The 60,948-nt window shown below is 44.1% G+C and overlaps 3 protein-coding genes and 4 pseudogenes across 3 annotated transcripts; 5 read left to right on the top strand and 2 right to left on the bottom strand.

Moving 5' to 3' along the window:
- Positions 1-866: 866 nt before the first annotated feature.
- Positions 867-2,070, top strand: LOC123431314 (peroxidase 2-like). The gene is made up of 2 exons (XM_045115135.1): positions 867-1,182; positions 1,285-2,070. The coding sequence occupies exons 1-2, from the start codon at positions 928-930 to the stop codon at positions 2,047-2,049; spliced, it is 1,020 nt and encodes a 339-aa protein (XP_044971070.1). The 5' UTR covers positions 867-927; the 3' UTR covers positions 2,050-2,070.
- Positions 2,071-8,391: 6,321 nt separating this feature from the next.
- LOC123428949 lies at positions 8,392-9,757 on the top strand (annotated as a pseudogene).
- Positions 9,758-11,289: 1,532 nt separating this feature from the next.
- Positions 11,290-23,094, bottom strand: LOC123428948 (annotated as a pseudogene).
- Positions 23,095-28,488: 5,394 nt separating this feature from the next.
- On the top strand, positions 28,489-28,811 carry LOC123431312. Its single transcript, XM_045115134.1, has 2 exons — positions 28,489-28,607; positions 28,697-28,811. Exons 1-2 carry the CDS (start codon positions 28,489-28,491, stop codon positions 28,809-28,811), a joined length of 234 nt encoding a protein of 77 aa, XP_044971069.1.
- Positions 28,812-35,190: 6,379 nt separating this feature from the next.
- On the top strand, positions 35,191-36,394 carry LOC123431311 (peroxidase 2-like). Its single transcript, XM_045115133.1, has 2 exons — positions 35,191-35,506; positions 35,609-36,394. The coding sequence occupies exons 1-2, from the start codon at positions 35,252-35,254 to the stop codon at positions 36,371-36,373; spliced, it is 1,020 nt and encodes a 339-aa protein (XP_044971068.1). The 5' UTR covers positions 35,191-35,251; the 3' UTR covers positions 36,374-36,394.
- A 6,321-nt stretch (positions 36,395-42,715) lies between these two features.
- On the top strand, positions 42,716-44,081 carry LOC123428947 (annotated as a pseudogene).
- Positions 44,082-45,611: 1,530 nt separating this feature from the next.
- On the bottom strand, positions 45,612-57,416 carry LOC123428946 (annotated as a pseudogene).
- Positions 57,417-60,948: the final 3,532 nt, after the last annotated feature.

Raw genomic sequence — 60,948 nt, 5'->3', positions numbered from 1 at the left:
GTCATCTCGTGCCTCAGGCTCGCTGTTTCTTTTCTTTATTGAATGCAGATGGTTTTCTCGCTTGTTTTGTCAACGGCGCGGTGAGCATAGCGAGCACGTGTAATCATCTTGGTTCTTGGAGTTGTTTGCTTAACTTAACTTGCCTAGCAGGATCAATGCAGCCAGCTACCGTCGGTGCTTGATCAGTTGATCTAGTGCTGGTACCCACAAAGTTACTAATCCTCCTGTGTACTGGTACCCACAAAGTTGGAGTGTGGGTTATACATGCATGCTGTCGGTGCTTTGATTACATAGCTCCCGTCGTGAAGGTAGAAAGACACCTATACGTGTCCAACAAGATAGTACTCACAATTAATCCTTTAATGAAAAAAATGCTACACTACAGAACAACCCTAAACCCTACACCTATACGTGTCCAACAAGATAGTACTCACAAGATGTGTCCTCACCGCAATAACCCTAAACCCTAAACCCATCCAGTAATTCAATCATATAAGGGTATATAATCCTAGCCGTAATCCGTTAAACTCATCGAGTAATTTAGCAAAACCGCCCTTTAATTGCTTGAAGTCAAATCCTCTCTCAAACAAACAAGAAAGAGAATGTTATCATCTTGGACTTGAGGATGCTACACTCTCGCTCAATGTATAGTTGCAATTTGACATTGAACTCGATGGCATACACCAATGCACGTGATGCACAAATACGTATAGTTTCCCAATTAGTGATCCATTATCGGTATCTCTGCTCACTCGGTCGCCGCAGCTTAAATATTTCAACTAACTCCGGTTAGTTATCTCAACTCTAGTTAGGTAGACCCGGCTCCTTCTGTTATAAAATGGCAGCGTCTGGGACGTGAGGATGCCACACTCTCAGAGTCTCACTCACAACCTATTCGTAGTGCACAACACAAGCTAAGCCAGCATCATGGCGGCGTTGAGCAGGGCAGCGATGGTGTTGACCATGATGGGCCTCGCTGCCACTTCAGCCCTTTCACAGCCGTCGTTGATCTCCATGACCACCGACGTGCCCCTTCCCGACGGCCTGTCCTACGACTTCCACGCCTTGTCCTGCAACAACCTGCAGAACATGGTGCGCGACGCCGTGCAGGGAGCGATCGCGAGGGATGCCGGTGTCGTCCCCGGCCTCCTCCGCCTCTTCTTCCACGACTGCTTCCCTCAGGTACCTAGCTACATTTACCAATTCTACTATATGTATGCACTTAACTTGAAAAGTAGTGGGTGAACTCATTGCGTGCATCATGATTCATGATCGTATGTGTAGGGCTGCGACGCGTCGATCCTGCTGACGGGAGGCAACAGTGAGCAGAACATGGGGCAGAACGTTGGGCTTCGGAGGAGCGTGCTCGACCTCATCGAGAGCATCCGCGCAACCGTGCACCGTGCATGTGGGCCCACCGTCTCCTGCGCCGACATCACCAGCCTCGCCACCAAGGAGGCCGTCATGCAGTCCAGGTTGCCAGGCTATGACGTGCCGCTCGGACGGCGGGACAGCCTCACGCCCGCCACGGCCCAGCAAGTCGGCATCCTGCCCGGACCCGACTCCAACGTCCAGCAGCTCGTGAGGACCTTCGCCGACCGCGGGTTCGACAAGATGGACCTTGTCGCGCTCTCCGGTGCGCACACGGTCGGCAAGGCGAGCTGCGGTAGCTTCAGGAGCCGCGCCGGAGAGAACGCCGACTTCGTGCGCATGCTCCAGCAAGTCTGCGCCAGAAACCCTCGCCACTTGCAGGACCTCGATGTGGCCACCCCTAACACGTTCGACAATCGCTACTACAACAATCTGCAGGTGGGGAGGGGAGTGCTCAACTCCGACATGGCGCTCACCCTCGACGGGGATACCAAGAACTGGGTCAACAACTTCGCCGGGAACCAGGGGTGGTTCTTTAGCCAGTTCAGCACCTCCATGAGGAAGCTGGCGCATTTGCCAGGAGGAAACATCGGCGAGATCCGCAACAACTGCTTCAGGCGCAATGGGAATGGAGACTCTGTCGTCCTCGCTAGTGAGGGTTTTGCAGCCTCAGTTTGATTGTAGATCGCATCGCTCATGCCGTTGGCGCCATCGACTGCATGCACATTATCAATGGCATGGCATGGCATGGCATGCATGTAATAAGAGCTTTTTTGCTTGATTGCAAAAAGCGTATGGATATGGCCACATAGCCACTACGCAGGCCCCTTGTATCGTTTCAGTTCACCAATTATTTAACCTTTCATTATCTTTAATGATGGCTTTGGATGGCTTGATGTATGGTCTTGTCAAACCTTTATGAAATAATTATTTAAAATGATTGTTACAGTTAGAAAGTGACAACAAAAATTGATAATAATAATCCTTATAATTTCGAAATAATGGTAGATCATACCATTTCGACATGTCGGTGATCTTTTAACACTTCTTATCGACGAACAAACTGAAAGCACCCTATTGTGCGTTGCCAAGCACTATTGTTTAATGCCGTTAGCTCCATGGAATTTGTCTTTAACTCTCCAAAATAACAAATCTCTTTCGATTTTTTGCTTGGGGTTTTTCGTCTCTCGTGCAATGCAAACAAATAACTTATATTATGGATTGTCGTGTTGTCAAAAGCAGTAGCATTCAACATATCATAATACGCTAGCTATTGCTGTGTTTTTCCTATTTATGCCTTTGGAAATCCTTGCATATTTATCCATAAATTCATAATCAGCAGCACATTGCAGTTGTATGCAACGAGAGCATTGCTTCCTCAAGCTTGTATATCTAAGTACCAACGGAAGGGGAAGAGAGAAATTGATGGTTTTTAATCCACCCTCCCCCGCCTTCTCACAATGACTAGCTCCGTCAGTGAACCATGTGTTCTCTCTCTCCAGAACTTATTAGTTTGCTAATTTGAACCCTGGCCTCCTGGGTAGACTCACATCTTCCGGGGTAACAAATAACCTGATAGATCGATCCCTATAGTTAATTATTGTCAGATGCTCGATCCATTATCGATATCTTTGCACCTTGGGTCAATGAATTCCAATTACTTTAACAACTTTGGTTAATTATCTCCAACTCTAATTAACTAGAGCCATGTAGTAATTAACCTAGTTGTAGTCTAAACGTACACGTGTGTCCTATTTTGATTAGTATTGCAAACCGAATAGGATTAGTAGTATTGCAAACCGAGTAGGATTAGCAGTAGCCTATGCTTAGCATATATATATGCGCCTACCCAGCTCTTGTAAGATCAGATCAAAGCAATACAAAGTATTTCATCTATCTAGCTTAAGTCGCTGAGTTAAGTTCCGAGCCGTCGAGACGATCGATGAATTGATCGCAAGCTGTGTATACGTGCGTGTATTGCTACATCCATCAAGCTGCTTGCTTGGTTGGTTGGCTAGCTTTCCACATTCGTGTATAGCTTCCGCGTGATTTGGTCTACGGGATCAAAAGCCAACAATTGGTATCTAGAGCCTCGACGATCTATGATGACGGACAGCGGCGCTGAGTCGGTCAAGTCCGGCAGCGGCGGTGCCAAGGCGAACAAGAACGGCGACAAGGTGAAGAAGGGCGTCAAGTCAGCAACCAGTGGTGGAGGAACGAGCGGCGCCAACGTCCACGCGCATCGCAACATCCCCATCCAGTATCCCGATGCTCACCGACGCCAACTACGGCGTGTGGGCGGTGAAGATGAAGATTATTCTTCGATCCCTTCGAGTGTGGGAGGCCATCACGGACGACGACGTCGACGAGGAGCGCGACAAAGGTGCCATGGCCGCCATAGCCCAGTCTGTGCCGGATTCCGTGCTGATGACATTGGCGGAGTTCGAGACGGCAAGAGAGGCGTGGAACGCACTCAAGGAGATGAGGATCGGAGAAGATCGCGTCACCAAGGCTCGGGCACAAGTGCTGAAGCGCCAATTTCACAAGTTGCAGATGGAGGAAACTGAATCGGTGAATGACTACGCCATGCGTCTTACTACTTTGGTGGGAGAGATCCGCGCGCTTGGTGCAAAGCTCGATGAGACCGAGATCGTGGAGAAGTTTTTCAGTTCAGTCACTGATAAATTCACGTACATCATCGGCACGCTCGAGCAGCTTTACGACATCGACGACAATGACCATAACGGAGGCGATCGGACGATTGCGGACATGGAAAGAGAATGCTCGTGGCTGTCGGAAAGGCAAAGGAGGAGGTAGTGACCAACTCATGTACTCGCGCGCAGATTGGGAGGCCCCAAGTAGCAAAGGAAGGCGTGACGGTGGCGAAGGCTCAAGCAACACGAAGGGCGATGGACAAACCGGAAAAGGCAAACCACAAGGTCGTGGTAAGGCGGGCCAATCTAAAGAGCAGAAACCACGGAACTTGGACTTGTCCGAGGTCAAGTGCTATAACTGCAATAAGATGGGTCACTTTGCGAAGGATTGTCCAAAGCCTAACAAGCGGGAGATCAAGGCAAATTTGGCAAAGCAGGAAGACGAAGGTCCAGGTCTTCTGATGGCCTAAGTTTGTGATCTCGCTGAAACGGTGGTTGTGAAACCAAGCCAGAAGGTGCTACTTCATGAGGAAAAAGTGACACCAAAGTTATCCGGTGATCAGAACGTGTCGTGGTATCTCAACACGGGTGCCAGTAACCACATGACGGGGTGCAAGGAGAAATTCCTCGAGCTGGAATACGATGTTGAAGGCTCGGTCAAGTTCGATGATGGTTCAGCTGTGGAGATTTGCGGGCAAGGATCTGTCCTCTTTGAGGGTCTCACAGGCGAACATCGCATACTCACCGGAGTGTACTACATCCCACGGCTGCGCAACAACATCATCTCTATTGGGAAGCTTGACGAGAATGGATGCAAGGTGAAAATAGAGAGCAGAGTGATGACGATCTTGGACAACCTCCGAAACGTGCTAGCTCGTGTTAATCGCACACGGGATAGGCTCTATATCCTCAACCTTGATCAATCTCAACCGGAGTGTTGGCTTTCCAAAAGTGATGATGATTCGTGGTTATGGCATGCTAGATTTGGACACGTTAACTTCTACGCCTTGAAGAAGATGTCAAAGATGGAGATGGTATCCGGGATACCAGTTATCGACCATGTTGATCGAGTATGTGACGGGTGCTTGGTTGGAAAACAGCACCACAGGCCATTCCCTGCTCAGTCTACCTATCGTGCAAGTGATGCACTCGAACTGCTCCATGGTGATCTATGTGGCCCTATCACCCCGGCAACTCACGCTGGAAAGAAGTATTTCTTCCTTGTGGTAGACGACTACTCGAGATATATGTGGGTCATTCTCCTACGATCTAAAGATGAGGCGTTTGAAGCGTTCAAGAAGTTGAAGGCTGCAACAGAGATGGAACACAAGCTGAAGGTTCGCGCTCTACGGACAGATCGCGGCGGAGAGTTTACGTCGAATGAGTTCAACGACTACTGCGAGAAGATTGGCATAAAGAGGTTCCTCACGGCACCTTACACGCCGCAGCAGAATGGGGTCGTTGAAAGGCGCAATCGAACCGTCGTTGACATGGCAAGGAGTTTACTCAAGAGCAAGAACCTGCCGAGGACTTTTTGGGGAGAAGCTGTCTCGACGGCGGTCTATCTTCTCAACCGGGCTCCAACGAAGGCGGTGGTTGGCAAGACTCCGTATGAAGAAATTTACGGACGTAAGCCGAATGTGTCTCATCTACGGACGTTCGGGTGTGTGGCACATGTGAAGACGGCGGAGCCGCATCTCTCAAAGCTTGCCGATCGTAGCACCAAGATGGTGTTCATCGGATACGAGAGGAGTTCCGGCACCAAGGCATACCGCTTTTATGATCCATAAACCAAGCGTCTACGGATTTCACGCGACGTCGTGTTTGAAGAAAACAAAGCGTGGAATTGGAGTGCAGCAGCCGACAATGCTCCAAACGGTAACATATTCACGGTTGAATTTTCAACTGATGATGATGCAGGGGAGGATGTCCAGGTGGTTGGCAAGACGCCCAACCAAGGTGACCACAACGGTAGTGATCATCATGGTGCCGACACCGACGACGACGCGCATAGGTCGCAAGGAGATAGCGACAACGCCGCACACGACACAGGCGGAGATCTCGACGACAACATCGACAACGAGGCACATAGTGACGACGACAATCAAGATGATGGTCACGGTCACGACGACTACGCCGACGACACGGATGTCGATGACACACCAGGGTCTCAGCCATCTTCCTCAAGTGCATCAACACCGACACAATTTGTGTCGCCTCCTTCGCAAGCCACAACGGACTCCTCATGGCCTCGTCGCTACAAGACCCTCAAGAAAGTCTACAAGTACACAAATCCAGTTACGCTTGAGTACTCCGGACTATGTCTGTTCGGAGTTGAGGAGCCGGCGAACTTCGTAGAGGCGAGCAAAAGTCGTAGTTGGACGCACGCCATGGATGAGGAGATGAAGGCGATTGAGAGCAATGGCACGTGGACTTTGGTAAACCGACCTCCAAACCAAAAGGCGATAGGTTTGAAGTGGGTTTACAAGTTAAAGAAGGACACGCAAGGTGCCATTGTGAAGTACAAGGCAAGACTCGTTGCAAAGGACTACGTTCAACGTCAAGGAGTTGACTATGATGAGGTGTTTGCACCGGTTGCTCGAATCGAGACGGTGAGAGTGCTCCTAGCTTTGGCAGCACAAGAGGATTGGAAGGTTCATCATATGTATGTTAAATCTTCTTTCCTCAACGGAGATCTCACAGAAGAAGTGTACGTGGAACAACCCCTCGGCTACGAGAAGAAAGGCGAAGAAGGGAAAGTTTACAAGCTCAAGAAGGCACTTTACGGGTTGAAGCAAGCGCCAAGAGCTTGGAACTCAAAGTTAGACCGAAGTCTGGTCTCGCTCGGGTTCAAGAGATGTCCTCTCGAGCACGCAGTCTATACAAACAACTCCAAAGGCTCAAACCTGCTAGTTTGAGTTTATGTCAACGATGTGATTATCACCGGAGATAGCGTACAAGAAATTGAACGTTTCAAGGCGCAAATGAAGAACAAGTTTAGCATGAGTGATCTGGGATTACTCAGTTATTACTTGGGCATCAAAGTGAAGCAAAGCTCCGGAGAGATTTCCCTATGTCAATCGGCCTACGCGGTCAAGTTATTGGAAAAGTGTGGCATGTCAGATTGCTACGAGACACAAGTTCCAATGGACCAACGTCACAAGTTGAGCAAGCGTAGCTCAAATCCGCCGGTGGACACCACAATGTATCGAAGCGTTGTGGGCAGCCTAAGATATTTGGTGCATACCCGACCTGACTTGGCTTATTCAGTCGGGATCGTGAGTCGTTTCATGGAGAATCCGACAACCGAGCACATGAGCGCGGTTAATCAAATCTTGCGCTATGTGAAAGGCACCATTAATCTTGGTTGCACGTACATAAAGGGAAAGGAAGGATTGATCCTTCATGGATATTCAGATAGTGACATGGCAGGTGATGTTGATGACTGAAAGAGCACAACGGGCATGGTTTTCTACCTTGGCCCGAATCCGATTAGCTGGAATTCTCAGAAGCAAAAGGTGGTGGCACTGTCTTCATGCGAGGCAGAATACATAGCGGCAAGCACGGTGGCTTGTCAAGCAGTTTGGCTGAGAAGACTTCTAGCTATTCTTGCAAAGCGGGAGGTGCAGAAGGTGTCATTGAAGATCGACAACCAAGTTGCAATCTCATTGTGCAAAAATCCGGTTCATCACGAAAGGAGCAAGCACATAGATACCCGGTTCCACCACATCCGGGAGTGCGTTGAGGAAGGGATGATAGAAGTTCTGCACGTGAATACGAAGGACCAGCTTGCCGATATTTTCACCAAGTCCCTCGGTCGGTAGAAGTTCATCGACATGAGGAAGAAAGTCGGAGTCCAAGCAATGAAGACACATCAACAAGGTTAAGGAGGTGAATGTAGTAATTAACCTAGTTGTAGTCTAAACATACACGTGTGTCCTATTTTGATTAGTATTGCAAACCGAGTAGGATTAGAGTATTGCAAACCGAATAGGATTAGCAGTAGCCTAAGCTTAGCATATATATATGCGCCTACCCAGCTCTCGTAAGATCAGATCAAAGCAATACAAAGTATTTCATCTATCTAGCTTAAGTCGCTGAGTTAAGTTCCGAGCCGTCGAGACGATCGATCAATTGATCGCAAGCTGTGTATACGTGCGTGTATTGCTACATCCATCAAGCTGCTTGCTTGGTTGGCTGGCTAGCTTTCCACGTTCGTGTATAGCTTCCGCTAGATTTGGTCTACGGGATCAAAAGCCAACAAGCCAGCCGTGTCCGTTACAAAATGGCAGCATCTTCAATGTGAGGAAGCCACACCCTCACTCACAAACTCCCCACGGTGTACATCGCAATCTAAGGTAGCATTATGGCGGCGTTGAGAAGGCAGCGTACTAACCGAATGTCATAAAACATGCCACCAAAATGAAGGTGAGAAAAATCTTTTGATAATGCAGATGAAAATTTCCAGAAAATTTGCCATTCGAGTTGACCGAACTATTTCCGACCCTGCGGCAGATGGTGCACGACGTCATGGAGGAAGCAATCAAGCAGAATATCGGTGTTGTCGCCGGCCTCCTCCGGGTGTTGTTCCATGACTGCATCCCACAGGTACATAACCTTATCTACTTTTTATTACTTGTTAAGGGCATAGCTTGGAGAGTGTTCTGCGGTTAAGCTGGACAGGATGCTGGTTGTGTTATCAGTTTCAAGCGACTGAATTGGCGGCCAGGTAAAAACTAAAATGTTGATTTCAGGAGGATCACGATTATGTCCGGGCACACAGTTTTGCTAATCCTAAGATAACTAGAACTCCTTTATGTCCAAGTTGATTTATATCAGTTGAGTCTGGTGAAAAGTACACAAGTTTCACTTTTCAGAGTGTATTTTTTGTTGGACATTTTCTGAGTGTATTTAGACATAATAGAATTTCAGTTAACTTTGATGGACGGATCCACGAATTTATGGATATGTAACCACAAATACTATGTACCACAGGGCTGCGATGCGTCGCTTCTACTGTTTGACAAGTTGTGGAGCGAGCTGAACATGCCTCAGAACACCGGAGGAGCGCATTGAATCTTATCGAGAACATCCGTGTCAAGGTGCAAGAGGATTACGGACCCAATCTGCTGCACCGACATCATGAACCTTGCCACACGCGAGGCCGCGATGCACGTTAAGGTGCCAGGCTATGAAGTGCCGCTCGATCTGCTGGATAGCCGCGGGCCGGCAGCGAGAGACAAAGTCGAGGAATTGCCAGGGCCCGACTTCAATGCCACCCAGATCCTCAAACTTTTCGAGAGTCGTGGTTTTGACAAGACCGACGTCGTGGCTCTATATGGCGCGCACACCATTGGGAGGTCAAGCGTCAAGTACCACTTCGGGAAGAATGCTGAGTTTGTCCGCGAGCTCCAGCATTCGTGTGCCAAAGACCCGAACCGGCTTTACGTGACCACCCCTAACGAGTTCGACAACAAGTACTACAATAACCTCATTGAGGGGAAAGGGGTGCCGACATGGCGCTCATACGTGACCCATACATCAGAGGGTTGCTCAACGGTTTTGCGCGGGACCAAGAGTGGTTCTTTTCCCAGTTCGGCACCTCCATGAGGAAGATGGCGCACTTGCCGAGTGAGTTCAGAAAGAATAGCGAGATTCGCAAGTGCAGCTGCTTCTGGGCTAACATTCATGGCCCTGAGGGGCCTACTTCTAACCCCGCGGCATCAGCTTGAGATCCCATTCCACCTTGCGTGTGTTTTCAGTGCCATTCAATAAGAGCTAAGGAGCTTAGCTTTTGTGCTTAGATAGGTTCCTCATGTGGCTTCTTATATGCTTGCTTCAAGTAATTATCTAGCATCACTAGTGGGAACTGGGACTTTAGCCCCGGTCCGTAAGGGGCTTTAGTTCCGGTTCACCAACCGGGATTAAAGGACGGGACTAAAGGCTAGGCCTTTAGTCCCGGCCCTGTTACAAGCCGGGACTAAAGGTGCTCCACGTGGACGCCTCGTAGCGCCCCCAGGGGCAGGACCTTTAGTCCCGGTTCGTTACACGGGCCGGGACTAAAGAGTTTCAGATTTTGCTTATTTTTGGGGTTTTTTTTTTGAATGAAATTATTTTTGGGTTTTAGGGTTTAGGTGTTCGGGAGATTAACGTGATGTCTCGTTTGGTGTTCGGGAATTAGTTTTCATATAATTTAAATAGAAATAATTATGCATATATATATATATATAAGATTAACTTATCTTACAAGCGAGCATATATATACAATTATATGGAGATCTAAATTATCGGGACTAGAACCCGTCTATTTGATTACATGGACGAACATCAGTAATGGCCCCTAGCTACACTAAATCGTCCTTTGTCATCTATAGCTTCCGTCCTCAGAAAGGTCGCAAGCTCCTCTGCAACAGCAATCGCGCGTTGCTCTGATAGAACCTTCGTCCTCATGGCCGTGTACTATATAAGAATAGGAGATGAATATGAATATCAATCATGATAACAAAGAATGACGGGTAAAAATAAAGGTGTGAATGTTCATTGCTTACGTCGAATCTGTGATCCTTGTGCTCACAGGTAAACGTGCGAATGGTCTCGCAAACATAGTATCCGCATAGATGCGTTCCCCGTGGCTGCTGGTCGCACTTTACGAGAATAGAATATATATAATCAAAATAATAATCTAGCATCATAAATGTATTGAAAGTAGAAGTATATCATACTACTACTTACCTAAGCCGCTCTAAAGGTCAGCTTCTCAGGTAAGTTACCGAGAGTCACGCACTTGAACCGCTTTCAAACCCTGCCCGACAAGGATAATGATTTGCTAAGTTTTTCATTAATTGATATATCAGAAAATCATCGAAAGAGACCGATAGAGCGCAAGAATAATTGAAATTACCCTTGGAGCATGTCCTTGAGGCTTTGGAACTGTTCCAAGGGTCTCGATAATGGGTCGAAGGCATCAACTCTTCCCTTATCAATTTGAATGTCCAACAGAATCCAATGGAAACTGCACATGTATATATATATATATATGTGTGTGTGTGTGTGAGTAACTTATCAATTACACTTATAAGTGAATGGACAGAACAGAGTAAAGACCCTCACCTGAAGTTGTATGGAAACAATATGTGGTCACAAATTTTTTTGATCTATTAGAAACCTTAGAAGGTTTTCCTCCGTCTCCTTGGGTTTATCAGTTAGCGTCACTATATGTATTTTATTTGGGTCAATAAACCCAATATTTAGGATGCTATTACTTTTATAATCCAGAATCTTCATTCTGCATAATAGAGTACAAGTTATGTATAGACAATGAATTGAAATAACTAAACAAGTTATATGTAGACAACAAATTGAAAAACTTACAGACAATAGCAACTCATAAGCGATTTGTCGAGGGCGTCGCCATTGTACATCTGGAAGAGTTCATCAAAGTCGATATAGATTTCTTCGGGGCGGCCGTAGTACTCCCGTGGGACACTCAGCACGATCATCGTTCTCTCATTCTTTGATTCACTTAAGTACCATGTATGCAAGTAGCGCATATTTGTTGGGAGGTCATCTTTGCTAACCAAAGGCTCTCCCATGACAAACTGTGGCTTAGGGGCTACCACAGCCTTGGGTAACCTGTCGTCTTGGGAAGCCAGAACATCTTCAACCGAGACACCCCATTGAGCCGCCCAGTCCTTTGCTATTTCAAAATCTTGGCCCTGCACTGGAGGGGGAACATTCTCGGTTAACACCTTGAGGGGTGGGATCGACGGTTTGGCCTGTTGTCCAAGCTGAGGAACGTCTGATTTTTTCTTGCTTGTAGTTGAACTTGATTTGCTCCCACTTGCACTTGCACGTGATCTGCTCTTTTTCAATTCCTTCTGCAATGTGCGTGTATAGTCATCAGGCTTATGGTGTAAGTCATACTGTGATGGAAGGGTCGTGAAGTATTTTGCCCATGCTATTTGCTTCTCGGTGTATTCCGGGCGGGGCTCGGGTTCCTTCTTTTTCATCTGCGCATCATGATGTTCCTTTGCTATCCTGGCTTTTTCCTCGGGGGTACGATCATAAGGTCTGATAGGAAGATTAGCATGAGGTACCTTTGGGAGGGGCGACCGTTTGTGCTTTGGGGGGCTCCGTCGCTTAGAAATCGTCGGCGGAGCGTTCTTGGTGGCACGCTTCCGCTTAGTATCCTGTGCGGGCGGCGGCGGAGACGGACGACCCAAGTCCAGCAGCGATGATCGAGATGGACTCGTGTTGTGCTGGCCGATGTCATGTGGAGGGCTTGGAGGTAATGGAGGTGTAGGTGACCTGCGACGACTCGGAGGCGGTGTTGTCCTTGGGGCCGAGCCTGGAAGCTTGATGTAGTTCTTGTCACATAGGATGACTCCACCCAATACTTCGAGTGTCCTCTCATCTTGGGGTCCAGCTATGTCGAGCTCGATATCATGAAACCCCGCTAGGATTTCATCCACCCCGACTTTAGCAAAGCGAGCTGGAATCTCACGGCCATGCCAGCGTGCATCAGGGCCAGAAGGTAAATCTTGTCCGACGGCCACCTTCATGGATATGTTCTTGAATTTCTGATGGAGTTCACATGATGTTGACTCCTTGATTCCATCCACGGGGTAGCCGGGACCGCCCTCTATCATTCTTCGTGCATCGTCGGGCGGGGCCTCAGATTCAGCCACGCTACTTTTCCGCTTAGATGGGGCGCCGGTAATATCAAGTGTAGGATCTTCCTGGCGCGGTACTCCTCTAAGCGCATCAATCTGCTTCTGTTGCTCGTTAATCCTGGCAAGCAACTGGTTGAACATGTCATTCTCCTCATCCTGCTGCCGCTTCTTTGCTCTCTCTCCGCTTCTGTAAGTGTCTTGGTCTCTGGCAAACCCAAACCACCACGGGTAAGAAGGATCGAAGCCTCGCGTTCGTCCTCCATGTTCGTCATTGCCGAGGACCAGTGTGAGCAAATCTTTCTCTCTATCTGCAGTGAACTTTCTTTTTCCCTCCTTAATTTCTTTCACTATCCTTTTCCAATTCTCCCTGGGTATCCTAAGACCATCACTTCAAATGAGGTCCCCTGTTTTTTCATCATACGACCCACCATGCGCAAGGAACCAATTTCTTGCTCTCAATTCCCACTCATCACGGAGTGGTTCAGGTCCGATGCTTTTATCTAACAGATCTTGCTCTTTCTTATCCCACTTTGGGATGGCAGTCTCATAGCCCCCTGGCCCCAGCTTGTGGTGATATTTCTTCTTGTCGGCATTTATCTTTTCTTTTCTGATAATGCCTGGGCATCTTCTGACTCCTTGTACTCTTGAAATGCTTTCCACTGATTCGCCTGCTTGGCTAGATACCCCTCGAATACTGGCACTTTCTTTGTCTTCAGATAGTTTTTCCATAGCTTTTTCTTCCAGCTACGGAACAGTTCGGCCATCTTCTTTAGAGTCCACTGCTTGACTTTGGCCCTCAGTTTGTCTGCGGCGTCTTCATTCTCACATTCTAGCAGGTTGAAATGTGACATGAAATCATTCCAAAGATTATCTTTGTACCTTTCGGCGACATAGTCACTATCGGCTGCCCTTTGCGCTTGTTCCACTCCCGAACGCTGATCGAGACGTGATCCCTAATGAGAACTCCGCATTGCTTCTTGAATGTGTCAGCAGCATTCTTAGGAAGCTTGGGTTCGCCCGTAGGCAATATCACCTCAAAGGTGTAATGCGTCCGTGCATCCAACTTTCTAGTCGGGCCTCGTTTCGTAGTTTTGCTCGATGTGGAGGCCTAAGAGGGAGAAATATTCGTCAAATGAATGTATATGTATACAATATAGAGCTATCTCCAATATTTTTCACATATTACAAGTGATTGTCGAACTTCATATGTATACCTCGCCGGACTTTATTATTTCTTCACCGGCTTCTCCACCGGCTTCTCCATCAGTGGAGCTATCACCTTCTCCGTCATTGGACCTATCTCCTGCCCCATCGGCTTCATCTTCGTGTCGCTCGACCTCCATTCCAACGTCGGGGTTTAGATATGATGACGGAGATTCAGCTGGTTCAACGTCGGGGCCGTCTTTGATTATATCTTCGAGAAGTTCTTCCTCTTCGAGGTTCCTAATATGTGGATCCATAGTTCTGGAAAAAACGGATTCTCTTAACCTTTGTACCAAAAAAGAATTATTCTATCAGGAACTCCGTTCCAAAACAACTTTAGTCCCGGGTCATGGCTCCACCCGGGACTCCTAGATTTCTGCATAGTATTCAAAGTAGGAGTACTTTTCCAATTTGAGCATTCAATAAGCAAAACCAAATCATAAAATAAAGTAGTATTCAAATTAGCATGCATTCAATTTAAGCAAATACATCATCTCTTTTGTCCAACCATCGTCGAATATTATCACTAATACTCCTCGAATACTATCATACATATAGCATCACTGATACATCTAGAACCGTAGCGCCCGACGGGTATCGGCGCGGGCGGTGGACACCCAAAGAGAAGGAACCATCACAGGATCATAGCTCCAGTGAGATCCCCGAAGAACCTGCCAGGTATGCTCGAACCTGCCCTCCAACGCAACCATGTAGCGACGGACGTGCTCATCCTCCTCGCTAACAAGTGACGTACCACCTCCGCGGTGTCCGGAAGCCTCGGAACCCTCACTGGCCCACGCGACCGCCACCAAACAAGGATCGGGTCAACGACGGGCTGGCTCCTCACCAACCTACGCCCCCCGGAAGGTAGCACCTCCCAATACCAGCCGGGCGGAGCCCAGTCCCGGACAGGGCCCCTCTGATCAAGCAGGTGTCCTCCGCCGAGTCGACGACGAGGATGCGGGATAGGCATCGTAAAATGAACTAAAAAAATAAACTAGTTCTATTAATTTTCTTGCTAAAAATAAACTATTAACACTTAAGCATATACAATAGCAAAATTAAACTATTAACACTTAAGCATATACAATAGCAAAATTAAGCAATAATCTAAGAAACACTATGAACACTTAAGCATATACACTATACAATATTTCTTCTTCTTGTAACCCTACACTAATTTTTTCTCTTCTTCTATTTCTCCTCTTCTTCTACTTCTTCTTCAACTTCTACTTCTCCTCTTCTTCTACTACTTCTCCTCTTCTCTTCTTCTACTTCTCGTCTCCTCCTCTTCTAATTTTTTCTCTTCTTCTACTTCTCCTCTTCTTCTATTTTTCCTCTTCTTGTCCTCTCCTCCTCTTCTTATTCTCCTTTTTCTTCTTTTCTTCTCCTCCTCTTCTTATTTTCCCTTTTCCTAATTCTAAATATTACTAACCCTAATAATCTAGCACAAACCTAATAACAATAGGAATTAGATGACAAAAAAAATCTTTTTCTTCTTTTCTTCCCTTTGTCTTCCTTTCTTCTCCTTTTTCTTCTTTTCTGCTCCTTTTTCTTCTTTTCTTCTCCTTTTTCTTCTTTTCTTCTACTGGCCGGAGTGTTGGGGAGGAGGGGGCGGGGGCCTTACCGGCCGGAGGTGTCGACGGCGCGTGGCGAGGAGGACAGCGCGGCGCGCGGCGAGGAGGACGGCGGCGCGCGGCGAGGAGGACGGCGGTAGCGAGGAGGACGACGGCAACGGCGAGGAGGACGGCAGACGGCGGCGAGCAGGACAGCGGGCAGCCTGACGGCGTCGTCGAGTTCGTCGTTGTGCCGCACCGGGCAAGAGAACGAGAGCAAGAAGAAGAGAAATGGACGATTTGGTTTGGAATTTTTTGAAGTCCCGCTTATATAGGTGGATCTTTAGTCCCGGTGCGTGGCTCGAACCGGGACTAAAGACCCCCTTTAGTCCCGGGTGGAGCCACGACCCGGGACTAAAGGCCCTTTTTCGGGCAGACCAGAAGGCGGGAAGCAGGGGCCTTTACTCCCGGTGCGTGGCTCCACCCGAGACTAAAGGGGGTCTTTAGTCCCGGCGCGTGGCTCCATCCGGGACTAAAGCCCCTCCTCGGCTGCACGATAAGTTTAGTCCCACCTTGCCCAGCAAGCGGGACTAACACTTGTTTATAAGCCCCGTTGCAGCTTCTCCATCGAGCTCCTCTCTAAAACAGGCTTACGGGCCTAAACTCATTGAAAATTGAAACTATATTCGAAATTATGGAGAAAATTCAACCTGAATTCAAAGTGATTTCACTTTGAATTTAGGTTGAATTTTCTCTATAAATTCTCATATAGTTTCAATTTTTTTCTATTTTCAAAATTAATTATTTTGACTATCCAAACTATTATCTATTTTGTTATTTTCAATTAAAAACTATGTTTATTAAAAATTCTTTTTGCATATTTGAGAATTTGACAAAACTATGATAATGAAAAGTGTTTGAAATTGAATAAATAATTCAAAACTATTTTCTATTTTCGAAAGTAATTATTTTGACTATCCAAACTATTAACTATTTTGTTATTTTCAATTAAAAACTATGTTTATTAAAAGTCTTATTCCATATTTGAGAATTTGACAAAACTATGATAATGAATAGTGTTTGAAATTGAATAAATAATTCAAAACTATTTTCTATTTTCGAAAGTAATTATTTTGACTATCCAAACTATTAACTATTTTGTTATTTTCAATTAAAAACTATGTTTATTAAAATTCTTATTCCATATTTGAGAATTTGACAAAACTATGATAATGAAAAGTGTTTGAAATTGAATAAATAATGCAAAACTATTTTCTATTTTCAAAAGTAATTATTTTGACTATCCAAACTATTAACTATTTTGTTATTTTCAATTAAAAACTATGTTTATTAAAATTCTTTTTGCATATTTGAGAATTTGACAAAACTATGATAATGAAAAGTGTTTGAAATTGAATAAATAATGCAAAACTATTTTCTATTTTCAAAAGTAATTATTTTGACTAGCCAAACTATTAACTATTTTCCTATTTTCAATTAAAAACTATGTTTATTAAAATTATTTTTGCATCTTTGAGAATTTGACAAAACTATGATAATGAAAAGTGTTTGAAATTGAATAAATAATGCAAAACTATTTTCAATTTTCAAAAGTAATTATTTTGACTATCCAAACTATTAACTTATTTTTTTTTAGCTAGTTGACCCTGAAATTGAAAAGCACTACAAATGAACTCTGAAAATGTTGAAAGTTGGCATGCTATCATCATTTCACCCACATAGCATGTGTTAAAAAGTTGAGAGGGCTACGACAAAAACTGGATGCACTTCGTGTACAAAACGGACAATCTCTCTCGAAGTATCAGCGTTTCGAACGAGAACTCATCTCTTACAAAGGGATTTTATTTTTCTGAACTTATTTGAACTCCATACTTTTTGTGTGTTCAAAATGCACCATTCAAAGGCACATCACAAAATTTCAACAATTTCTGACTTCATTTGGTATTCTTCGTGCATTTACTTATTTTTTGAGCTAGTTGACCTTGAAATTGAAAAGAACTACAAATGAACTCTGAAAATGTTGAAAGTTGGCATGCTATCATCATTTCACCCACATAGAATGTGTCAAAAAGTTGAGAGGGCTACGACAAAAACTGGATGCACTCCGTGTACAAAACGGACAATCTCTCTCGAAGTATCAACGTTTCGAACGAGAACTCATCTCTTACAAAGGGATTTCATTTTTTGAACTTATTTGCACTCCATACTTTTTGTGTGTTCAAAATGCACAATTCAAAGGCACATCACAAAATTTCAACAATTTCTGACTTCATTTGGTATTCTTCGTGCATTTACTTATTTTTTTTCGAGCTAGTTGACCCTGAAATTGAAAAGCACTACAAATGAACTCTGAAAATGTTGAAAGTTGGCATGCCATCATCATTTCACCCACATAGCATGTGTTAAAAAGTTGAGAGGGCTACGACAAAAACTGGATGCACTTCGTGTATAAAACGGACAATCTCTCTCGAAGTATCAGTGTTTCGAACGAGAACTCATCTCTTACAAAGGGATTTCATTTTTTGAACTTATTTGAACTCCATACTTTTTGTGTGTTCAAAATGCACCATTCAAAGGCACATCACAAAATTTCAACAATTTCTGACTTCATTTGGTATTGTTCGTGCATTTACTTTTTTTTGAGCTAGTTGACCCTGAAATTGAAAAGCACTACAAATGAACTCTAAAAATGTTGAAAGTTAGCATGCTATCATAATTTCACCCACATAGCATGTGTTAAAAATTTGAGAGGGCTACGACAAAAACTGGATGCACTTCGTGTACAAAACGGACAATCTCTCTCGAAGTATCAGGGTTTCGAACGAGAACTCATCTCTTATTAAGGGATTTCATTTTTTTGAAGTTATTTGAACTCCATACTTTTTGTGTGTTCAAAATGCACCATTCAAAGGCACATCACAAAATTTCAACAATTTCTGACTTCATTTGGTATTCTTCGTGCATTTACTTATTCTTTTTGAGCTAGTTGACCCTGAAATTGAAAAGCACTACAAATGAACTTTGAAAATGTTGAAAGTTGGCATGCTATCATCATTTCACCCACATAGCATGTGTTAAAAAGTTGAGAGGGCTACGACAAAAACTGGATGCACTTCGTGTACAAAACGGACAATCTCTCTCGAAGTATCAGCGTTTCGAACGAGAACTCATCTCTTACAAAGGGATTTCATTTTTTTGAAGTTATTTGAACTCCATACTTTTTGTGTGTTCAAAATGCACCATTCAAAGGCACATCACAAAATTTCAACAATTTCTGACTTCATTTGCTATTCTTCGTGCATTTACTTTTTTTTTTTGAGCTAGTTGACCCTGAAATTGAAAAGCACTACAAATGAACTCTGAAAATGTTGAAAGTTGGCATGCTATCATCATTTCACCCACATAGCATGTGTTAAAAAGTTGAGAGGGCTACGACAAAAACTGGATGCACTTCGTGTACAAAACGGACAATCTCTCTCGAAGTATCAGCGTTTCGAACGAGAACTCATCTCTTACAAAGGGATTTTATTTTTCTGAACTTATTTGAACTCCATACTTTTTGTGTGTTCAAAATGCACCATTCAAAGGCACATCACAAAATTTCAACAATTTCTGACTTCATTTGGTATTCTTCGTGCATTTACTTATTTTTTGAGCTAGTTGACCTTGAAATTGAAAAGAACTACAAATGAACTCTGAAAATGTTGAAAGTTGGCATGCTATCATCATTTCACCCACATAGAATGTGTCAAAAAGTTGAGAGGGCTACGACAAAAACTGGATGCACTCCGTGTACAAAACGGACAATCTCTCTCGAAGTATCAACGTTTCGAACGAGAACTCATCTCTTACAAAGGGATTTCATTTTTTGAACTTATTTGCACTCCATACTTTTTGTGTGTTCAAAATGCACAATTCAAAGGCACATCACAAAATTTCAACAATTTCTGACTTCATTTGGTATTCTTCGTGCATTTACTTATTTTTTTTCGAGCTAGTTGACCCTGAAATTGAAAAGCACTACAAATGAACTCTGAAAATGTTGAAAGTTGGCATGCCATCATCATTTCACCCACATAGCATGTGTTAAAAAGTTGAGAGGGCTACGACAAAAACTGGATGCACTTCATGTATAAAACGGACAATCTCTCTCGAAGTATCAGTGTTTCGAACGAGAACTCATCTCTTACAAAGGGATTTCATTTTTTGAACTTATTTGAACTCCATACTTTTTGTGTGTTCAAAATGCACCATTCAAAGGCACATCACAAAATTTCAACAATTTCTGACTTCATTTGGTATTGTTCGTGCATTTACTTTTTTTTGAGCTAGTTGACCCTGAAATTGAAAAGCACTACAAATGAACTCTAAAAATGTTGAAAGTTAGCATGCTATCATAATTTCACCCACATAGCATGTGTTAAAAATTTGAGAGGGCTACGACAAAAACTGGATGCACTTCGTGTACAAAACGGACAATCTCTCTCGAAGTATCAGGGTTTCGAACGAGAACTCATCTCTTATTAAGGGATTTCATTTTTTTGAAGTTATTTGAACTCCATACTTTTTGTGTGTTCAAAATGCACCATTCAAAGGCACATCACAAAATTTCAACAATTTCTGACTTCATTTGGTATTCTTCGTGCATTTACTTATTCTTTTTGAGCTAGTTGACCCTGAAATTGAAAAGCACTACAAATGAACTTTGAAAATGTTGAAAGTTGGCATGCTATCATCATTTCACCCACATAGCATGTGTTAAAAAGTTGAGAGGGCTACGACAAAAACTGGATGCACTTCGTGTACAAAACGGACAATCTCTCTCGAAGTATCAGCGTTTCGAACGAGAACTCATCTCTTACAAAGGGATTTCATTTTTTTGAAGTTATTTGAACTCCATACTTTTTGTGTGTTCAAAATGCACCATTCAAAGGCACATCACAAAATTTCAACAATTTCTGACTTCATTTGCTATTCTTCGTGCATTTACTTTTTTTTTTGAGCTAGTTGACCCTGAAATTGAAAAGCACTACAAATGAACTCTGAAAATGTTGAAAGTTGGCATGCTATCATCATTTCACCCACATAGCATGTGCGAGAAAGTTGAGAGGGTTACGTTAAAAACTGGATGCACTTCGTGTACAAAATGGACAATCTCTTTGGAAGTAGAAGCGAGCCCCACAATAAGAGACGACATTCTTCTTCTCTCATATATGGTGGACACTAGCTCACCTGATTTTTCAACCGTCGATGATGGTCGCTACTCCTACTTCCCCTAGTGCATAACACTACTGAAATTCAGAAATTTGCCGTCTGCCAAGGCGGACGGCAAAGGGGGCAACCACGGACGGCAAAGGCTTTGCCGTCTGCCCCCTCATGGCAAAGTAGACGGTAAAAAAAATCCGGTGAAGAGGCTCTTTGCCGTCTGCTTTCACAAAGCGGACGGCAAAGAATCTTTGCCATGAGGGGGCAGACGGCAAAATAAGTGGGACGACATATATTGCAACGTCCCCGTTAAGTGTTAACGGCATGTCTCCTCTCTTTGCCGTCTGCCTCCCCCCCTTTGCCATGTGGGGGCAGACGGCAAAGAGGGGAGAGAGAGGGGGCAGATTCCCTCTTTGCCGTCTGCCTCCCCCCCTTTGCCATGTGGGGCAGACGGCAAAGAGGGGAGAGAGAGGGGGCTGATTCCCTCTTTGCCGTCTGCCTCCCCCCCTTTGCCATGTGGGGGCAGACGGCAAAGAGGGGAGAGAGAGGGGGCTGATTCCCTCTTTGCCGTCTGCCTCCCCCCCTTTGCCATGTGGGGGCAGACGGCAAAGAGGGGAGAGAGAGGGGGCTGATTCCCTCTTGGCCGTCTGCCTCCCCCCTTTGCCATGTGGGGGCAGACGACAAAGAGGGGAGAGAGAGGGGGCAGATTCCCTCTTTGCCGTCTGCCTCCCCCCCTTTGCCATGTGGGGGCAGACGGCAAAGAGGGGAACCAGCCCCTTTTTTATTTATTTTTTGTTATATCCAGCATTTTTAACAATAATCAGGATATATATATATATATTTGACATAAATAAATTTCTTTCCGTACTCATAACCATATTAAAATAACTCTCATCCATAGTGCATACATATTATGGAAGTTACATCCGTACCAAACCATATATTACACCAGTTTCATCCACGTGCATACAAAGTTTCATATATTCATATACTACAATAGTTTCACTACAACCCATGGTACAAGAAATAATCTTCAAGCATTCCATCAACCAAGCTTCCCGTGAAGTGAAGGTAATCTGCAAAATGACAAATAAGAAAGTTAGAAAAATAATACTAGATGAAGTAGTGTATATATAGGTTATTTCGGAGAGAAATTAGCTAAGTATAGACCATTTAGGAGCTAACTAAGCTAATTATGTCATTTCGGTGGAACCCTAGCTAACTATAGGAGAAGAGAAAGAGAAGAAGAAGTAAAAGAAGGAGGAGGAGGAGGAGAAGGAGAAGGAAGAGGAGAAGAAGAAGAAAAAGGAGGAGGAGGAGGAGGAGGAGGAGAAGGAGAAGGAAGAGGAGAAGAAGAAGAAGGAGAAGAAGAAGGAGAAGAAGGAGAAGAAGAAGAAGAAGGAGCGGGCGACGCTTGATCGAGCGCTTCGAGCATTGCTTGATGTGCTGCACGAGCCATCGCATGCCTCGTCTGCTGCGTGCTTTAGCAGGTAACTTGGCGCAGCGGTAATCATGTCCACCATGTTGGTGATGCCGCGTTGTTCGTCCGGGAGGAAGAAAAACATGTTGAACTGAGTGTTATCAGCATCGACAGCTGCAGCAGCGCCTCGACCGCGGCGACGCTTGAGAGGAGCTGCGTCGGCATCTGCCTCAGGTTTCCATGGGCCCCGATACGGGAGCTTGAGCACCTTGAAACCGTCCACACAAGAGATAAACTGTGATTGAGGACCCTTCCACATGAACTTTGCCGTGACGCAGCTACCGTCGAGAAGGTGAAACTTGCCGGACGATGTGTCCACACACTTGAACGGATTGCGCCACAGGCCCTTGAAGTAGACCGCGTTAGCGACCACAAGGGCGGTGTCAGCGTTGATGTCGCTCGGAGAAAAGATGGTGGTGATGAGGCTGTTTGTGGCCTTTTTCACCCAGTCGTTCATAATCTCCACTGCTTCCTCCGGCTGCAGATATATATTGACAAATGAAATTTTAATAGAGATCTCTTTTTTGTAATATAATGGATATAATGGTACGCACAAATTCCACGAAATCGAATTAAAGAACCAGTATGATACAAGGGTAGGCCTGGGATCACGAGTAAGACTTTCATCGTCGGCGAAGTCGACTGTGCGAGCCTGGGATTTGTAAGACTTGGTGGCAACGTCCCGGAACGCTTTCTTCAGCGCGCCGCAGGAAGCGTCGAGCCAGACGCCGCCGCCGAAGAGCACGCAGGGTGCGCTGTCGTCGTTCGCCTGGTCGGCGAGGACAGTTTCCGCCACGCGCCGCCCGAAGGCGGCCAGATCAGCCGCCGACGGCGCGCCCAGGAAGCTGAGCAGCTGGGCCTTCATGGCACCGCGAGCCCCCGCACCCCGCAGTAAGCAGCGCATGCACCGTGTGGATCGACAGAGAGCACATAACCGCAGGCACGTTTTTTTCAAAGATTGAACCCTGCTTCAACTAGTTCATCATAAATTACCACACGTTGTGACGGAATGACCTTGATCAGAAAAACCGTGATCACTTCGGGTTTCTATTGAAAAACCTCAACCTCGAGATAACCCAAAGCATCCTCGGAATCCTTCGCACAAGACGTTCGAGAAAGGTAAAACAAGTTCAACAAGGCTGTCCCACGTGCCGATATCCCGATAGGAGCCGCGTATCTCGTTCTCAAGGCTCGATTAGATTAGCGTAGCGTACAGTGGCCTGATAGAAATCATCCGAGTTGTCCGGGTTGGTCCCGCACACGACTCTGTTTTGAACCAGTACCATCATCACCGGCCTTCCCTGTACTGTGTTGAATTACTCCTCGGGTTCATGATGCCCTATGTTTTTCAGTATTAACAAAATTATTAGGTTAGTCAACTAGAGGCTCACTAGGGACATTATTTTGTCTATATATCCACACATGCATTTTTGTTTTCTTTCAATACAATTATAGCATGGATAATAAATGATTATCTTGGAAAAAGAAATATAATAATAACTATTTTATCATTGCCTCTAGGGCATATTTCCAACAGTCTCCCACTTAAACTAGATTCAATAATCTAGCCTCACATCTCTACGTGATTTACAATGTAATGCATCTAACACCCATACAGTTCTGATGTTGATCATGCTTTGCTCGTGGAAGAGGTTTAGTCAGCGGATCTGCAACATTCAGATCCGTGTGCACTTTGTAAATATTTATGTCCTCCTCCTTGATGTAATTGCGGATGACGTTGAAGCGTCGCTTTATGTGTTTGGTCCTCTTGTGAAACCTTGGTTCCTTGGCTAGAGCAATGGCACCAGTGTTGTCACAGAATAGATTGATTGGAGCAGTGCACTTGGCACTACTCCAAGATCTGACATGAACTGCTTCATCCAGACACCCTCCTTAACCGCCTCTGAGGCAGCTATGTACTCCGTTTCGCATGTAGAATCAGCTATGACGCTTTGCTTGGAAATGCACCAGCTTACCGCACCCCGTTTAAGAATAAATACGTATTCGGTTTGAAACTTAGAGTCATCCGGATCGGTGTCAAATCTTGCATGGATGTAACCCTTTACGACGAGCTCTTCGTCAACTCCATAAACGAGAAACATTTCCTTAGTCCTTTTCAGATACTTCAGAATATTCTTGACCGCCGCCCAGTGTTTCACTCCTGGATCACTTTGAAACCTGCCTACCATACTTATGGCAAGGCTGACATCCGGTCTTGTGCACAACATTGCATACATGATAGACCCTATGGTTGAAGCATAGGGGACGACAGTCATCTTTTCTCTATCATATGCAGTTACTGGACATTGAGTCTTACTCAACTTTATACCTTGTAACACAGGCAAGAATCCTTTCTTGGATTATTCCATTTTGAACTTCTTCAATACTTTACCAAGATATGTGCTTTGTGAAAGAGCTATTAGGTGCCTTGACCTATCTCTATAGATCTTTATGCCCAATATGTAAGCAGCTTCTCCTAGGTCCTTCATTGAAAAAACTTTTATTCAAATAATCTTTTACGCTTTTTCCAAAACTCTACATTGTTTCCAATCAGCAATATGTCGTCAACATATAATATTAGAAACGCTATAGAGCTCCCACTCACGTTCTTGTAAATACAAGCTTCTTCAAAAACTTGTACAAACCCAAACGCCTTGATCAGCTCATCAAAGCACTGATTCCAACTCCGAGATGCTTACACCAGTCCATAAATGAATTGCTGAAGCTTGCACACTTTGTTAGCATTCTTTGGATTGTCAAAACCTTCCGGTTGCATCATATACAACTCTTCCTTAAGAAACTCGTTAAGGAACGCCGTTTTGACAACGAGACAGTAGCTGCATTGCGAGCTGACTGTGAAAGGGGAGAATACTCATCAAATTTGAACCTCTATTATAATCAAGGGGATTTGTGGGTGCACAAATAGCCCCGTTTCAACGGATATATTCTTAGCTAGTGGTGCCCTTATTATACACTCTAGGGCTGAACTGTGAAATCGGTTGATCTTTTGACCGCATGCTGGCATTTCATAAAGCCATTTTCATCCATGTCCACGATGACATCTCGTGCCTCAGGCTTGCTGTTTCTTTTCTTTATCGAATGCAGATGGTTTTCTCGCTTGTTTTGTCAACGACGCGGTGATCATAGCGAGCACGTGTAATCATCTTGGTTCTTGGAGTTGTTTGCTTAATTTAACTTGCTTAGCAGGATCAATGCAGCCAACTACCGTCGGTGCTTGATCAGTTGATCTAGTGCTATATACTAATTCTCCTTTGTACTGGTACCCACCAAGTTGGAGTGTCGTTTATACATGCTGTCAGTGCTTTGATTACATAGCTCCCGCCGTGAAGGTAGAAAGACACCTATACGTGTCCAACAAGATAGTACTCACAATTAATCCTTTAATGAAAAGAATGCTACGCTTATACTTCCTACGTCACGGTTTAGAAGACACAGTTAAAGTTGCGTGCGTTTTTAAAATAGACAATGTTTAAGGCGCGAAAGCAATTACTCTTATTAATTAGTACTAGTACTAGTCATGCATGCGCCCTCCCGATTTGCTCCTCATCATTAGTACTAGTATTTTCTCAGTTGATTAGGCGCATTAGGATCTACACCTGCTACATCTCACAACCAATCGATAACTACCTTGGTCCCAGAGATTTTCAAGAGTGCCTTCTAAACCGTGACGGATGGAGTATAATGGGTATATAATCCTAGCCACATATTCCGTTAAACTCATCCAGTAATTTAGCAAAACCGCCCTTTAGTTGCTTGAAGTCAAATCCTCTCTCAAACAAACAAGAAAGAGAATTGCATCATCTTGGACGTGAGGATGCCACACTCTCGCTCAATGTATAGTTGCAATTTGACATTGAACTGGATGGCATACACCAATGCACGTGATGCACAAATACATAGTTTCCCAATTAGTGCGCGCACATTCTCGATCCATTTTCTTAGGTAGATGATGTTAGAGATTGTAAAGTATGTTATATTATAAAAGATGTTAGGGATTGTAAATGGTTTCCTTCATTTTTTTATTAGCTAGCGTCAAGTTTTTTCTATATGTATAGTAGCTAGCATTGATCAAGCACGGAGAAACAGAGGACACTTCTCTCTATTAGGTATCTAACACAATATGAAACCGCTAAATTAACCCTCCAAAACCCCCAACCCCCCCCCCCCCCCCCAATTAAAAAAACCCAGCTCCGGTCAGATGCTGACCCGTGGATGCCATTTGGTCCCGGTTGGTGTTACCAACCAAGACTAAAGTTTCTCCTGTCTGGGTTCCCCGCAGCGGCCACGTGTAGACCCATTTGTCCCGGTTGGTAAGCGAACCGGGACTAAAGGTTTTGGGCTTCAGTCCCGATCCTTTAGTCCCGGTTCCGGAACCGGGACAAATGAGTCATTTTCTACTAGTGTTGATAGTCACCCAGTTACGTTGCGACGTTTGATACACAGAGGGTATTCTTCCGATGCCAGTGAGTTACATGATCTCATGGTCATAGAAATATATACTTGACATGCAGAAAAACAGTAGCAATAAAACAACACGATCACATGCTACATTCATAGTTTGGATCTTATCCATCACATCATTCTCCTAATGATGTGATCCCGTTATCAAGTGAAAACACTTGTCTATGCCTAGAAAACCTTAACCATCTTTGATGACCGATCTAATCAACTAGAGACCTACTCCCTCCGTTTCGGTTTATAAGTCATCTTACGAAAATCAAATAATCCCAAAACACTAAGGCACGATGCATTAACTTTCACCTTGTTTCTTGTTTTTTGACTTGAATAAAGGATTCAACCAATAAGAGACGTGGGACGTTTATGTTTTTAATGGCTTAAGACTAACTAGCACGACATGCATTGGTCAATTCATTGCATCCAATGGTATTAATTAGCAAGTTAACATTAATTTCTCTTGTTTTCATCTCCGTCTTGGTTGCGGTGCACAACCTAAGATGACCTATAAACCGAGACGGAGGGAGTATTAGGGATAGTGTGTTGTCTATGTATCGACACATGTATACACTACAAGAAAAACGCTCAATTATGAACAAAAATAATGACAGTGGTTTAATTGGTCATTGATCCATGACCAAAATTCTAAAATTAGTCATGGCAAGTCTAAGAGGGTCCAAAGCACATAACGTTATGATCTTTTGCGTTCATTAGGTCATGATCCTGTTGCACAAAATGGTCATTAAGATGTGTAGAATTATTTATAATCATATTATAATGCTACATGACCAAATATAAGATCATAAACATATGCGTGGAGGTGACTGGACGACACCTCATTAGTTTTACCTATGTGTCATGTATTGAGAGCAAAATTTTATTTTATACGTATATGAATGAAGTAAATTATATAAGATAAATACCAATAAATTATAATTATTCATTTTAATATTTTAAATATTTTAAAAAATACATTATAATTATCAAAATGAAATATATGAGCCCATGCTAATCTCATAACGTGTAGACCCTATTTAGATAAATGTTTTGAAAGGTGGTATATGGTACCTTAACTTGGTGTTTCACACAATAAAAACTTAAACATGACAACAAAAAATATGTGGGTGAATTTTTTAGTAATGCCAAATACTATCATAATTAAATGAATAGTGTTTCCACTCACAACACTCAACCAAAAAATATAAATTTCTTTTGAGGTAAATAATAAATATTGTACAATACTTTTTAGGCAATCAAAAAATACAACTAGAGACAACAATATGGGTCCATATTTCCTAAATTCAATATCTATACGGACTAGTATCTCAGACTAATATCTAAATCCAATATGTGTCCATAAATATTGGGTCATTTAAGCATACCACATGAGGCTAATATGTTGAGTGTTTACCCGAAATAAAAAGATAAAAATATAAAAGAAACAAAAAACACAATTACGTAAGCTGGATTCTAATTGGTGGAATCATTTATGCCACGGATCGATGACATGGCATAAATCCTACCGTCCATTGCTAGCAATCCCACATCCATCCATCCATTCATCCATATGAAGAAAAGAAGAAAAGAAAACTAGCAGACCCACTACTCGTCCTCCTGAACCCTACCCAGCCACTGGTCGCCTCCTCCCCCTACAGATCGCCGCCGCCGCCACCTCCATTCACCACCTACCACGGCGCTGCTCCCTGCTAGATCCGTCTTCTGCCGCATCCCAAGTCGCCGCCCTCCCGATCCCCCTCCCTTCCTCTGCTCCGGACACCCCATCTCCATCGAGCCGGACGACCCGTCCACCTCTACGGGCGGTGGCTGCGACGTAGCAAGGTCAGGGAGCAATGGCGCCGCCCGGGTCGCGGCGGTGGGCGTACGTGCGGATCATGGCAGACACCATCCTCGGCGGCGGCCTTGGCTTCTACGTCATGCACCGCATCGAGACCTCCTACAAGGTACGACGGCTCCCGTCCCACCAGCCTACTGCGATTTGGTCGAAGCCGCGGTGCTCACCCCCGCTGTCTTGTCGTGTGCTGCGCCCGCAGACAAAAATGAGGAGAGGCTGCGGAGGTACGAGGCGCACTTGCTCACCAAGGAGAAGGAGGCGCAGCAGCTGCAGGACGAGGGCTGCCGCGAGGACCAGGCGCAGCTCCTGTCGGACTCCTGATCCCCTTTCCTCCCTTTGCGCGCGCCGGCTCGCCTTCCCGAGATGTTAGGTCAGTGCTACTTGTACCTACCATGCATCTTTGATAGGAGTATTTGTTTACTGGTATGGTCTGAATTGCGTGATAAATTTTGGGGCCTAATGCCAAAATTCAGAGCTGTTTGTATTGCCTGTTAGTACCTTGGACTATCAAAAATACAAGATCGTGTGAAAAATGATCTTGTATTTTTGACACTGGACGGAGCTAGTAGTTGATAAGAAGTAATGTCTTGTTTGTCAGACACTCAAAATACTGTTTCTTACTACATGGGATGTTTAGAGTTAGTGTACAATTAAAAATAACTTGCATAGTGCATAGTTGATAAGAAGTCAAATATCTTGTACGTCACACACTCAGAATTCTATTTCTCGTTACATGGGATGTTCAGAGGCTGCTGTGAAGTTAAAATGCTGGGCATAACATGTCTAGACTGACTTAAAGCACGAGCCTATAACTGTAAAAAGTTTATTACACATCCAGGGACATGTTTTTGGAAACAAATGTTCTCTATAGAAGTATCTTCCATGAATGTTTGATAGCTTATCTGTGTTGTACTTTTAGATGTATACATAACTGATTTACTATCATAGGGTACCGAAACTTTGCTGATTTTTTCAACCTGTATGCTGAATGACAGGGAGAACAGAAAATCTGTAGCTGATCTGAGCATAATACTGTCTGAAAAGAATTATGGCTTTTCTATTTGTGTAGGTTGCATCTGGATAGTGCTCAAGAGGTATGTGGGATTCATCTTGCCCTCGCAGGGATTCTTGGTTTTCGAACAATACACCAGGTATATTGTGCTTGACCTCGTGGCACTTCTTGTTTCTATTTTAGCTTCTGGAGCTTGATGATAGATGACCATTTAATTTTGAAAAAAATGCTTTTCAAATGAATGTATTGATTGACTTCCTTCTTGCCACCTGATTCACTCTTAGTCGGAGGAGTTGGGTGATGAAATGTTAGGTACACTCGTATTTTCGTTTCTTCTGGACAGTACATGATACATCTGGTCCGTTTTAAATATTAAATATACGATCAGCACCATTTTCTTATCTCAGTTCATAAATAGGGTGTTCTACTACTGAGTCACAAAAAATGTTCTATTTTGCAATAATGATTTCAAAAACTGTTAGATGTTAAAGCATGATATGATTGAAGAAGTTCCAGCTGTTGATTATCTTGTATTTTCTCTTAGCTGTTCCTTAAATAAGAAGATATTGTAGGCATTACTCAGTACAAGGAAAGTTTGTGTGCGTTCTGATTTAGTTGCTTCTACTACCAAGTTGTCTTCTCCGGCAATTTATTTTTTTCCGTGGTCTAGATCATGCTGCAGTTTAGTTGGCCCGACGCCTACAGTCTAGCTGTCCCGACGCCTTGTGTGCTCACTTTCGTCTTGCCAAGGTTATGTCTTCCTCCTTCATCCTTCTTTACTTTTGCTCATTTCATATGCAGTATTTTACTGAATTGTGTGTGTTCCGTGTGCTGTGTCCTTTCTTCCGTACTATTACTTATTGTTGCTTGTTGTATTTATACCTTGTGTCCCGCTTATCGTTGTCTCATTGCTTTGTATACCCCGGATGGGTGCTGTCATATATTTTTTCATACCTATTCTGGAAACCATGGCAAAAAATATATACTTAGACACATATCACTACTTTGTATACCGAGGATAAGAGCAGGATATGTGTTGTCATATCATTGCTTTGTATACTCAGGATGTGTGCACTAGCTCTACCAAACTCACTTCCCTGCTTTCCTTTTTGTTGAAAGAACTGTGAGCTTAGTCCTGAACCGTAGTCCTGAACCTGCACTAATTATACTAATCTTTATTTCACTTCATTATATCACTCTGCTTTGAATGGCTATAGTTTCAAGCTACCTTTGTATTGATGCGTATATGTTGTCGAGAGGATCCAATTTAAGTACTATAATGTAGCCAATTATTTCTTGGATGTGGTAAACTTACACCTTCATTCTATTTTTATTTTGGTCTTTTGTTGAGTACATTTAGATATAATTAGAATCGTAGTAGCTTTTTGCTAACATCTAAGGCCCTTTTTAAATAGTTTGATTTGGTGAGAATGGAATGTCTTTTGCCCGAGAGAGTACTCTTCCTTCAAGCAACAGAAAACATAGATGATTTTGGTTTCATCCTTTAATTTTTTTTTCTTTCTGCACCTTTTGCAGACATTATATAGTTCAACCGAGCCATTGTGCTTAATCATCTTATGTTGGTTGCTATTGGTATGTGGGATATGCATCAATGGAATGAGCAGAGGAAGCCCCGATCCTTCTACGACATGTTCGAGAAGGGTCAGATCAGCGTCATTCTCGAAGAGCAATTGGGTGCAGCCTTGCAAGGGCGCATCAGGCTGGGCCTCCTCTATTTCCGGTGAGTTCATCCTATTTTTTTTCTCCTTCACTAGCATTCATTTTTATGTAGTTATTTCATTTATCCATGACATCGACCATCCTCTATTTTAGTTATGAAGTAATAACAAATGTGTCGTGCAATGCCTGTAGGAAAGAGTTTATATTAGTTGTTCCAGTCTTTGCCTATACCTTTATGGCGAGTAGGCTTAACTCTTTCGAACTGTAATCTTGTCTTAGGTGGATTCGTTTTTACAACCAACAGAAAAGAATTGTGCCTTGGACCATTTTTTTTCTGTAATTGAGAAAACTTTCAAGCTATAATCATACGGGCTGATCTGATACATTATTATTTGGCCCCACCAGATTAACGGTTCATAATTACTGATTAATGTGGTAATTTTTAGAGAGTGCCTAATTAGTATAAGTATAGACTTCAAGAATTAATAGGTGCTAGAGGTACTAACATTTTGTTCTTCTGTTTCCTAGGTTCAGAAAATAATGGAGAAGATCTCAGAAAAAGAAAGAACGCAGATTGTTGCTAAGGGATATATTCTTCAGGATGGATTTGTGCTGAGCAATCTCCCTGTTCCACCACCAAGCATGCAGGAACATCAAGGGTATGTAGATAATATGCAAATGAAGTGCATACTATATACTTGATCAAAACTGTATGTTAACAAGAAGTAGAGGACATGACGGGAGGAGGGAACAAGAAGCTTCGTTTATCATTGATGTTATGTGTGATCAACAAAAACTTATGCTTCTCATCCAATCTTTGTCGAACTATGTCGATGTGTGATTATGCACTTGTAGAATTATATTGTTGTGCACTTGTTGGGCCTTGAACCTTTATGTGTAGAGGAGTCGATGGATGATGTATTGTAATTTATGTGATGTGTTACTGAAATGTAATATATACAACTAATTTGCAATATTTTATTCTTGTGTACTTGTTTTTTAATGGGTCTATCGTGAGATATACATGCTTTTGGTAAAATAATGCATCAGCCTAAATAATTTATACATTTTTAATAATAAAATAGTATTGGTGGAGGCCCATGTAGACTAGATTATTGAATTGAGCTGTGAAATTTATGATGATTTCATTTGGTCACTAGCAGTGCCATGTCAGCACAGCCACGTCAGATCCTACGTGGCTCACACAAATAGGTAATGACCAAACCAAAATTTTGGTCAATAGAGATCTATGACCAAAATTTTAGAAATGTCAAGTTTGTTCATTCTTGACGACCAACTGTTGGCCTTGTAAATTTGGTCAAAAAAAGGTCAATAAACAACAACAATGACGAATCAATAACCAATATAGGGAGTCATAATTGACATTATTTCTTGTAGTGATATGAGTTTTCATTCAATACAATTCTAGCATGGATAATAAACGATTATCTTGAATAAAAATATATAATAATAACTATTTTATTGCCTCTAGGGCATATTTCCAACAAATAATGGGTGCACAAATAGCCTTGTTTCAACGGATATGTTCTTAGCTAGTGCTGCCCTTATTATACTCTCTATGGCTGAACTGTGAAATCGGTTGATCTTTTGAGCGCATGCTGGCATTTCATAAAGCCCATTTTCATCCATGTCCACGATGTAATCTCGTGCCTTACGCTTGCTGTTTCTTTTCTTTATCGAATGCAGATGGTTTTCTCGCTTGTTTTGTCAACGACGCGGTGAGCATAGCGAGCACGTGCAATCATCTTGGTTCTTGGAGTTGTTTGCTTAACTTAACTTGCTTAGCAGGGTCAATGCAGCCAGCTACCGTCGGTGCTTGATCAGTTGATCTAGTGCTATATACTAATTCTCCTCTGTACTGGTACCCACAAAGTTGGAGTGTGGGTTATACATGCTGTCGGTGCTTTGCACCTATGCAGTAGTTAGGTTAGCCCATGGCTTAAAGAGAAAATAAGCTTGTGCATGGCCCAGGGGAAGAGGCAGGGTTGGGACGTAGGTTGTATTATGTACGCACTTAGCCAGAACTCACACAAGCACCCGTCATCTTTTCCTTCTAAAAAGATCGTAATCACGGGTCGTTCTGTCTTTCCTTCTGTCTACGATTGAGTCGCGATGCCGACGAACCCTAAATCTCCATTCAGTTTTTCCCCTGGGGCATGATCATGAGATGCGAGTCAGCCAATTGGTCTCAGGCTCGACGCAGCCACATAGGGAATCACACCGGCCCATGCAACATGATCATCCTCCAGCGCCTCCGGTCTCCATGCGCTGGATGCGGACACATACACACACCTGAGCGCCTCCCGCCTCCCACGTCTGGTCATCAGTCCACGTCGTGTCATCATCGATCTCCTGATCACCGTCGCCGATCGACATATCCCAAGTATGCCATAACCATATTGTGAATTTTATTTTTGCTAATTAAGTAATTTCTCTTTGCATACATGATGCTTACCTTGCACCGTTCAATATTGGATGTAATATTTGTTTCTGCTATGTTTGTTACTATGCCTTTTTGAAATTCATGTCTTGTAGTGAAAAAATGAGAAGGAAAACACATGCATATGACTTGGTAGAATCATAGATACAAGCTACTGGCAATTCTTTTCAGCACCAATACTGGTCTATCAATGAAACCAAACAAGTTGGCGATAATTGTTGTAGAGGAAGACAAACCAACTAAATAAAATTCTAAATTGATCTGAACAAGAAGAAGATGTTGACATCAACACATGAAATAACAATTTATGTGGCTCTGATGTTTGTTTATTATTGTTATGATGTTTACATTAAGGGCCCCTGAGTTTCAGCTCCCATCCCGGGCCCTCAAAATCTCAGAACCGGCCCTGGCGGCGCGCGCCCAGCCGCCACCTGTGCAGGCGCGAGAGCGCCATCCCCGCTCCGTTTTTTCCCCTTTCACTTCAGGGGGAGAATACTCATCAAATTCGAACCCCTATTATAATCAAGGGGATTTGTGGGTGCACAAATAGCCCTGTTTGAACGGATATGTTCTTAGCTAGTGGTGCCCTTATTATACTCTCTAGGGCTGAACTGTGAAATCGGTTGATCTTTTGAGCGCATGCTGCATTTCATAAAGCCCATTTTCATCCATGTCCACGATGTCATCTCGTGCCTCAGGCTCGCTGTTTCTTTTCTTTATTGAATGCAGATGGTTTTCTCGCTTGTTTTGTCAACGGCGCGGTGAGCATAGCGAGCACGTGTAATCATCTTGGTTCTTGGAGTTGTTTGCTTAACTTAACTTGCCTAGCAGGATCAATGCAGCCAGCTACCGTCGGTGCTTGATCAGTTGATCTAGTGCTGGTACCCACAAAGTTACTAATCCTCCTGTGTACTGGTACCCACAAAGTTGGAGTGTGGGTTATACATGCATGCTGTCGGTGCTTTGATTACATAGCTCCCGTCGTGAAGGTAGAAAGACACCTATACGTGTCCAACAAGATAGTACTCACAATTAATCCTTTAATGAAAAAAATGCTACACTACAGAACAACCCTAAACCCTACACCTATACGTGTCCAACAAGATAGTACTCACAAGATGTGTCCTCACCGCAATAACCCTAAACCCTAAACCCATCCAGTAATTCAATCATATAAGGGTATATAATCCTAGCCGTAATCCGTTAAACTCATCGAGTAATTTAGCAAAACCGCCCTTTAATTGCTTGAAGTCAAATCCTCTCTCAAACAAACAAGAAAGAGAATGTTATCATCTTGGACTTGAGGATGCTACACTCTCGCTCAATGTATAGTTGCAATTTGACATTGAACTCGATGGCATACACCAATGCACGTGATGCACAAATACGTATAGTTTCCCAATTAGTGATCCATTATCGGTATCTCTGCTCACTCGGTCGCCGCAGCTTAAATATTTCAACTAACTCCGGTTAGTTATCTCAACTCTAGTTAGGTAGACCCGGCTCCTTCTGTTATAAAATGGCAGCGTCTGGGACGTGAGGATGCCACACTCTCAGAGTCTCACTCACAACCTATTCGTAGTGCACAACACAAGCTAAGCCAGCATCATGGCGGCGTTGAGCAGGGCAGCGATGGTGTTGACCATGATGGGCCTCGCTGCCACTTCAGCCCTTTCACAGCCGTCGTTGATCTCCATGACCACCGACGTGCCCCTTCCCGACGGCCTGTCCTACGACTTCCACGCCTTGTCCTGCAACAACCTGCAGAACATGGTGCGCGACGCCGTGCAGGGAGCGATCGCGAGGGATGCCGGTGTCGTCCCCGGCCTCCTCCGCCTCTTCTTCCACGACTGCTTCCCTCAGGTACCTAGCTACATTTACCAATTCTACTATATGTATGCACTTAACTTGAAAAGTAGTGGGTGAACTCATTGCGTGCATCATGATTCATGATCGTATGTGTAGGGCTGCGACGCGTCGATCCTGCTGACGGGAGGCAACAGTGAGCAGAACATGGGGCAGAACGTTGGGCTTCGGAGGAGCGTGCTCGACCTCATCGAGAGCATCCGCGCAACCGTGCACCGTGCATGTGGGCCCACCGTCTCCTGCGCCGACATCACCAGCCTCGCCACCAAGGAGGCCGTCATGCAGTCCAGGTTGCCAGGCTATGACGTGCCGCTCGGACGGCGGGACAGCCTCACGCCCGCCACGGCCCAGCAAGTCGGCATCCTGCCCGGACCCGACTCCAACGTCCAGCAGCTCGTGAGGACCTTCGCCGACCGCGGGTTCGACAAGATGGACCTTGTCGCGCTCTCCGGTGCGCACACGGTCGGCAAGGCGAGCTGCGGTAGCTTCAGGAGCCGCGCCGGAGAGAACGCCGACTTCGTGCGCATGCTCCAGCAAGTCTGCGCCAGAAACCCTCGCCACTTGCAGGACCTCGATGTGGCCACCCCTAACACGTTCGACAATCGCTACTACAACAATCTGCAGGTGGGGAGGGGAGTGCTCAACTCCGACATGGCGCTCACCCTCGACGGGGATACCAAGAACTGGGTCAACAACTTCGCCGGGAACCAGGGGTGGTTCTTTAGCCAGTTCAGCACCTCCATGAGGAAGCTGGCGCATTTGCCAGGAGGAAACATCGGCGAGATCCGCAACAACTGCTTCAGGCGCAATGGGAATGGAGACTCTGTCGTCCTCGCTAGTGAGGGTTTTGCAGCCTCAGTTTGATTGTAGATCGCATCGCTCATGCCGTTGGCGCCATCGACTGCATGCACATTATCAATGGCATGGCATGGCATGGCATGCATGTAATAAGAGCTTTTTTGCTTGATTGCAAAAAGCGTATGGATATGGCCACATAGCCACTACGCAGGCCCCTTGTATCGTTTCAGTTCACCAATTATTTAACCTTTCATTATCTTTAATGATGGCTTTGGATGGCTTGATGTATGGTCTTGTCAAACCTTTATGAAATAATTATTTAAAATGATTGTTACAGTTAGAAAGTGACAACAAAAATTGATAATAATAATCCTTATAATTTCGAAATAATGGTAGATCATACCATTTCGACATGTCGGTGATCTTTTAACACTTCTTATCGACGAACAAACTGAAAGCACCCTATTGTGCGTTGCCAAGCACTATTGTTTAATGCCGTTAGCTCCATGGAATTTGTCTTTAACTCTCCAAAATAACAAATCTCTTTCGATTTTTTGCTTGGGGTTTTTCGTCTCTCGTGCAATGCAAACAAATAACTTATATTATGGATTGTCGTGTTGTCAAAAGCAGTAGCATTCAACATATCATAATACGCTAGCTATTGCTGTGTTTTTCCTATTTATGCCTTTGGAAATCCTTGCATATTTATCCATAAATTCATAATCAGCAGCACATTGCAGTTGTATGCAACGAGAGCATTGCTTCCTCAAGCTTGTATATCTAAGTACCAACGGAAGGGGAAGAGAGAAATTGATGGTTTTTAATCCACCCTCCCCCGCCTTCTCACAATGACTAGCTCCGTCAGTGAACCATGTGTTCTCTCTCTCCAGAACTTATTAGTTTGCTAATTTGAACCCTGGCCTCCTGGGTAGACTCACATCTTCCGGGGTAACAAATAACCTGATAGATCGATCCCTATAGTTAATTATTGTCAGATGCTCGATCCATTATCGATATCTTTGCACCTTGGGTCAATGAATTCCAATTACTTTAACAACTTTGGTTAATTATCTCCAACTCTAATTAACTAGAGCCATGTAGTAATTAACCTAGTTGTAGTCTAAACGTACACGTGTGTCCTATTTTGATTAGTATTGCAAACCGAATAGGATTAGTAGTATTGCAAACCGAGTAGGATTAGCAGTAGCCTATGCTTAGCATATATATATGCGCCTACCCAGCTCTTGTAAGATCAGATCAAAGCAATACAAAGTATTTCATCTATCTAGCTTAAGTCGCTGAGTTAAGTTCCGAGCCGTCGAGACGATCGATGAATTGATCGCAAGCTGTGTATACGTGCGTGTATTGCTACATCCATCAAGCTGCTTGCTTGGTTGGTTGGCTAGCTTTCCACATTCGTGTATAGCTTCCGCGTGATTTGGTCTACGGGATCAAAAGCCAACAATTGGTATCTAGAGCCTCGACGATCTATGATGACGGACAGCGGCGCTGAGTCGGTCAAGTCCGGCAGCGGCGGTGCCAAGGCGAACAAGAACGGCGACAAGGTGAAGAAGGGCGTCAAGTCAGCAACCAGTGGTGGAGGAACGAGCGGCGCCAACGTCCACGCGCATCGCAACATCCCCATCCAGTATCCCGATGCTCACCGACGCCAACTACGGCGTGTGGGCGGTGAAGATGAAGATTATTCTTCGATCCCTTCGAGTGTGGGAGGCCATCACGGACGACGACGTCGACGAGGAGCGCGACAAAGGTGCCATGGCCGCCATAGCCCAGTCTGTGCCGGATTCCGTGCTGATGACATTGGCGGAGTTCGAGACGGCAAGAGAGGCGTGGAACGCACTCAAGGAGATGAGGATCGGAGAAGATCGCGTCACCAAGGCTCGGGCACAAGTGCTGAAGCGCCAATTTCACAAGTTGCAGATGGAGGAAACTGAATCGGTGAATGACTACGCCATGCGTCTTACTACTTTGGTGGGAGAGATCCGCGCGCTTGGTGCAAAGCTCGATGAGACCGAGATCGTGGAGAAGTTTTTCAGTTCAGTCACTGATAAATTCACGTACATCATCGGCACGCTCGAGCAGCTTTACGACATCGACGACAATGACCATAACGGAGGCGATCGGACGATTGCGGACATGGAAAGAGAATGCTCGTGGCTGTCGGAAAGGCAAAGGAGGAGGTAGTGACCAACTCATGTACTCGCGCGCAGATTGGGAGGCCCCAAGTAGCAAAGGAAGGCGTGACGGTGGCGAAGGCTCAAGCAACACGAAGGGCGATGGACAAACCGGAAAAGGCAAACCACAAGGTCGTGGTAAGGCGGGCCAATCTAAAGAGCAGAAACCACGGAACTTGGACTTGTCCGAGGTCAAGTGCTATAACTGCAATAAGATGGGTCACTTTGCGAAGGATTGTCCAAAGCCTAACAAGCGGGAGATCAAGGCAAATTTGGCAAAGCAGGAAGACGAAGGTCCAGGTCTTCTGATGGCCTAAGTTTGTGATCTCGCTGAAACGGTGGTTGTGAAACCAAGCCAGAAGGTGCTACTTCATGAGGAAAAAGTGACACCAAAGTTATCCGGTGATCAGAACGTGTCGTGGTATCTCAACACGGGTGCCAGTAACCACATGACGGGGTGCAAGGAGAAATTCCTCGAGCTGGAATACGATGTTGAAGGCTCGGTCAAGTTCGATGATGGTTCAGCTGTGGAGATTTGCGGGCAAGGATCTGTCCTCTTTGAGGGTCTCACAGGCGAACATCGCATACTCACCGGAGTGTACTACATCCCACGGCTGCGCAACAACATCATCTCTATTGGGAAGCTTGACGAGAATGGATGCAAGGTGAAAATAGAGAGCAGAGTGATGACGATCTTGGACAACCTCCGAAACGTGCTAGCTCGTGTTAATCGCACACGGGATAGGCTCTATATCCTCAACCTTGATCAATCTCAACCGGAGTGTTGGCTTTCCAAAAGTGATGATGATTCGTGGTTATGGCATGCTAGATTTGGACACGTTAACTTCTACGCCTTGAAGAAGATGTCAAAGATGGAGATGGTATCCGGGATACCAGTTATCGACCATGTTGATCGAGTATGTGACGGGTGCTTGGTTGGAAAACAGCACCACAGGCCATTCCCTGCTCAGTCTACCTATCGTGCAAGTGATGCACTCGAACTGCTCCATGGTGATCTATGTGGCCCTATCACCCCGGCAACTCACGCTGGAAAGAAGTATTTCTTCCTTGTGGTAGACGACTACTCGAGATATATGTGGGTCATTCTCCTACGATCTAAAGATGAGGCGTTTGAAGCGTTCAAGAAGTTGAAGGCTGCAACAGAGATGGAACACAAGCTGAAGGTTCGCGCTCTACGGACAGATCGCGGCGGAGAGTTTACGTCGAATGAGTTCAACGACTACTGCGAGAAGATTGGCATAAAGAGGTTCCTCACGGCACCTTACACGCCGCAGCAGAATGGGGTCGTTGAAAGGCGCAATCGAACCGTCGTTGACATGGCAAGGAGTTTACTCAAGAGCAAGAACCTGCCGAGGACTTTTTGGGGAGAAGCTGTCTCGACGGCGGTCTATCTTCTCAACCGGGCTCCAACGAAGGCGGTGGTTGGCAAGACTCCGTATGAAGAAATTTACGGACGTAAGCCGAATGTGTCTCATCTACGGACGTTCGGGTGTGTGGCACATGTGAAGACGGCGGAGCCGCATCTCTCAAAGCTTGCCGATCGTAGCACCAAGATGGTGTTCATCGGATACGAGAGGAGTTCCGGCACCAAGGCATACCGCTTTTATGATCCATAAACCAAGCGTCTACGGATTTCACGCGACGTCGTGTTTGAAGAAAACAAAGCGTGGAATTGGAGTGCAGCAGCCGACAATGCTCCAAACGGTAACATATTCACGGTTGAATTTTCAACTGATGATGATGCAGGGGAGGATGTCCAGGTGGTTGGCAAGACGCCCAACCAAGGTGACCACAACGGTAGTGATCATCATGGTGCCGACACCGACGACGACGCGCATAGGTCGCAAGGAGATAGCGACAACGCCGCACACGACACAGGCGGAGATCTCGACGACAACATCGACAACGAGGCACATAGTGACGACGACAATCAAGATGATGGTCACGGTCACGACGACTACGCCGACGACACGGATGTCGATGACACACCAGGGTCTCAGCCATCTTCCTCAAGTGCATCAACACCGACACAATTTGTGTCGCCTCCTTCGCAAGCCACAACGGACTCCTCATGGCCTCGTCGCTACAAGACCCTCAAGAAAGTCTACAAGTACACAAATCCAGTTACGCTTGAGTACTCCGGACTATGTCTGTTCGGAGTTGAGGAGCCGGCGAACTTCGTAGAGGCGAGCAAAAGTCGTAGTTGGACGCACGCCATGGATGAGGAGATGAAGGCGATTGAGAGCAATGGCACGTGGACTTTGGTAAACCGACCTCCAAACCAAAAGGCGATAGGTTTGAAGTGGGTTTACAAGTTAAAGAAGGACACGCAAGGTGCCATTGTGAAGTACAAGGCAAGACTCGTTGCAAAGGACTACGTTCAACGTCAAGGAGTTGACTATGATGAGGTGTTTGCACCGGTTGCTCGAATCGAGACGGTGAGAGTGCTCCTAGCTTTGGCAGCACAAGAGGATTGGAAGGTTCATCATATGTATGTTAAATCTTCTTTCCTCAACGGAGATCTCACAGAAGAAGTGTACGTGGAACAACCCCTCGGCTACGAGAAGAAAGGCGAAGAAGGGAAAGTTTACAAGCTCAAGAAGGCACTTTACGGGTTGAAGCAAGCGCCAAGAGCTTGGAACTCAAAGTTAGACCGAAGTCTGGTCTCGCTCGGGTTCAAGAGATGTCCTCTCGAGCACGCAGTCTATACAAACAACTCCAAAGGCTCAAACCTGCTAGTTTGAGTTTATGTCAACGATGTGATTATCACCGGAGATAGCGTACAAGAAATTGAACGTTTCAAGGCGCAAATGAAGAACAAGTTTAGCATGAGTGATCTGGGATTACTCAGTTATTACTTGGGCATCAAAGTGAAGCAAAGCTCCGGAGAGATTTCCCTATGTCAATCGGCCTACGCGGTCAAGTTATTGGAAAAGTGTGGCATGTCAGATTGCTACGAGACACAAGTTCCAATGGACCAACGTCACAAGTTGAGCAAGCGTAGCTCAAATCCGCCGGTGGACACCACAATGTATCGAAGCGTTGTGGGCAGCCTAAGATATTTGGTGCATACCCGACCTGACTTGGCTTATTCAGTCGGGATCGTGAGTCGTTTCATGGAGAATCCGACAACCGAGCACATGAGCGCGGTTAATCAAATCTTGCGCTATGTGAAAGGCACCATTAATCTTGGTTGCACGTACATAAAGGGAAAGGAAGGATTGATCCTTCATGGATATTCAGATAGTGACATGGCAGGTGATGTTGATGACTGAAAGAGCACAACGGGCATGGTTTTCTACCTTGGCCCGAATCCGATTAGCTGGAATTCTCAGAAGCAAAAGGTGGTGGCACTGTCTTCATGCGAGGCAGAATACATAGCGGCAAGCACGGTGGCTTGTCAAGCAGTTTGGCTGAGAAGACTTCTAGCTATTCTTGCAAAGCGGGAGGTGCAGAAGGTGTCATTGAAGATCGACAACCAAGTTGCAATCTCATTGTGCAAAAATCCGGTTCATCACGAAAGGAGCAAGCACATAGATACCCGGTTCCACCACATCCGGGAGTGCGTTGAGGAAGGGATGATAGAAGTTCTGCACGTGAATACGAAGGACCAGCTTGCCGATATTTTCACCAAGTCCCTCGGTCGGTAGAAGTTCATCGACATGAGGAAGAAAGTCGGAGTCCAAGCAATGAAGACACATCAACAAGGTTAAGGAGGTGAATGTAGTAATTAACCTAGTTGTAGTCTAAACATACACGTGTGTCCTATTTTGATTAGTATTGCAAACCGAGTAGGATTAGAGTATTGCAAACCGAATAGGATTAGCAGTAGCCTAAGCTTAGCATATATATATGCGCCTACCCAGCTCTCGTAAGATCAGATCAAAGCAATACAAAGTATTTCATCTATCTAGCTTAAGTCGCTGAGTTAAGTTCCGAGCCGTCGAGACGATCGATCAATTGATCGCAAGCTGTGTATACGTGCGTGTATTGCTACATCCATCAAGCTGCTTGCTTGGTTGGCTGGCTAGCTTTCCACGTTCGTGTATAGCTTCCGCTAGATTTGGTCTACGGGATCAAAAGCCAACAAGCCAGCCGTGTCCGTTACAAAATGGCAGCATCTTCAATGTGAGGAAGCCACACCCTCACTCACAAACTCCCCACGGTGTACATCGCAATCTAAGGTAGCATTATGGCGGCGTTGAGAAGGCAGCGTACTAACCGAATGTCATAAAACATGCCACCAAAATGAAGGTGAGAAAAATCTTTTGATAATGCAGATGAAAATTTCCAGAAAATTTGCCATTCGAGTTGACCGAACTATTTCCGACCCTGCGGCAGATGGTGCACGACGTCATGGAGGAAGCAATCAAGCAGAATATCGGTGTTGTCGCCGGCCTCCTCCGGGTGTTGTTCCATGACTGCATCCCACAGGTACATAACCTTATCTACTTTTTATTACTTGTTAAGGGCATAGCTTGGAGAGTGTTCTGCGGTTAAGCTGGACAGGATGCTGGTTGTGTTATCAGTTTCAAGCGACTGAATTGGCGGCCAGGTAAAAACTAAAATGTTGATTTCAGGAGGATCACGATTATGTCCGGGCACACAGTTTTGCTAATCCTAAGATAACTAGAACTCCTTTATGTCCAAGTTGATTTATATCAGTTGAGTCTGGTGAAAAGTACACAAGTTTCACTTTTCAGAGTGTATTTTTTGTTGGACATTTTCTGAGTGTATTTAGACATAATAGAATTTCAGTTAACTTTGATGGACGGATCCACGAATTTATGGATATGTAACCACAAATACTATGTACCACAGGGCTGCGATGCGTCGCTTCTACTGTTTGACAAGTTGTGGAGCGAGCTGAACATGCCTCAGAACACCGGAGGAGCGCATTGAATCTTATCGAGAACATCCGTGTCAAGGTGCAAGAGGATTACGGACCCAATCTGCTGCACCGACATCATGAACCTTGCCACACGCGAGGCCGCGATGCACGTTAAGGTGCCAGGCTATGAAGTGCCGCTCGATCTGCTGGATAGCCGCGGGCCGGCAGCGAGAGACAAAGTCGAGGAATTGCCAGGGCCCGACTTCAATGCCACCCAGATCCTCAAACTTTTCGAGAGTCGTGGTTTTGACAAGACCGACGTCGTGGCTCTATATGGCGCGCACACCATTGGGAGGTCAAGCGTCAAGTACCACTTCGGGAAGAATGCTGAGTTTGTCCGCGAGCTCCAGCATTCGTGTGCCAAAGACCCGAACCGGCTTTACGTGACCACCCCTAACGAGTTCGACAACAAGTACTACAATAACCTCATTGAGGGGAAAGGGGTGCCGACATGGCGCTCATACGTGACCCATACATCAGAGGGTTGCTCAACGGTTTTGCGCGGGACCAAGAGTGGTTCTTTTCCCAGTTCGGCACCTCCATGAGGAAGATGGCGCACTTGCCGAGTGAGTTCAGAAAGAATAGCGAGATTCGCAAGTGCAGCTGCTTCTGGGCTAACATTCATGGCCCTGAGGGGCCTACTTCTAACCCCGCGGCATCAGCTTGAGATCCCATTCCACCTTGCGTGTGTTTTCAGTGCCATTCAATAAGAGCTAAGGAGCTTAGCTTTTGTGCTTAGATAGGTTCCTCATGTGGCTTCTTATATGCTTGCTTCAAGTAATTATCTAGCATCACTAGTGGGAACTGGGACTTTAGCCCCGGTCCGTAAGGGGCTTTAGTTCCGGTTCACCAACCGGGATTAAAGGACGGGACTAAAGGCTAGGCCTTTAGTCCCGGCCCTGTTACAAGCCGGGACTAAAGGTGCTCCACGTGGACGCCTCGTAGCGCCCCCAGGGGCAGGACCTTTAGTCCCGGTTCGTTACACGGGCCGGGACTAAAGAGTTTCAGATTTTGCTTATTTTTGGGGTTTTTTTTTTGAATGAAATTATTTTTGGGTTTTAGGGTTTAGGTGTTCGGGAGATTAACGTGATGTCTCGTTTGGTGTTCGGGAATTAGTTTTCATATAATTTAAATAGAAATAATTATGCATATATATATATATATAAGATTAACTTATCTTACAAGCGAGCATATATATACAATTATATGGAGATCTAAATTATCGGGACTAGAACCCGTCTATTTGATTACATGGACGAACATCAGTAATGGCCCCTAGCTACACTAAATCGTCCTTTGTCATCTATAGCTTCCGTCCTCAGAAAGGTCGCAAGCTCCTCTGCAACAGCAATCGCGCGTTGCTCTGGTAGAACCTTCGTCCTCATGGCCGTGTACTATATAAGAATAGGAGATGAATATGAATATCAATCATGATAACAAAGAATGACGGGTAAAAATAAAGGTGTGAATGTTCATTGCTTACGTCGAATCTGTGATCCTTGTGCTCACAGGTAAACGTGCGAATGGTCTCGCAAACATAGTATCCGCATAGATGCGTTCCCCGTGGCTGCTGGTCGCACTTTACGAGAATAGAATATATATAATCAAAATAATAATCTAGCATCATAAATGTATTGAAAGTAGAAGTATATCATACTACTACTTACCTAAGCCGCTCTAAAGGTCAGCTTCTCAGGTAAGTTACCGAGAGTCACGCACTTGAACCGCTTTCAAACCCTGCCCGACAAGGATAATGATTTGCTAAGTTTTTCATTAATTGATATATCAGAAAATCATCGAAAGAGACCGATAGAGCGCAAGAATAATTGAAATTACCCTTGGAGCATGTCCTTGAGGCTTTGGAACTGTTCCAAGGGTCTCGATAATGGGTCGAAGGCATCAACTCTTCCCTTATCAATTTGAATGTCCAACAGAATCCAATGGAAACTGCACATGTATATATATATATATATGTGTGTGTGTGTGAGTAACTTATCAATTACACTTATAAGTGAATGGACAGAACAGAGTAAAGACCCTCACCTGAAGTTGTATGGAAACAATATGTGGTCACAAATTTTTTTGATCTATTAGAAACCTTAGAAGGTTTTCCTCCGTCTCCTTGGGTTTATCAGTTAGCGTCACTATATGTATTTTATTTGGGTCAATAAACCCAATATTTAGGATGCTATTACTTTTATAATCCAGAATCTTCATTCTGCATAATAGAGTACAAGTTATGTATAGACAATGAATTGAAATAACTAAACAAGTTATATGTAGACAACAAATTGAAAAACTTACAGACAATAGCAACTCATAAGCGATTTGTCGAGGGCGTCGCCATTGTACATCTGGAAGAGTTCATCAAAGTCGATATAGATTTCTTCGGGGCGGCCGTAGTACTCCCGTGGGACACTCAGCACGATCATCGTTCTCTCATTCTTTGATTCACTTAAGTACCATGTATGCAAGTAGCGCATATTTGTTGGGAGGTCATCTTTGCTAACCAAAGGCTCTCCCATGACAAACTGTGGCTTAGGGGCTACCACAGCCTTGGGTAACCTGTCGTCTTGGGAAGCCAGAACATCTTCAACCGAGACACCCCATTGAGCCGCCCAGTCCTTTGCTATTTCAAAATCTTGGCCCTGCACTGGAGGGGGAACATTCTCGGTTAACACCTTGAGGGGTGGGATCGACGGTTTGGCCTGTTGTCCAAGCTGAGGAACGTCTGATTTTTTCTTGCTTGTAGTTGAACTTGATTTGCTCCCACTTGCACTTGCACGTGATCTGCTCTTTTTCAATTCCTTCTGCAATGTGCGTGTATAGTCATCAGGCTTATGGTGTAAGTCATACTGTGATGGAAGGGTCGTGAAGTATTTTGCCCATGCTATTTGCTTCTCGGTGTATTCCGGGCGGGGCTCGGGTTCCTTCTTTTTCATCTGCGCATCATGATGTTCCTTTGCTATCCTGGCTTTTTCCTCGGGGGTACGATCATAAGGTCTGATAGGAAGATTAGCATGAGGTACCTTTGGGAGGGGCGACCGTTTGTGCTTTGGGGGGCTCCGTCGCTTAGAAATCGTCGGCGGAGCGTTCTTGGTGGCACGCTTCCGCTTAGTATCCTGTGCGGGCGGCGGCGGAGACGGACGACCCAAGTCCAGCAGCGATGATCGAGATGGACTCGTGTTGTGCTGGCCGATGTCATGTGGAGGGCTTGGAGGTAATGGAGGTGTAGGTGACCTGCGACGACTCGGAGGCGGTGTTGTCCTTGGGGCCGAGCCTGGAAGCTTGATGTAGTTCTTGTCACATAGGATGACTCCACCCAATACTTCGAGTGTCCTCTCATCTTGGGGTCCAGCTATGTCGAGCTCGATATCATGAAACCCCGCTAGGATTTCATCCACCCCGACTTTAGCAAAGCGAGCTGGAATCTCACGGCCATGCCAGCGTGCATCAGGGCCAGAAGGTAAATCTTGTCCGACGGCCACCTTCATGGATATGTTCTTGAATTTCTGATGGAGTTCACATGATGTTGACTCCTTGATTCCATCCACGGGGTAGCCGGGACCGCCCTCTATCATTCTTCGTGCATCGTCGGGCGGGGCCTCAGATTCAGCCACGCTACTTTTCCGCTTAGATGGGGCGCCGGTAATATCAAGTGTAGGATCTTCCTGGCGCGGTACTCCTCTAAGCGCATCAATCTGCTTCTGTTGCTCGTTAATCCTGGCAAGCAACTGGTTGAACATGTCATTCTCCTCATCCTGCTGCCGCTTCTTTGCTCTCTCTCCGCTTCTGTAAGTGTCTTGGTCTCTGGCAAACCCAAACCACCACGGGTAAGAAGGATCGAAGCCTCGCGTTCGTCCTCCATGTTCGTCATTGCCGAGGACCAGTGTGAGCAAATCTTTCTCTCTATCTGCAGTGAACTTTCTTTTTCCCTCCTTAATTTCTTTCACTATCCTTTTCCAATTCTCCCTGGGTATCCTAAGACCATCACTTCAAATGAGGTCCCCTGTTTTTTCATCATACGACCCACCATGCGCAAGGAACCAATTTCTTGCTCTCAATTCCCACTCATCACGGAGTGGTTCAGGTCCGATGCTTTTATCTAACAGATCTTGCTCTTTCTTATCCCACTTTGGGATGGCAGTCTCATAGCCCCCTGGCCCCAGCTTGTGGTGATATTTCTTCTTGTCGGCATTTATCTTTTCTTTTCTGATAATGCCTGGGCATCTTCTGACTCCTTGTACTCTTGAAATGCTTTCCACTGATTCGCCTGCTTGGCTAGATACCCCTCGAATACTGGCACTTTCTTTGTCTTCAGATAGTTTTTCCATAGCTTTTTCTTCCAGCTACGGAACAGTTCGGCCATCTTCTTTAGAGTCCACTGCTTGACTTTGGCCCTCAGTTTGTCTGCGGCGTCTTCATTCTCACATTCTAGCAGGTTGAAATGTGACATGAAATCATTCCAAAGATTATCTTTGTACCTTTCGGCGACATAGTCACTATCGGCTGCCCTTTGCGCTTGTTCCACTCCCGAACGCTGATCGAGACGTGATCCCTAATGAGAACTCCGCATTGCTTCTTGAATGTGTCAGCAGCATTCTTAGGAAGCTTGGGTTCGCCCGTAGGCAATATCACCTCAAAGGTGTAATGCGTCCGTGCATCCAACTTTCTAGTCGGGCCTCGTTTCGTAGTTTTGCTCGATGTGGAGGCCTAAGAGGGAGAAATATTCGTCAAATGAATGTATATGTATACAATATAGAGCTATCTCCAATATTTTTCACATATTACAAGTGATTGTCGAACTTCATATGTATACCTCGCCGGACTTTATTATTTCTTCACCGGCTTCTCCACCGGCTTCTCCATCAGTGGAGCTATCACCTTCTCCGTCATTGGACCTATCTCCTGCCCCATCGGCTTCATCTTCGTGTCGCTCGACCTCCATTCCAACGTCGGGGTTTAGATATGATGACGGAGATTCAGCTGGTTCAACGTCGGGGCCGTCTTTGATTATATCTTCGAGAAGTTCTTCCTCTTCGAGGTTCCTAATATGTGGATCCATAGTTCTGGAAAAAACGGATTCTCTTAACCTTTGTACCAAAAAAGAATTATTCTATCAGGAACTCCGTTCCAAAACAACTTTAGTCCCGGGTCATGGCTCCACCCGGGACTCCTAGATTTCTGCATAGTATTCAAAGTAGGAGTACTTTTCCAATTTGAGCATTCAATAAGCAAAACCAAATCATAAAATAAAGTAGTATTCAAATTAGCATGCATTCAATTTAAGCAAATACATCATCTCTTTTGTCCAACCATCGTCGAATATTATCACTAATACTCCTCGAATACTATCATACATATAGCATCACTGATACATCTAGAACCGTAGCGCCCGACGGGTATCGGCGCGGGCGGTGGACACCCAAAGAGAAGGAACCATCACAGGATCATAGCTCCAGTGAGATCCCCGAAGAACCTGCCAGGTATGCTCGAACCTGCCCTCCAACGCAACCATGTAGCGACGGACGTGCTCATCCTCCTCGCTAACAAGTGACGTACCACCTCCGCGGTGTCCGGAAGCCTCGGAACCCTCACTGGCCCACGCGACCGCCACCAAACAAGGATCGGGTCAACGACGGGCTGGCTCCTCACCAACCTACGCCCCCCGGAAGGTAGCACCTCCCAATACCAGCCGGGCGGAGCCCAGTCCCGGACAGGGCCCCTCTGATCAAGCAGGTGTCCTCCGCCGAGTCGACGACGAGGATGCGGGATAGGCATCGTAAAATGAACTAAAAAAATAAACTAGTTCTATTAATTTTCTTGCTAAAAATAAACTATTAACACTTAAGCATATACAATAGCAAAATTAAACTATTAACACTTAAGCATATACAATAGCAAAATTAAGCAATAATCTAAGAAACACTATGAACACTTAAGCATATACACTATACAATATTTCTTCTTCTTGTAACCCTACACTAATTTTTTCTCTTCTTCTATTTCTCCTCTTCTTCTACTTCTTCTTCAACTTCTACTTCTCCTCTTCTTCTACTACTTCTCCTCTTCTCTTCTTCTACTTCTCGTCTCCTCCTCTTCTAATTTTTTCTCTTCTTCTACTTCTCCTCTTCTTCTATTTTTCCTCTTCTTGTCCTCTCCTCCTCTTCTTATTCTCCTTTTTCTTCTTTTCTTCTCCTCCTCTTCTTATTTTCCCTTTTCCTAATTCTAAATATTACTAACCCTAATAATCTAGCACAAACCTAATAACAATAGGAATTAGATGACAAAAAAAATCTTTTTCTTCTTTTCTTCCCTTTGTCTTCCTTTCTTCTCCTTTTTCTTCTTTTCTGCTCCTTTTTCTTCTTTTCTTCTCCTTTTTCTTCTTTTCTTCTACTGGCCGGAGTGTTGGGGAGGAGGGGGCGGGGGCCTTACCGGCCGGAGGTGTCGACGGCGCGTGGCGAGGAGGACAGCGCGGCGCGCGGCGAGGAGGACGGCGGCGCGCGGCGAGGAGGACGGCGGTAGCGAGGAGGACGACGGCAACGGCGAGGAGGACGGCAGACGGCGGCGAGCAGGACAGCGGGCAGCCTGACGGCGTCGTCGAGTTCGTCGTTGTGCCGCACCGGGCAAGAGAACGAGAGCAAGAAGAAGAGAAATGGACGATTTGGTTTGGAATTTTTTGAAGTCCCGCTTATATAGGTGGATCTTTAGTCCCGGTGCGTGGCTCGAACCGGGACTAAAGACCCCCTTTAGTCCCGGGTGGAGCCACGACCCGGGACTAAAGGCCCTTTTTCGGGCAGACCAGAAGGCGGGAAGCAGGGGCCTTTACTCCCGGTGCGTGGCTCCACCCGAGACTAAAGGGGGTCTTTAGTCCCGGCGCGTGGCTCCATCCGGGACTAAAGCCCCTCCTCGGCTGCACGATAAGTTTAGTCCCACCTTGCCCAGCAAGCGGGACTAACACTTGTTTATAAGCCCCGTTGCAGCTTCTCCATCGAGCTCCTCTCTAAAACAGGCTTACGGGCCTAAACTCATTGAAAATTGAAACTATATTCGAAATTATGGAGAAAATTCAACCTGAATTCAAAGTGATTTCACTTTGAATTTAGGTTGAATTTTCTCTATAAATTCTCATATAGTTTCAATTTTTTTCTATTTTCAAAATTAATTATTTTGACTATCCAAACTATTATCTATTTTGTTATTTTCAATTAAAAACTATGTTTATTAAAAATTCTTTTTGCATATTTGAGAATTTGACAAAACTATGATAATGAAAAGTGTTTGAAATTGAATAAATAATTCAAAACTATTTTCTATTTTCGAAAGTAATTATTTTGACTATCCAAACTATTAACTATTTTGTTATTTTCAATTAAAAACTATGTTTATTAAAAGTCTTATTCCATATTTGAGAATTTGACAAAACTATGATAATGAATAGTGTTTGAAATTGAATAAATAATTCAAAACTATTTTCTATTTTCGAAAGTAATTATTTTGACTATCCAAACTATTAACTATTTTGTTATTTTCAATTAAAAACTATGTTTATTAAAATTCTTATTCCATATTTGAGAATTTGACAAAACTATGATAATGAAAAGTGTTTGAAATTGAATAAATAATGCAAAACTATTTTCTATTTTCAAAAGTAATTATTTTGACTATCCAAACTATTAACTATTTTGTTATTTTCAATTAAAAACTATGTTTATTAAAATTCTTTTTGCATATTTGAGAATTTGACAAAACTATGATAATGAAAAGTGTTTGAAATTGAATAAATAATGCAAAACTATTTTCTATTTTCAAAAGTAATTATTTTGACTAGCCAAACTATTAACTATTTTCCTATTTTCAATTAAAAACTATGTTTATTAAAATTATTTTTGCATCTTTGAGAATTTGACAAAACTATGATAATGAAAAGTGTTTGAAATTGAATAAATAATGCAAAACTATTTTCAATTTTCAAAAGTAATTATTTTGACTATCCAAACTATTAACTTATTTTTTTTTAGCTAGTTGACCCTGAAATTGAAAAGCACTACAAATGAACTCTGAAAATGTTGAAAGTTGGCATGCTATCATCATTTCACCCACATAGCATGTGTTAAAAAGTTGAGAGGGCTACGACAAAAACTGGATGCACTTCGTGTACAAAACGGACAATCTCTCTCGAAGTATCAGCGTTTCGAACGAGAACTCATCTCTTACAAAGGGATTTTATTTTTCTGAACTTATTTGAACTCCATACTTTTTGTGTGTTCAAAATGCACCATTCAAAGGCACATCACAAAATTTCAACAATTTCTGACTTCATTTGGTATTCTTCGTGCATTTACTTATTTTTTGAGCTAGTTGACCTTGAAATTGAAAAGAACTACAAATGAACTCTGAAAATGTTGAAAGTTGGCATGCTATCATCATTTCACCCACATAGAATGTGTCAAAAAGTTGAGAGGGCTACGACAAAAACTGGATGCACTCCGTGTACAAAACGGACAATCTCTCTCGAAGTATCAACGTTTCGAACGAGAACTCATCTCTTACAAAGGGATTTCATTTTTTGAACTTATTTGCACTCCATACTTTTTGTGTGTTCAAAATGCACAATTCAAAGGCACATCACAAAATTTCAACAATTTCTGACTTCATTTGGTATTCTTCGTGCATTTACTTATTTTTTTTCGAGCTAGTTGACCCTGAAATTGAAAAGCACTACAAATGAACTCTGAAAATGTTGAAAGTTGGCATGCCATCATCATTTCACCCACATAGCATGTGTTAAAAAGTTGAGAGGGCTACGACAAAAACTGGATGCACTTCGTGTATAAAACGGACAATCTCTCTCGAAGTATCAGTGTTTCGAACGAGAACTCATCTCTTACAAAGGGATTTCATTTTTTGAACTTATTTGAACTCCATACTTTTTGTGTGTTCAAAATGCACCATTCAAAGGCACATCACAAAATTTCAACAATTTCTGACTTCATTTGGTATTGTTCGTGCATTTACTTTTTTTTGAGCTAGTTGACCCTGAAATTGAAAAGCACTACAAATGAACTCTAAAAATGTTGAAAGTTAGCATGCTATCATAATTTCACCCACATAGCATGTGTTAAAAATTTGAGAGGGCTACGACAAAAACTGGATGCACTTCGTGTACAAAACGGACAATCTCTCTCGAAGTATCAGGGTTTCGAACGAGAACTCATCTCTTATTAAGGGATTTCATTTTTTTGAAGTTATTTGAACTCCATACTTTTTGTGTGTTCAAAATGCACCATTCAAAGGCACATCACAAAATTTCAACAATTTCTGACTTCATTTGGTATTCTTCGTGCATTTACTTATTCTTTTTGAGCTAGTTGACCCTGAAATTGAAAAGCACTACAAATGAACTTTGAAAATGTTGAAAGTTGGCATGCTATCATCATTTCACCCACATAGCATGTGTTAAAAAGTTGAGAGGGCTACGACAAAAACTGGATGCACTTCGTGTACAAAACGGACAATCTCTCTCGAAGTATCAGCGTTTCGAACGAGAACTCATCTCTTACAAAGGGATTTCATTTTTTTGAAGTTATTTGAACTCCATACTTTTTGTGTGTTCAAAATGCACCATTCAAAGGCACATCACAAAATTTCAACAATTTCTGACTTCATTTGCTATTCTTCGTGCATTTACTTTTTTTTTTTGAGCTAGTTGACCCTGAAATTGAAAAGCACTACAAATGAACTCTGAAAATGTTGAAAGTTGGCATGCTATCATCATTTCACCCACATAGCATGTGTTAAAAAGTTGAGAGGGCTACGACAAAAACTGGATGCACTTCGTGTACAAAACGGACAATCTCTCTCGAAGTATCAGCGTTTCGAACGAGAACTCATCTCTTACAAAGGGATTTTATTTTTCTGAACTTATTTGAACTCCATACTTTTTGTGTGTTCAAAATGCACCATTCAAAGGCACATCACAAAATTTCAACAATTTCTGACTTCATTTGGTATTCTTCGTGCATTTACTTATTTTTTGAGCTAGTTGACCTTGAAATTGAAAAGAACTACAAATGAACTCTGAAAATGTTGAAAGTTGGCATGCTATCATCATTTCACCCACATAGAATGTGTCAAAAAGTTGAGAGGGCTACGACAAAAACTGGATGCACTCCGTGTACAAAACGGACAATCTCTCTCGAAGTATCAACGTTTCGAACGAGAACTCATCTCTTACAAAGGGATTTCATTTTTTGAACTTATTTGCACTCCATACTTTTTGTGTGTTCAAAATGCACAATTCAAAGGCACATCACAAAATTTCAACAATTTCTGACTTCATTTGGTATTCTTCGTGCATTTACTTATTTTTTTTCGAGCTAGTTGACCCTGAAATTGAAAAGCACTACAAATGAACTCTGAAAATGTTGAAAGTTGGCATGCCATCATCATTTCACCCACATAGCATGTGTTAAAAAGTTGAGAGGGCTACGACAAAAACTGGATGCACTTCGTGTATAAAACGGACAATCTCTCTCGAAGTATCAGTGTTTCGAACGAGAACTCATCTCTTACAAAGGGATTTCATTTTTTGAACTTATTTGAACTCCATACTTTTTGTGTGTTCAAAATGCACCATTCAAAGGCACATCACAAAATTTCAACAATTTCTGACTTCATTTGGTATTGTTCGTGCATTTACTTTTTTTTGAGCTAGTTGACCCTGAAATTGAAAAGCACTACAAATGAACTCTAAAAATGTTGAAAGTTAGCATGCTATCATAATTTCACCCACATAGCATGTGTTAAAAATTTGAGAGGGCTACGACAAAAACTGGATGCACTTCGTGTACAAAACGGACAATCTCTCTCGAAGTATCAGGGTTTCGAACGAGAACTCATCTCTTATTAAGGGATTTCATTTTTTTGAAGTTATTTGAACTCCATACTTTTTGTGTGTTCAAAATGCACCATTCAAAGGCACATCACAAAATTTCAACAATTTCTGACTTCATTTGGTATTCTTCGTGCATTTACTTATTCTTTTTGAGCTAGTTGACCCTGAAATTGAAAAGCACTACAAATGAACTTTGAAAATGTTGAAAGTTGGCATGCTATCATCATTTCACCCACATAGCATGTGTTAAAAAGTTGAGAGGGCTACGACAAAAACTGGATGCACTTCGTGTACAAAACGGACAATCTCTCTCGAAGTATCAGCGTTTCGAACGAGAACTCATCTCTTACAAAGGGATTTCATTTTTTTGAAGTTATTTGAACTCCATACTTTTTGTGTGTTCAAAATGCACCATTCAAAGGCACATCACAAAATTTCAACAATTTCTGACTTCATTTGCTATTCTTCGTGCATTTACTTTTTTTTTTGAGCTAGTTGACCCTGAAATTGAAAAGCACTACAAATGAACTCTGAAAATGTTGAAAGTTGGCATGCTATCATCATTTCACCCACATAGCATGTGCGAGAAAGTTGAGAGGGTTACGTTAAAAACTGGATGCACTTCGTGTACAAAATGGACAATCTCTTTGGAAGTAGAAGCGAGCCCCACAATAAGAGACGACATTCTTCTTCTCTCATATATGGTGGACACTAGCTCACCTGATTTTTCAACCGTCGATGATGGTCGCTACTCCTACTTCCCCTAGTGCATAACACTACTGAAATTCAGAAATTTGCCGTCTGCCAAGGCGGACGGCAAAGGGGGCAACCACGGACGGCAAAGGCTTTGCCGTCTGCCCCCTCATGGCAAAGTAGACGGTAAAAAAAATCCGGTGAAGAGGCTCTTTGCCGTCTGCTTTCACAAAGCGGACGGCAAAGAATCTTTGCCATGAGGGGGCAGACGGCAAAATAAGTGGGACGACATATATTGCAACGTCCCCGTTAAGTGTTAACGGCATGTCTCCTCTCTTTGCCGTCTGCCTCCCCCCCTTTGCCATGTGGGGGCAGACGGCAAAGAGGGGAGAGAGAGGGGGCAGATTCCCTCTTTGCCGTCTGCCTCCCCCCCTTTGCCATGTGGGGCAGACGGCAAAGAGGGGAGAGAGAGGGGGCTGATTCCCTCTTTGCCGTCTGCCTCCCCCCCTTTGCCATGTGGGGGCAGACGGCAAAGAGGGGAGAGAGAGGGGGCTGATTCCCTCTTTGCCGTCTGCCTCCCCCCCTTTGCCATGTGGGGGCAGACGGCAAAGAGGGGAGAGAGAGGGGGCTGATTCCCTCTTGGCCGTCTGCCTCCCCCCTTTGCCATGTGGGGGCAGACGACAAAGAGGGGAGAGAGAGGGGGCAGATTCCCTCTTTGCCGTCTGCCTCCCCCCCTTTGCCATGTGGGGGCAGACGGCAAAGAGGGGAACCAGCCCCTTTTTTATTTATTTTTTGTTATATCCAGCATTTTTAACAATAATCAGGATATATATATATATATTTGACATAAATAAATTTCTTTCCGTACTCATAACCATATTAAAATAACTCTCATCCATAGTGCATACATATTATGGAAGTTACATCCGTACCAAACCATATATTACACCAGTTTCATCCACGTGCATACAAAGTTTCATATATTCATATACTACAATAGTTTCACTACAACCCATGGTACAAGAAATAATCTTCAAGCATTCCATCAACCAAGCTTCCCGTGAAGTGAAGGTAATCTGCAAAATGACAAATAAGAAAGTTAGAAAAATAATACTAGATGAAGTAGTGTATATATAGGTTATTTCGGAGAGAAATTAGCTAAGTATAGACCATTTAGGAGCTAACTAAGCTAATTATGTCATTTCGGTGGAACCCTAGCTAACTATAGGAGAAGAGAAAGAGAAGAAGAAGTAAAAGAAGGAGGAGGAGGAGGAGAAGGAGAAGGAAGAGGAGAAGAAGAAGAAAAAGGAGGAGGAGGAGGAGGAGGAGGAGAAGGAGAAGGAAGAGGAGAAGAAGAAGAAGGAGAAGAAGAAGGAGAAGAAGGAGAAGAAGAAGAAGAAGGAGCGGGCGACGCTTGATCGAGCGCTTCGAGCATTGCTTGATGTGCTGCACGAGCCATCGCATGCCTCGTCTGCTGCGTGCTTTAGCAGGTAACTTGGCGCAGCGGTAATCATGTCCACCATGTTGGTGATGCCGCGTTGTTCGTCCGGGAGGAAGAAAAACATGTTGAACTGAGTGTTATCAGCATCGACAGCTGCAGCAGCGCCTCGACCGCGGCGACGCTTGAGAGGAGCTGCGTCGGCATCTGCCTCAGGTTTCCATGGGCCCCGATACGGGAGCTTGAGCACCTTGAAACCGTCCACACAAGAGATAAACTGTGATTGAGGACCCTTCCACATGAACTTTGCCGTGACGCAGCTACCGTCGAGAAGGTGAAACTTGCCGGACGATGTGTCCACACACTTGAACGGATTGCGCCACAGGCCCTTGAAGTAGACCGCGTTAGCGACCACAAGGGCGGTGTCAGCGTTGATGTCGCTCGGAGAAAAGATGGTGGTGATGAGGCTGTTTGTGGCCTTTTTCACCCAGTCGTTCATAATCTCCACTGCTTCCTCCGGCTGCAGATATATATTGACAAATGAAATTTTAATAGAGATCTCTTTTTTGTAATATAATGGATATAATGGTACGCACAAATTCCACGAAATCGAATTAAAGAACCAGTATGATACAAGGGTAGGCCTGGGATCACGAGTAAGACTTTCATCGTCGGCGAAGTCGACTGTGCGAGCCTGGGATTTGTAAGACTTGGTGGCAACGTCCCGGAACGCTTTCTTCAGCGCGCCGCAGGAAGCGTCGAGCCAGACGCCGCCGCCGAAGAGCACGCAGGGTGCGCTGTCGTCGTTCGCCTGGTCGGCGAGGACAGTTTCCGCCACGCGCCGCCCGAAGGCGGCCAGATCAGCCGCCGACGGCGCGCCCAGGAAGCTGAGCAGCTGGGCCTTCATGGCACCGCGAGCCCCCGCACCCCGCAGTAAGCAGCGCATGCACCGTGTGGATCGACAGAGAGCACATAACCGCAGGCACGTTTTTTTCAAAGATTGAACCCTGCTTCAACTAGTTCATCATAAATTACCACACGTTGTGACGGAATGACCTTGATCAGAAAAACCGTGATCACTTCGGGTTTCTATTGAAAAACCTCAACCTCGAGATAACCCAAAGCATCCTCGGAATCCTTCGCACAAGACGTTCGAGAAAGGTAAAACAAGTTCAACAAGGCTGTCCCACGTGCCGATATCCCGATAGGAGCCGCGTATCTCGTTCTCAAGGCTCGATTAGATTAGCGTAGCGTACAGTGGCCTGATAGAAATCATCCGAGTTGTCCGGGTTGGTCCCGCACACGACTCTGTTTTGAACCAGTACCATCATCACCGGCCTTCCCTGTACTGTGTTGAATTACTCCTCGGGTTCATGATGCCCTATGTTTTTCAGTATTAACAAAATTATTAGGTTAGTCAACTAGAGGCTCACTAGGGACATTATTTTGTCTATATATATCCACACATGCATTTTTGTTTTCTTTCAATACAATTATAGCATGGATAATAAATGATTATCTTGGAAAAAGAAATATAATAATAACTATTTTATCATTGCCTCTAGGGCATATTTCCAACAGTCTCCCACTTAAACTAGATTCAATAATCTAGCCTCACATCTCTACGTGATTTACAATGTAATGCATCTAACACCCATACAGTTCTGATGTTGATCATGCTTTGCTCGTGGAAGAGGTTTAGTCAGCGGATCTGCAACATTCAGATCCGTGTGCACTTTGTAAATATTTATGTCCTCCTCCTTGATGTAATTGCGGATGACGTTGAAGCGTCGCTTTATGTGTTTGGTCCTCTTGTGAAACCTTGGTTCCTTGGCTAGAGCAATGGCACCAGTGTTGTCACAGAATAGATTGATTGGAGCAGTGCACTTGGCACTACTCCAAGATCTGACATGAACTGCTTCATCCAGACACCCTCCTTAACCGCCTCTGAGGCAGCTATGTACTCCGTTTCGCATGTAGAATCAGCTATGACGCTTTGCTTGGAAATGCACCAGCTTACCGCACCCCGTTTAAGAATAAATACGTATTCGGTTTGAAACTTAGAGTCATCCGGATCGGTGTCAAATCTTGCATGGATGTAACCCTTTACGACGAGCTCTTCGTCAACTCCATAAACGAGAAACATTTCCTTAGTCCTTTTCAGATACTTCAGAATATTCTTGACCGCCGCCCAGTGTTTCACTCCTGGATCACTTTGAAACCTGCCTACCATACTTATGGCAAGGCTGACATCCGGTCTTGTGCACAACATTGCATACATGATAGACCCTATGGTTGAAGCATAGGGGACGACAGTCATCTTTTCTCTATCATATGCAGTTACTGGACATTGAGTCTTACTCAACTTTATACCTTGTAACACAGGCAAGAATCCTTTCTTGGATTATTCCATTTTGAACTTCTTCAATACTTTACCAAGATATGTGCTTTGTGAAAGAGCTATTAGGTGCCTTGACCTATCTCTATAGATCTTTATGCCCAATATGTAAGCAGCTTCTCCTAGGTCCTTCATTGAAAAAACTTTTATTCAAATAATCTTTTACGCTTTTTCCAAAACTCTACATTGTTTCCAATCAGCAATATGTCGTCAACATATAATATTAGAAACGCTATAGAGCTCCCACTCACGTTCTTGTAAATACAAGCTTCTTCAAAAACTTGTACAAACCCAAACGCCTTGATCAGCTCATCAAAGCACTGATTCCAACTCCGAGATGCTTACACCAGTCCATAAATGAATTGCTGAAGCTTGCACACTTTGTTAGCATTCTTTGGATTGTCAAAACCTTCCGGTTGCATCATATACAACTCTTCCTTAAGAAACTCGTTAAGGAACGCCGTTTTGACAACGAGACAGTAGCTGCATTGCGAGCTGACTGTGAAAGGGGAGAATACTCATCAAATTTGAACCTCTATTATAATCAAGGGGATTTGTGGGTGCACAAATAGCCCCGTTTCAACGGATATATTCTTAGCTAGTGGTGCCCTTATTATACACTCTAGGGCTGAACTGTGAAATCGGTTGATCTTTTGACCGCATGCTGGCATTTCATAAAGCCATTTTCATCCATGTCCACGATGACATCTCGTGCCTCAGGCTTGCTGTTTCTTTTCTTTATCGAATGCAGATGGTTTTCTCGCTTGTTTTGTCAACGACGCGGTGATCATAGCGAGCACGTGTAATCATCTTGGTTCTTGGAGTTGTTTGCTTAATTTAACTTGCTTAGCAGGATCAATGCAGCCAACTACCGTCGGTGCTTGATCAGTTGATCTAGTGCTATATACTAATTCTCCTTTGTACTGGTACCCACCAAGTTGGAGTGTCGTTTATACATGCTGTCAGTGCTTTGATTACATAGCTCCCGCCGTGAAGGTAGAAAGACACCTATACGTGTCCAACAAGATAGTACTCACAATTAATCCTTTAATGAAAAGAATGCTACGCTTATACTTCCTACGTCACGGTTTAGAAGACACAGTTAAAGTTGCGTGCGTTTTTAAAATAGACAATGTTTAAGGCGCGAAAGCAATTACTCTTATTAATTAGTACTAGTACTAGTCATGCATGCGCCCTCCCGATTTGCTCCTCATCATTAGTACTAGTATTTTCTCAGTTGATTAGGCGCATTAGGATCTACACCTGCTACATCTCACAACCAATCGATAACTACCTTGGTCCCAGAGATTTTCAAGAGTGCCTTCTAAACCGTGACGGATGGAGTATAATGGGTATATAATCCTAGCCACATATTCCGTTAAACTCATCCAGTAATTTAGCAAAACCGCCCTTTAGTTGCTTGAAGTCAAATCCTCTCTCAAACAAACAAGAAAGAGAATTGCATCATCTTGGACGTGAGGATGCCACACTCTCGCTCAATGTATAGTTGCAATTTGACATTGAACTGGATGGCATACACCAATGCACGTGATGCACAAATACATAGTTTCCCAATTAGTGCGCGCACATTCTCGATCCATTTTCTTAGGTAGATGATGTTAGAGATTGTAAAGTATGTTATATTATAAAAGATGTTAGGGATTGTAAATGGTTTCCTTCATTTTTTTTATTAGCTAGCGTCAAGTTTTTTCTATATGTATAGTAGCTAGCATTGATCAAGCACGGAGAAACAGAGGACACTTCTCTCTATTAGGTATCTAACACAATATGAAACCGCTAAATTAACCCTCCAAAACCCCCAACCCCCCCCCCCCCCCCCCCAATTAAAAAAACCCAGCTCCGGTCAGATGCTGACCCGTGGATGCCATTTGGTCCCGGTTGGTGTTACCAACCAAGACTAAAGTTTCTCCTGTCTGGGTTCCCCGCAGCGGCCACGTGTAGACCCATTTGTCCCGGTTGGTAAGCGAACCGGGACTAAAGGTTTTGGGCTTCAGTCCCGATCCTTTAGTCCCGGTTCCGGAACCGGGACAAATGAGTCATTTTCTACTAGTGTTGATAGTCACCCAGTTACGTTGCGACGTTTGATA

Source organism: Hordeum vulgare, chromosome 2H (assembly GCF_904849725.1).
Source record: "Hordeum vulgare subsp. vulgare chromosome 2H, MorexV3_pseudomolecules_assembly, whole genome shotgun sequence".
Lineage (NCBI taxonomy): Eukaryota > Viridiplantae > Streptophyta > Magnoliopsida > Poales > Poaceae > Hordeum > Hordeum vulgare.
This window is presented reverse-complemented; position numbering and strand designations above follow the sequence as displayed.

Coding starts and splice junctions, on each gene's coding strand:
- LOC123431314 (XM_045115135.1), top strand. CDS start 928: ATGGCGGCGTTGAGCAGGGCAGCGATGGTGTTGACCATGATGGGCCTC. Junction 1,183..1,284: donor TCCACGACTGCTTCCCTCAG/GTACCTAGCTAC, acceptor TCGTATGTGTAG/GGCTGCGACGCGTCGATCCT.
- LOC123431312 (XM_045115134.1), top strand. CDS start 28,489: ATGGCGCCGCCCGGGTCGCGGCGGTGGGCGTACGTGCGGATCATGGCA. Junction 28,608..28,696: donor ACCTCCTACAAGGTACGACG/GCTCCCGTCCCA, acceptor CGCAGACAAAAA/TGAGGAGAGGCTGCGGAGGT.
- LOC123431311 (XM_045115133.1), top strand. CDS start 35,252: ATGGCGGCGTTGAGCAGGGCAGCGATGGTGTTGACCATGATGGGCCTC. Junction 35,507..35,608: donor TCCACGACTGCTTCCCTCAG/GTACCTAGCTAC, acceptor TCGTATGTGTAG/GGCTGCGACGCGTCGATCCT.